General features: G+C 45.2%; 1 protein-coding gene, 1 long non-coding RNA gene and 1 pseudogene across 2 annotated transcripts; all 3 read right to left on the minus strand.

Moving 5' to 3' along the window:
- Positions 1-3638: 3638 nt before the first annotated feature.
- On the minus strand, positions 3639-16575 carry LOC146206085 (uncharacterized). The gene is made up of 4 exons (XM_084608499.1): positions 16559-16575; positions 12001-12253; positions 6065-6258; positions 3639-4014 (listed from the first exon to the last, which is right to left on the minus strand). The coding sequence occupies exons 1-4, from the start codon at positions 16573-16575 to the stop codon at positions 3639-3641; spliced, it is 840 nt and encodes a 279-aa protein (XP_084464625.1).
- A 15337-nt stretch (positions 16576-31912) lies between these two features.
- On the minus strand, positions 31913-32779 carry LOC146206086 (uncharacterized; annotated as a pseudogene).
- A 3657-nt stretch (positions 32780-36436) lies between these two features.
- On the minus strand, positions 36437-40504 carry LOC146206087 (uncharacterized). The gene is made up of 3 exons (XR_014704342.1): positions 40228-40504; positions 36823-37012; positions 36437-36753 (listed from the first exon to the last, which is right to left on the minus strand). It is a non-coding gene; the product is annotated as an uncharacterized LOC146206087 (long non-coding RNA).
- Positions 40505-72089: the final 31585 nt, after the last annotated feature.

Genomic DNA, 72089 nt, shown 5'->3' on the forward strand with positions numbered 1-72089 from the left:
TCGGAGATGAACGTCTGTGTCTGAGCAGAGCAGCGCGGCCTCCCACAGCGATTGCACACAGAGCCGCTGACTCTTCGACTGCTTTACAATTAAGAATTAATCCATACATTTACTCCAAATAGTTTCCAAAAAAGTACATTCCCATCTGTTCTTTCTGCGGGCACCAAAGGGCGGACATACCACACATTCTATACTCATGGAGTTGAAAGAGAGAAACAAGATGGCCCCACAGTATATGGAAGAGCACTAACACAGGTTGCAGGGGGAGCCTCAGTTCGCAAGTTGACCAGATGAGAGAGTGGTAATCGCGCTGCCCAGATGCTGTCCACTTGTTGAAACGTTGGCTTTACTTGAGAACTGAGGCTTCCGCTCAACCCTTGTTCACTGCTGTTTCATATCTTATACCCATGTAATCCTGACGGCGGCGCAGGACCGCAATCATGTGCTAGTTTTCATGTTTCGAGAGCATTCTTCAAATGCCCGTAAGAACGATCACGTAGGAGGTATGTTAGTACCTACCAGAACTTAATGAAAGGGTTTTGGCCCTAAACTGAGTATTAAAGGTTTTCCATAGTTCATTTTACTTAATTAACTGCAGAATGACCTCAAATCTCTACAGACAATATACCATTTCGTGCAGTAAAAAACACAAAAACAAACAAACAAAGTTTTCATGTTTGGCGAAATGCACTAGAGGAGAACCGACACGGTAGGTAGAAATTTTTTACTTACTCATATTTCGGCGTTGTTTTATTGCACTTCATGCAATAAAGTCACAGTACCTATATATAGTGCTCTCTGTGCGGGACCTAATAGGCGGGAGGAACAGGGAAGAAAGCTGCTTTATTTGCGCAGTTCTTTCATTGGACTCTCTTTTTGAAAACAATGAACTTTGTCATCGCTATTTTACGAAAGAAAAAAATTATCGGTAAACGCCCATCACGCGTAAACATCCTATAGAGGACATCCTATAAGATATATATATATTGCATATTACCTAATTCAGTCATTCACGCAACGTCCCGACGGTTCAGTATATATGATTTTCAACGAGACAATGGAATATATGTGTCATTTTTATTTGTTCTTTTTTAAATGTATTTTTTTTTTTTTTTACGACACCGATACATCGAATCCGCAGACATTGGCTGTCCATTTTGAGCATTTTGACATCTTTGTACCCCTATTCTCAATGCTTGAATTTCTTTAATACATCAATTTATTGCACTGATTTCACTAACTCGTCCTCGCCGTTTACACACCAATCAATCATCATTTACTGGAACCACAAATTACAATGACACGATTTTTTTTACGCCACCGCTAATTATTTCCAAAACGCGGCGCGGACTGCTAATACTTCGGCGGCTTACCGACCGAACGCGCTGCATAAGCTATCGCTTAAAATGACTAACGTATGCAGAGGACGCAGCCTATGCAATGTGATCACTGACTTCCAAAGCGCGCATCGCGTCCAGTCGTGTATCATAGCTCTGTCGGCTCTGCTTCAGAGAGTACACGTTGTCAACGAACTCCAACAGTCAGCACTCAAGCAACTGTAGTAGCTCCATCGAAACAGTGTCGCACATTGTTGGCATGCCTAGCATACGCCTACGAAAGTGCGTACTGTGAATATTGTATGGAGTTGCCAACCCACATTTTGGACAATAGACTGTGTATTACGCCCATTAGCCTACATTACACACCAGAAACGTGGAATGGCCTTTTAGGTGGTGTCGGCTCATTACGCACTTTAGACTTCTTGTCTCCCATTACACATTCCTGTCGCAGTGATTTTTGTCAACCCAATTAAATAACGTTGCACTTCATTATCTTCTAGCGTTATTCGTACATAACAGGGTACACACACACACACACACACACACACACACACACACACACACACACACACACACACACACACACACACACACACACACACACACACACACACACACACACACACACACACACACACACACACACACACACACACACACACACACACACACACACACACACACACACACACACACACACACACACACACACACACACACACACACACACACACACACACACACACACACACACACACACACACACACACACACACACACACACACACACACACACACACACACACACACACACACACACACACACACACACACACACACACACACACACACACACACACACACACACACACACACACACACACACACACACACACATACATACACACACACATACATACATACATACATACATACATACATACATACATACATACATACATACATACATACATACATACATACATACATACATACATACATACATACATACATACATACATACATACATAGCCTTCTCGGCTGATGCTTGCGCGTACAAGACATCAGGAGAACAGCACCACTCTATCAAAGGAGGCGTGAGAGAAATGTTTGTTCAGCCTCATAAAGACCGACGTGTCACGGACACAGTTCGAACCTGTTTTTATATATAAAATGCTTCTAGAGTTTTATGAGCCGCCCGATGTCTGCTGCGGCACCGAGGTACACAGCTGGTGCAAGACCTAGATTGCAAAACGCCCTTGTCGCTCACACTCACTGTATTTTTCACTGTATTTTGCATATTACTTAATTCAGTCCTTCACGCAACGTCCCGACTGTCCAGTATATATGATTTTCAACGAGACAATGGAATTCCATAGACGACGCTGGTGGTGCACTTAGCGAACCGCTGTCAATGCCTCTTGTGACAGCCGACCTTTTGGTTTTTGCACGTTATCCGACGGCTTAGCTGGACAAGCTTCCGGGAAGAGGACAGGGGGGGGGGGGGGGGGAGGGGAGAGAAAGAAAATAGCAGCGGTACATTAAACCGGTTTTCCACATTTCTCAGGCCGTGAGCAACTTGGCCAATGAAACTCCAACAGGCCTTTCTTTTTTCGCCATTTCACTCCTGCTCTTTTCATCTTCAGAAGTGCTTCCGCCACTGGCATTAAGACCAACTCAGGGGAGCCAGCTTCAGTTAGCCGTTAGTCGTATATGCATATCTGCCTGGATTGGTTGGCTTTTCGCTTTCCACGTCTATTTTACCACTCCGTGAACCTCTGTATGATCTCTGCAAATGTTTTTCTCCACGCAGAGAAGCACGGCAATATTTTTAAATTCCGCTTAAATTCTCTGGTTTTCATTAAATGCTATATGCGCCGGGAGTGCGCGTACTGCAAACTGTACCCGCGCCACACTTCTTAATGTTGTGTACTGCATAATGTGGCCCTTATAGGACGGTCCCTGCAGAAAGTACAGTAGCGTCAGAGCTCCCCATAGGTCCCATGTAAAAAAATTTGCTCTTGTGATTGCTCAAAATTCGGGTGCTCAAGAACAGTTTGTTGACAAATCCACACCTAAATGACGAACAAAACTAATTAAAAAGCAGTAGCAAAAAGAAATATATTAGACTTTAAAGCCATATGCTTCCGAGGTTTCGAACTGCTGTGATTGAAAAACTCTTGGTACGCCATCACTCGCACCCATATCCACTCTGGAGGGCATTGCGGATAAGCGCAACAGCACAATAGAAACACTCTAGACCAGTTTGGAGAGAAGAGCGCTGTTTTTCGTAGTACACTACAGCTCTTCGTTGAACAGCGCATCAACGTTGGGCCCCCAGAGCTCGACTAGTTCCTTCCACAGTGCGGCGGCGCGCTCCCGGGTGCGTGTCGCGAGGTCCGGCAGGCTGTCCAGGATCTCCAAACGGAGCACTGCGGCCAGGACACGAAACCGGTCTCCCTGGTGTAGCGATGTGCAGGACGTCTGCAGCTCCATCTGCAGGTACCGCTCGCGCCACTCTTCGAAAGCCTCGCAGGCCGCGCGGAACTCGTCCTTCATCTCGGCGATCAACTCGCACCGAGCATCGGTCATTTCGTGGCGCAACTGGTCACGCTCGCAGCTGCCTTGTTCGATCCTCAGACAGGTGCAGCAGTCTTCGAGGAACTGGTCGTACCTGTCTCGGGGCAGAAAGATGGCGCGCCTACTTTGTGAGCTAAATGAAGACCCTGCGAACTTTTAATATTGCACACAGTTTCTTAGTTGTTCGATAATAAAGCTCTAGAAATGCCAGCGCTTTACCTATACACATGTTCTCAAGGAAGGAGTTATACTTCGCCTGCATTTGTACGTAGCCGCATTGGTTGCAGTAACGCAAACAATGGCCCCTAAAAGAGCCGTGATAAAAAGAAGGCTGATACTTTAGTTAAACCATGCAACTATTATTATGGCGTATATTTAAGTGTACCTAATTTTCCCATTTTGTATATTATTCTGTAGGGCAAAAATGACTCATGGTGATAGTATCGACTTAACCTGAATGAATTCAAATGCGATTTTCAGCTGAACTCGTGTTACTAGCTGATAGCAGATTTTGCTACCACTCTAGCGGTCTCATTTAAGTACGAGGAAAAATGCCGAAAATATAGTGCACAGTTTCAAGGGGAGTAATGCTCGCTAAAAGGAAAAGATGGCGCTGGAGCTCCCTAAAGCCCCGCAATTGTTTCCGTCGGCAAAGAGAACTACTTGCGAATTTACCATTACACAAAAAATAAAGTAATAGTTCTTAGGGCGTTCACAGTGCTTTATTGTAAGGGGGTTTATAGAACGCAATATATCAGGCAAGTAAGCGATAGAAGAACTGCAAGAAGAAATATATCAGAATGTGTACATCACTGGATAAAACGCGAAATACATTCAGAAGTTAAATAACAATGGTAAAGCTCTCCGCAATATGCATACGGCAAAGCAGACCGGAAGAAAACAGCTAAACGGGAATATATGCACATAAAGAGGCAAGAAAGCGAAACAAGAAAACTAAAAGAGGAAAAAAAGAACAATGCGAGTAGCTTTATCCCGCTCAAAACTTGTTATCCGAGCGTAAGATCTGTTAAGAATGGCTACACATCAGCTTGACGCATGCGCTGATGCATTGGCGCACTCGGACCGGCACGCATCTCAGCCTTGGTGAGACTGAGCTTGTTTCGACTGTCGGGAAGAAAAGACGAAAATGCAGAGGCCTGCCAGCAAGGTTATAACTGAGCCACTATCACTGCCTCGTGCCGACAGAGAATTGACAGTTAAATAAATAAATAAATAAATAAATAAATAAATAAATAAATAAATAAATAAATAAATAAATAAATAAATAAATAAATAAATAAATAAATATATATATAAATAAATAAAAAGGCAAAGAAATAAATAAATAAATAAAAAGACAAATAAATACATAAAATAAATAAATAAATAAGGAAATAAAGAAAAAGACGTGCTTTGCAACCGGCATAGTGCGCGACCGAGCTGGCGGCAAGTGCAATGCCGGCCTGCACGATAAAAGCCGAAACACAGGTGGCGAAGCAGCATGCGCCGAAAAGGGAGAATGGATATTGGAACATTGGATATTTCAAATTTGTAACAAGTGAGCACCTCTGAGTAATCTTAATCTTCGCGCAGATCATGAACACAAACGTCAACCGCAGACTTTCAAGGGCTGGAACATTCTGTTCGTTCTAGGCACGATCCGAATCGGTAAGCACATTACGCCTTGTGGTACCGCTTACCTAGGCGATTCATAGACATATATACTCAAAAACTACTTTTATAGCCTCAAATTTTATAGCTCGTGTCGTACCTTGACTTAAATTTGTGAGAACTGTTGTAATCCTTATGAAAATATATTACCACAACTCTTATGGGCCGGTAGGAGTACTGGATTGGCTGCACATGACTGTTGATAAGTTGTGTGAGGCTCATACTCGATGTACTGAAGCGCTAGCTCTCGCTGCTTGAAACTGATAACACCGAATTTCATTCCTTCTCTGTACTGAAATAATTTTACCTTTACGTCTTCACAATAACAGAGGTATATAACCATTATTAAGGACGCCTTGTACTCTAGCTAGAAAAGGGACGGTTCTGAAAACAACAAAACTTTTGTCAGTTGTTTGACCTAAACCCAAAAGCGTCCTCTCTAGTGCTGCTCTGCTCCTTAGGATCATACTAACCTGCTGTTCAGATCCATACGGATCTGATCGCACATTTCTGTCCAGCGCGACTCGATGTGCGCGAAGATTGTCGTCATCTCCTCGCTGATGATCATGCGTCGAGCATCGGAGCGCGCATCAATGCCCTCTCCTTCATCGGCGATAGAGTCCAGGGTCGAGTTCATGATGGCAGAGGAATCGCCACTGGTTTCAATCTGCGGCGCATTCACAAATGCATAAAAGAAAATTGCAGGTTTTCGTTAAGGTTTTCTTCACTGCCACATTCTGCCAGAGTCGAACAGCGCTTACATAATTGTCCCTGATATTTCCTTGTTAGTCTCAATATTGCAACAGTTCTAATAGTCTAAGCCTAACACAGGAATTTCTCGAGTTATAAAATATGAGGTTGCTTCTGAGAATTTTGTTATGGAATAAAAAATGAAGAAATGGGCAGTGGCGCGGAACGGTCAGCTCGAGGTTGGCCTACAGATATTAAATCACTCGCCCGGTCATCACCTCGTATTCTGTATTTCGGCTTGGCCCCTCCTAACAATAATAATGTCGCCATGTTATTTATACAGTTAACTCATATCACGAAGGTTAAAGTGTTCAGCGCTTGGGCTTCTGACTAAATTAACTAAATGCCGCTAGAGGTAAGTGGTCGTGCTCTTTGCTTAAAACCTTAGCGATGGCTTGAGACATTGAGTAGAGAAAGGTTAGAACAGAGGGCGAGCACGGAAACAAAAGCAGAGTCTTCCGTCGGCGCCGTCATCCTCCCGGAGCCTCGACCGAAGCCTCGTCTAAATGTTTCGTCTGAAGCTTCGTAGAAAGCCTAGTCTGCGGCTCGTGAATGAGGCGAAGCTAGGGACGTCGGGTGACGTTGTCCTCAGGCCACGGACAGTTGGAGTTGTTGTGGCTATAGGAAGAAGGAAAAGAAAACGCGCTGGCATGCTACTGGCTGAGCCACTGCCTCGTGCAGACAGAAGAGAAAATAGAGAAGAAATAAAAAGAAGCGGGAGAGAAAGACACGCGCCGCAACAACCGTCGTCCGCCATCGAAGCAGTGGCGGGTGCAGTGACGGCCTATAACAGATAAAATTCGGTGGCAGGCTAGTCCCTGCCGCAAGCGGCGGTAACCTACGTGTTCCAGCCCCATCAGGGCCAGGATCAGCCACCCTTCACCCCATTCTCCCTACAGACGGTTCTTTCATCGTGTGAACTGGCTTAACGCGTTTCTAATTGAAATTTAAGATTAGTTGACAGAAAAGGAAAGGCGTTGTATCTGTCGCACCTCCGTGCACTCCGGTACCGTGCCGTAGGAAAAAAGGAGGAAGGTGAGAGTAAAAGTGGGACGAGAGCAAAAGGTGCCATAGCGGCGGGCTACGGAGTAGTTTCGACCACCAGGGGATTTTTAACGTCCATCGCAGGCCACACGGGCGCATTTCCTTTTCGCCTACAAGGAAACGCAGCAACGCAGCAGCCGCCGTTGCGGGTTAAAAATGGGCCCTTCGGTTCGGTAGCCGGGCAGCTCAGCCGTTGAGCCACTGCGGCGAGGTCGCTGCTTCTGATATATGCTCTTCTCAGCAAGCGTCTCTTTGTTGCCGCGTATGCATCTGCGCCGATCTGCATTTCACTGCTGACCTCGTCAGAGCTGCTTAAACACACCAGTGCGCCTGATGAGAGGAGAGGTAGGAAGCATCTTGCGGAAAGCGAACACTTCTGCAAAAGACTGCTCACCCCTGAAGACCACGTCATGACATGACTGACGAAGGTGACAAGAGAGTCACGGACCGAAACTGCCTTCCCAAGGTCACAAAATTGGATGCGATGGCTTCAAGAAAACCTTACGATAACGACTGAGAGCGCTGCATTGTTGGCAGAGTCAAGGTTTATTTTGCCAGCTTGGTTTAGACGAAATCTATTAAGCGATGGATTCTCTCTAGCTTATACTACTGCATCATATTACGGGGCAGCACATGCAAGGGTAATGTAGAAAATATGCCGGTATAATCGTGGTACACCTAGATTATTCACGTGGAGGAAGGCATGCGTGCTGGCCCATGTTCTGTTCGCATGAACAAGGTACCGATTGTGAGGAAGCTTAGTTTTGCTCAAGCAAAAGTCATGCGAAAAAGACGTAACACGCATAGTTTATACTGGTTACTTCGACTTGTGCAAAGTTCTAATCAATAATATATACACTTATGATTGCGGTTGAGGTGGGTTATTAATAATAAACATAGCTCATAGCGTCTTAGCAACACACGTGTCAGTTGACAAGCGGGATATGCAAAAGAGAGAGAAAAAAAAGGTCGTTCAAACACGAGGGCTTGATTGGCGCAGTATACGGCTACGTTTTGGACATGGGGCGCATAGCGGTACTTGGTTTGGTTTGTGGGGTTTAACGTCCCAAGGCAACTTAAGCTATGAGAGACCCCGTAGTGGAGGACTTCGGAAATTTCGACCACCTGGGGTTCTTTACGTGCACTGACACCGCTTAGCAGACGGACGCCTTGCTTTTCGCCTCTATCGAAAAGCGGCCGCCGATGCCGGAATTCGATCCTGCGCCCTTGGGAACAGTAGTCGAGCGCCGTAACTACTGCGCCACCCCGGCGGGGTCCTAGTGGTAATATTAAGACAATTCAAACAAAATGACGGACGCATTGGCTGCGCCAGATGGCGCTACTATTCCCATAGGTGACCGCTAGTAGCAATTCATGGCGCCGGGCTGGAAGGTTTCCGAGACTAACAATCTTGTACCTTCGCAATGTCGTTATTGGAAGGAGTTAATTAAAAAGCTTATTCAAGGATAAGCACTTCTTCACCACGGATTATTCTGAAGTGCTGCTTCCTACAACAACACACGAAAATTGCTTAAAATCCCCTGATAGCAACTGTGCGTGACCTCGGGAGGGCCAACTGAGGTGTACGAATCCGTGATGGTTAGTAGGAGGTGAAATGTAGCCGTTAAATGCATTCTTGCAATAAAACTACATGTTCTGCAAAAGAAATGTATTCGACTGATAGCAAGCGAGTCTAAATATAAATATGGACTCCCATTTTACAAACTTTAAAGGTGTTGCCAACTACGAATATATTTCAGCAGGCCTGAAGAATCACCTGCATTTAAAAATAAAATGGCATGGCACAAGCGTTGTTACCATGGCAGATAGAGACGACCAGACAGCCGGTATGCGTTACGACATAAAAATATGTGGAACAGTAGGCTAGAACACCGTACGCGTAGAAGTAATTTGTTCATTATCAACTATGGTCACTCTAGAAAGTTTTTATTCTAATATAATCTGAAATGCGTAACTCTTTTAAAAGGCAAATGACGGAATATACTTTGAAATGCAGCAAATTAATATCAAAATGTCTTCTAAACTATGCCGCGACAGCGTTGTGCATTTTGTCGACACTTGGAAGAAAGAAAGAAAGAAAGAAAGAAAGAAAGAAAGAAAGAAAGAAAGAAAGAAAGAAAGAAAGAAAGAAAGAAAGAAAGAAAGAAAGAAAGAAAGAAAGAAAGAAAGAAAGAAAGAAAGAAAGAAAGAAAGAAAGAAAGAAAGAAAGAAAGAAAGAAAGACCACAAAAATGGCCGAGGTTTATCGCAGTTAAATCCATAGTCAGGTGAAGCGAACGCGTCATCTTGCTTGGTTTTGCTTTGTTAGGCTTAGTTTACTCATGGGTAGACTTGACATTGCAGCGATTAAATTGCCAAGGCTATGGACTCGAGGACACCTCAACTACAGGAGGGAACACGTGATGCTCTATTTGCCGTAAAATGTGAAGGTCAAAGGTGAAGTGGTGGTACGCCAGAGGTGGCATCAGGTTCAAGCTACTTTGCCACACTGCGACCTCAGACTTGAAGGTCAAGCAGCCTGCCAGGATAACATTGGCTGGTACACGAGGTAGTGAAGTTTTGCTTCAGAACGAGTTGGCTGAGATTGCATGTTAACTTACAACTATGACTGGCGTTAATTGCAGTTGTGTTCCAGAGTCATAACATGATTACTTGTAGAGCTCTCTCATGTTCCCGCGGGCGTTTTGTAATATGTAAGAACGTGCGTAATTGCATCCTTGATTATAGATGATTTGTTGTAGATGTCCCTATTTGCTTATATTACTTCTGTTTCTTTGGTATTATTCGAGATTGCCTCGTGTTTGGCTTTCCGTTGTTATGGTGTAATACTCTGACAAAAGTATATCAAAATATTTTCATCCTAAGTCTAACTTCCTAAATTTTGGGTGGTTTTTCCAAAGTTCTCTGAAACACCAAGTATAAAAAAATTTAGAGGACGCTTAAGCTTCGCTTTAAGAGTAGATCGAAAAGATCCTTTATCAACTGCTCTATCGTTCTGCAAATTTAGACTTACTTTAATTCTTGTTTAATGTATTTACAGTCCTAAAATTATAACTCGAGCATAAGTACACATTCTAAACGTATGTTAGCAAGTCATATACACTCGAACGCCTTTATAGGCGCCCTTCTATCATACTTGGTACCAATGACCGTATGTGTAATATGTGTTGCATGCCCGGGTGACATGCGGTGGGCTTGGATTCGAGAAAATGGCGGCAAGTTCATAATAATATTTACTAAAATTTTATGTAATTAAACATTACAGGAATTTCCTCGTACATTTCAGCTAATTCGTTCCAGCTCTCCCTAATTCGTTGACTTCATTTTAGTGTCGCGGATGAGCAAAGAGGGAAAATAAACACAAAGGAAGAACACCTGAATACAACGAAAGACGAACGCGGCTGCAGTCAATCATAGCTAACTATGGAGATAAAGGAATTATGAAATTATATGAGAATTGTAGAAGGGTGCAATGATCCTGGCGCCAATTTATGCGAGCCAGGTGGTGTGCTTAAAATCCGGTACGCAACAGGGACTTGAAATTAACCATGGAACGATGAGAAGATTAGGTCCACACATCAAGTGAAACAGTGTAGGGGTATCCGCTAGTCGCCGTTTGAGGCATGAGGAGCACACAGGAGGATAACTTGTGAGGAAGGACTGAAAAAGTGATGCGGCAGGCAGCCATAGTCTTCAGGCATTTAGCGCACAAATGCAGACACGCGATAGAAGAAAATCGCTACAAACCTGTCTACGGCAGGCAACGCAAGCAGCAACCGAGGAAAGAGCTCTCGCAAATATAAAGTACTGCCCGCAAAAAAAAAATAATAATAATAATAAAGTGCTAAGTTTAGCAAAAGATGGGAACGAATCGCTGCATGAATACATTGCTCGAAAGAACGATAGCCGCACGGAAACTGTTGATTCATGTGGCTGAATTAGGCAATATAGAAGCCGGTGAAAGTTCATATTTGCTTAGCATAAATCAACGTTGTAAAAACATCAAACATATTGTCACGACTCAAGTCACAGGGAGCCGTGAAGGTACACGTAGCCGAGGACCCGAGAATAAGGTCGGCTTGTAGTTCCGATCACAGAGTCCAGCACCAGCGCGCCGCTCGTGTCAACAACCGCTTCGTCGTCGTCGGCACCAAGCACGGCTGTCGCGCGGCGCTAGGCACGTGGCAATATTCTGGTAGACTGTAAGGCTACATATCAAAGAATATATAGCTACTGTTCTAGTACCTTAGGTCTTTGGAATAGTGAAACAAAAATTACCACATAATCAGTAGGACGAAACAGAGGACTTCTGTGAGTGTGAAAGAGGAGGAAAGTGCAGGAAGGGTCACGAAATAAAAGTAATCTAGATTGAACAAAAAAAAAATTATCTCGAACGAGAAAAAGCCAACCGGCTTCAGATATAAATAATAAATATAGATAAAACGGTCTAGTCAATTTACGAGTAGATAGCGCTGGTCACCTTAATTCGAAGGGTGTTCCGATGTTTATCTATCTAACCGGCTCTCGAACTATCTGAACAAGTGTCACCAGAAAATGACACAATAGACGCGTTTTCACCGCACAAGTTCGCATACCCGGCTGATTGAGGGGAGCGGCTGGGCCGTAGGTGGTGGGGGAGATGGCGAGGTAGGCACGCTGGGAAACACGGTTTCGAATATGCCGGTCCTGGACGTGGCAGCCATGGCTCGCGGCGTGTCTCGGAGCGCCTCGAACAGCGTGTCCCTCACGCGGGCTAGCGCCTCATGAACTCTGCGCCTCCTCTCGGCTCGCGACAACCGCGGGTTTTCGTAGGAACTGGTTACGAGGTGCGATGGGCTCCACTGAGACCTGCGCACAGTACGATACGTGTTGCAGGATGATAGCGCTACATTACGTACATACGTACGTACGTACGTGCGTGCGTGCGTGCGTGCGTGCGTGCGTGCGTGCGTACATACATACATACATACATACATACATACATACATACATACATACATACATACATACATACATACATACATACATACATACATACATACATACATACATACATACATACATACATACATACATACATACATACATACATACATACATACATACATACATACATACATACATACATACATACATACATACATACATACATACATACATACATACACAGATGAATGGACATACAGCCGCTGCAATTTTTGCGTTTCTAAGCCGGCATCGGGTTATGAAACGTCGACAGCAGCAAGCGCCGAAAATAGAAAAATACCGCTAGCGACCATAGGGTTACGATGTTATAATGCGTGCCCTTGACGGATCTATGCATATCAGACATTACAAAAGAACATAGTACCTCATGACCCTGGCTGCCTGTATGGCCAACTATTGATGGGGACCATCGGTCATACGATATCTGTAGGATTAAATGTTTATAAGGCGACAACATTAGAAGCCTCTCAGCCACGCAAACTAAGCATCCATCGTACGCGGTGGGTGGGTGTGTACTGTTGTGGCTCTGCATTCATGAGCAAAACAAATAGCGTCATGCTTATAGCAACGGCCATGCAGACGGCAGGAATTTTTAGTTGCGCTGTGGAACTATATCAGTGTCTACTAAGCAGAAACAGGTTGCATGTACACTGATGCATACCCAAGACCAGGCACGACATCAACACGCCACTAACACCGTGTTTGACTGTCAATACGTGAAGTTTCTACATGTAACTATATTGCCTCTAACTGTTCAAGCCTTTATTTGTTCCTGTTCGACAGCCGCTGGCATGCGGCCTCATCGTTATTCTGGCGCACTTATCAAATCTGTATCCCGTGTTGGTTCATGCTCGTTGTCGCGATACGACGCGTTATCATTTTGTTTGTCACGAATGATGCGCCGAGATCTGTCTCAAAGATTCCGATCACTCCCGTATGTTTCTACAGTGTTCCAGGTTGGGCTACTAGCAGTTTGCGACGTTATCTAGATTGTTCTGAGCAGCCTTTAAATTGAGCGTTGACGAGTGCGACGGGCATTCTTTGTTCGATGATCGACGAGCACGATTCTTGCTATCGCCGCCGCCGAGCTGCTTAGTTCTTTTGCGGGCACAAGTCAGCCCAATAAAGAGTTAATTTCTGTACCATCAAGCCTGGGTCTTCTTTTGGTGTCTACGGCCTTGTTACCACTAAATGACAATATTAAGGCGAAATCCTTACTTTGCTCATGATGAAAAGATCGTTTGGGCGAGCTCTGTCTGCAACATCTGTCCACAAGATTCCGTGGGATATCAGCGGTGTTCTGTCCAACATTTAGGGGGCAAACAAACAAACAAACAAACAAACAAAAAACTCTCCGCCGGCAATCGAACTCCTAGCCCTCCGACCACCAGCCAAGTGCGTTAACTGACTACGCCACGCCTTACTGTCACACACATCTCAGTTCTCTCTGTAGTTCCTGCCGTAGAAATGACAACGCAGGGGCGCAACGACGACCACTTCAACCCTGTCTCCAGGATGAAGAGTGGCGCACGCCCTCTGCCATAAAGACGAGAAAGCTCCATCGCCGCCAAGTGGAGCTACCCCCTTCGAATCCAGCACGGGCGAAGTCGCTGTCCTGCACTATGTGGTCGGCGGAGTTCTGTCAGCACTACAGTATAGAGCCAGCCTTAAAGGCTTGCTTCATCTTGTCACTAGTAAGGGGCCTTAAGTGTCTCAAGAAATGCTTTCGTCCTGGCTGTAAGCACATAGATGTAAAACGCAATAAGAACAGTTCGGTTGCCTTGATTCGTAGACGAACACATAAAAAATAGTGAACACAGCGGTCTTCCATGCGTTACGTGTTTCCCCTTTTGAGTGTGATTTTTTCTCATATTATATATAAAGTATGTCACGAATTTTCCCGAAATTTTACTCAAGTACAGTTATGTCGACGTAGCGCCAGTCTTCCTACTCCGGTGATCAGGTACCGTCCTGAGTATACGCGGTGGAATTTCAATCGCTGAATGCTTTTCCTCACTGTTTCTTCAATTCAGACTGCGTCCGTTGTAATCAACGCACTGTGGCGTATCTGTACGGTTCCATCTGTATCCATTAAGTATGCAGAAACTTGACAAAGAAACCACTCTGGATGCTAGAGCTCCAGCCATTCAACCTCAGCCCTGATATTAAAGCATCCCACATTGGCTAACCTAGCTGACTGCTGTGAGCTCGATCATTCACGGAACGCCATGTACGAGCCAATTTTAAAAATTCGGATTGTAATCTATGAGTCCTGTTGGTAGCCGCTACTTACGTTCCACAAGGCTGTAAGGCAGAGGTTAAGTTCTACTTTCCGCATCCAATTCAACACGGAGAAATTTCGGATCGGGGTAATTCTTAACTCGATTAAATTAAAGTTCCCGCTCTAAAGAGAATTCGGCGTTGACTTGTCAGCTTTGTGAAAAAAATGTATCACAGACATGGCTTTAGCGCATGGTATCTAGCTGTCAGATCCTACAGTCGTACAGAGGCTGGCCGCAGAGTTGTGTGAGGTGAAAAGATCACATGACGTGGTCAAACTGGCAGGCGGGACTAACCCGGCTTCGTCTTTGAGATGGGAGGGTTAGCTTGAAATACAGCCCTCTAAAGCCCTTGGACCCAAAGTTATAAACGCTGCCTTTAGGCCTTGCAGGGCTGCTTTGTTAAAATGGTGCTTTATATTTGTGCCGGGTGATCTTCCATCTTTCATATAATGTGGTATCTTACAACTCTATGCTAATGACTGTGTGTGGGATACTAGTGGCACAAATTAAGCGAGTAAACCAGTGTATCTACCACAACGAGAAACCGCAAGATAAGCCGGAAAATAGGAGCCGTTTAACGCGCTCGCGTCACGCACTTAAAGACGAAACATAATTGTCTCCCTCCCCCAATGTTTTTCCAGAGTAATCATTTTCTCCGCAGCTGTCGGAATAAGATAAGTCAAACAAGTCGGATATTACCGGAATGCTCGTCAGTGTCTTCGTCGCCTTTAAAGTCGGCTCCTTTTGTGAATAAGACAACTTTCTAGATTCCTTCTTCAGAAGTCAAAGAACGAGGGATAATCTCCCTTGGCCTTATGACCTAAAGTTAGTCTCTGCGCTAACAAATACAAGCCTTATAAAGTAGCTTTAGCGAGTGGAAGTTGCTTCCTTATCTATGATGGCTACAAATATATGGACGAGGTTTTCTCGGTAATGTAGCGTGGAAAAATGTCGTCGGGAGTCATGCTAGGGTTTTATTCCAACAAATGGTTTTGTTTGGTTTGTGGGGTTTAACGTCCTAAACCGACTCAGGCTACGAGAGATGCCGTAGTGGCGGACTCCGGAAATTTTACCCCCTGGGGTTCTTTAATGTGCACTGACAATGCACAGCACACGGGAGCCTTGCTTTTCGGCTCCATCGAAAAGCAGCCGCCGAGGCCGGGATTCGATCCCGCATCCTTGGGAACAGCAGTCGAGCGCCTTACCCACTGTGCGACCCCGGCGGAATTTTCTCTAACAAATGCTCTTAACTATAAGCCATGTTAAATCTGAACTTATATGGAGTCCGACGCACAAGAAATTTCAGCTTTCAACGTTCATAGTGTGCGCCCTACTATCCGGAAAATATGGTACTTAGTTTATGAGGGCAGCATAGACATTAAATGAAGATTTTCACTTGTGTGGCAACGCTGCCGTTTGATGCATTCTCCGATTTGTGGGTGCCAGTGTAGGCCGCAGCCTAATCAGAAAATATTAAATCACCTCTAGAAGATCCATAGCGATTCTGGACGAAAGGAAACTGCTTTGCACACAGCGAATGGTTGGGAGGCAGCAAACAACGCTGGGAGAACTAAGAATACGCTCAGAAGCAGAACATCACGCAGCATCATCGGTCGCCGGATGCGTTCACTTATACCCTCGAATATGGTGAGTTTAAAGCTATCCCTGATTGCAGAGTACTCATTTTTTATAGTAATTTTGAACATACTATTTTACTTAAGAGGCGGAAGTTGAAGAAAAAAAAACGCAATCATGAGAGCTATTACATCAAAACCTGTTTTGCAATAAAAAAAAATTGTTTATCATTTTTCCTATGCCTTTGAGTTTGGAATGTATAAATGCTATAAATGTATAAATGGGCAATACTGAACATTAAGAAACTTACTCGCTGATGTACTCCATGCTGCTCTCCGCTTCAGTTTTGCAGGCCTTAGCTGTGAACAGTAAATGAATAGCAATTACATTGAGGCAATGAAAAAAATGAATGAATGAATGAATTGATTGCTCAGAGAATAGAAAAATAAAGCATGAAAGATTAAAGACGTGCATCAGTAAAATTAACATTAATACTATGCGTACGGTTCTTAAAAAATGGTTCATAAGGCGTTTCCTCAATAAAGCCCGAACATTGCGGATACCAATTACTCTAATCACTATAAACTTTGTTCAAGAGAAGAATTCAATCGCCTGAAAGCCTGTTAGTAAACAGATTTGAAGGTGGATTCAACGTTCAAACCCCTCCAGGGATCACTGCCTTGTCGTGGCGGAAGGGCTTGCGAAACTCGATGAAGTCATGATCTCTTATGTGGGGCCACCCAAGGTAGACAGGTCACGGCAGAGAGGTCGGACAAAATGTGATTCACTGTAGAAGGTAATGCCAACCCACTCCAGTATTTCCTGCCAAGAAAACCCTATGGCCAGTCACAATATCATTAATGATATGGCGCTGGATGATGAGCCCCCCAGGTTGGAAGGCGTCCCCCATGTTACTGGGGATGAACAAAGGACGATTCCTAGTAGCTCTAGGACGAATGAAGCGGCTGGGCTAAAGCCAAAAGGACGCTCAGTTGTGGATGTGTCGGGAAGCGACCGGAAAGTCCTATGTTGCAAGGAGATATATCACATAGCAACATGGAATGTAAGATCTATGACGCAAGATAAACTGGAGGTCGTCAAGCGAGAAATGGACAGATTGAACATTGATATCTTGGGTATCAGCGAGCTCAAGTGGACCGGAATGGGAGAATTTAATTCCGGCGACCATTATGTCTTTTATTGTGGACACGAGTCCAAGAGTCCAAGAGAAGGAATGGTGTCGCTCTCATAGTAAACGGAAGATTGGGCAAAGCAGTGCTAGGGTACAACCCCAGAAACGACCGAATGATTTCACTTCGGATCCAAGGTCACCCTTTCAACATAACAGTTATCCACGTCTATGCACCAACCACTATTGCTGAAGAAGCTGAAGTTGAAAGACTTTATGCAGACCTACAATGCCTTTTAGACCGCACTCCATCATCAGACGTCCTTTTTCTCATAGGCAACTGGAATGCTAAGGTGGGAAGTGAAGAAATATCCGGAATTACAGGCAAGTTCGACCTTGATGAGCCAAATGAAGCTGGGCAGAGGCTAGTAGAGTTTTGTCAAGACAACAACCTGACCATAGCGAATACTCATTTTCAACAGCACAAGAAGCGCCTGTACACATGGACTTCACCGGGCGGTCTGTACAGGAATCAGATCGATTATATTCTTTGCCAGCAGAGATGGAGAAGCGCTATACAAGCAGTAAATACACGGCCTGGGGCCGGTTGTGGCTCCGATCACCAGCTTCTTGTTGCCAAATTTAAGCTTCGATTGAGGAAAACGCAGAAAACTAGAAGGCCTTTCAGGTATGATCTGGATCAAATTCCATCAGAATATGCTGTGGAAGTGAGGAATCGATTTCAAGAATTAGATCTAGAAGACAGAGCGCCTGAAGAAATGTGGACTGATATTCGTGATATAATGCAAGAAGTTGCTACTAAGGTAGTTCCAAAGCAAAAGAAATGCAAGGAAGCAAATTGGTTATCTGAAGAGGCTTTGCAAATAGCTGAGGGAAGGAGGATGGCAAAAGTTATGGGGGAAAGAGAATGATACAAGGTTCTCAATGGGGATTTTCAGGAAACAGCAAAGAGAGATAAGAATGCCTTCCTGAACATACAGTGCCAAGCAGTTGAGGACAACAGCCAATTAAATAACACCAGAGCTCTGTATAAGACAATCAAAGATATCAAAGGAGGCTTCTGTGCTAATGGGCCTTAGCCAGCCTTGCGAAGAACAAAGCTAGCGGAGTTGATGGCATTCCAGCTGAGTTGCTTCACAACCTCAACCATGACGCTGTTAACACTCTGCATACATTATGTCAGAAGATTTGGACAACCCTCCAGTGCCCACAGGATTGGAGGAAGTCAGTTTACATCCCCATTCCAAAGAAAGGCAGTGCCAAAGATTGTTTCAACTACCGCACGATCGCGTTTATTTCGCATGCTAGCAAGGCGATGTTAAGAATCCTCCAAGGAATGCTGCAGCAATATGTGGATCGGGAGCTTCCGGACGTGCAAGCTGGGTTTCGTAAGGGCAGAGGAACTAGAGACCAGATTGCCAACCTTCGCTGGATCATGGGAAAAGCAAGAGAGTTCCAGAAACCCATCTACTTCTGCTTTATTGATTATGCGAAAGCGTTTGACTGCGTAGATCACAACAGATTGTGGCAAGCTCTCCAAGAGATGGGAGTTCCAATTCACCTTATCTCTCCTCAGGAACATGTATGAAGGGCAAGAGGCCACAGTCAGAACTGGGCATGGTCTTACTGATTGGTTTCCGACAAGGCTGCATACTGTAGCCCTGCCAATTTAACCTATATGCAGAGTGCATCATGAAGAAGGCCGGTCTGGACGAGTCTTCAGCTGGAGTGAAGATTGCTGGAAAACGTATCAACAACCTTAGATATGCAGACAGATGATACCACTTTAATGGCAGAAAGTGAAGTGGAACTCAAAAGACTTCTGATGCGCGTACAAGAAGAGTGTGAGAAGTTTGGGCTTAAACTGAATATTAAAAAGACAAAGATCATGGCGTCTTGCCCTATCAAGTCCTGGAGCATCAAGGAACAAGAAGTGGAAGCTGCGACAGATTTTATCTTCTTGGGCTCTAAGATTACCCCGGAAGGAGACTGCAGCCATGAAATTAGGAGACGCTTGCTTCTGGGAAAAAGAGCCATGGTCAGCCTTGACCGCCTAGTAAAGAGCAGAGACATTAGTCTGCCAACCAAGATCCGTATAACTCGTGCTATGGTGTTTCCAGTTGTGATGCATGGATGCGAGAGTTGGACTGTGAAGAAGTCTAACCGCCGAAGAATTGACGCGTTTGAATTGTGGTGCTGGCCGAGACTCTTCAGAGTTCCTTGGACTGCCAGAAGATCAAATCAGACGATATTGTCGACCATAAACCCTGACTGCTTATTGGAGAGTCAAATTCTAAAGTTAAAGCTCAGCTACTCTGGTCATCTGATGAGAAGAGAGGAGTCGCTGGAGAAAGATTTGATGTTGGGAAAGGTTGAGGGTCACCGGAGAAGGGGTAGGCAGCGAACGCAGTGGTTAGATGGTATCTTCGAAGCTCCGCATATGAAGTTGTGTGATGTTAGGAAGACAGTGAGAGACCGGAAAGCATGGCGTAACATGGTCCATAAGGTCGCGAAGAGTCGGACACGACTGAACGACTAAACTGATCAACGTACAAAAACGAACTCAGGGTATGAGGTACTTCATAGACGAATAGATCAGAAACTTTTCGGCGCTTCAGTTTCTTTAAAGTACAATGATATCGCATAGTACATGGCCCCCTTGCATTTCTGCTACCTCAATATGCGGCCGTCGCGGCCGGGATCGAACCCGGGTCCCCCGGTTCAGTAGTCGAGAGCCACAACCATGTATCTCCCGCTACGTAGTGAAGCAAGTTTATGAAGCAGGAAGTAACATGGCACGATCAGGAAATTTGCCCCTGTGGGAACCAACTCCAAGAATGTCTAATTTAAAGGTACCGAGAAGTAAATGACTGATCGAAAGACAAAAAGAAAAGCAAAGTCGTCGCAATAATATTTCTGTTGCGCCTCACCATACCAAAAACTTTGAGTTGAGGATTCAGTCAGGGTGAGTATCTAATTCCTAGTATCGGTTACCAGAAGTGATATTCTGTGAAAATTGTTCTGTCTTCAGTAGAGTCTCCAGAAGGTTTTTTTTTTTTTTTTTTCACAGTGATATGCTTGAATCTTTTTAATGCTATGCACCAAATCAGATTACGTATAGATGAATTTAGATGCCCAACTTGAAGCGTTAATTCATGTCAGCGGATGTAACAGAGCTATAAGAAGATGAGGAATTTGACCCAGATTTAAAATAGACATTCAAGGCACTACGTTCGAGGTCACCTTAGCCACCTGTTCGCTCTACTAGATTTCGTGACGTGGCCACGAGAGTGCCCCACATGAAACGATTGCAGACAGATGTGAAACTACTAGAAGCAGCTACATAAGAGGGCCATCACAACTCGGACGTAAAACGTCCTGTGTTACCGCCAACGTCAAGTAGAACGTGAACGTCACGTAGAACGTGACGTTGGCGGTAACGCAGGACGTTCTACGTCCGTCGCTATGGTTGAGGGTGGCGCTGATGAACACTCTCAAGGTTCGTATATAGACAACATTAATACCCAAGAAAGTAGCAGGGGGGACAGCGGCCGATGTAGCTCAGTTGGAAGAGCACCGGACGCGATATTCGGAGGTCGTGGGTTTGGTTCCCACCATCGGCACGTTGTTTTTTCTTCTACTTTGTGTTTAATCATCTTTCCCCTAAATTAAAACTAAAATTAAAATAAAAAAAAAGACAAAATACAATCCCCAATGCTTTCCTTGGCCTCGCCGACTGTTAGCTTCTTTCCTTCATGTATTACAACGAGCACCCTCATTTCCCCTTGATTTAACTCATTGTAGCTTACGGGGGTCTCGGTTCTGGCAGTCTTGAGGCCCTAGGTAGCGTAAGAGGGTTCTAGCACAGCTTTCACCCTCGCTCTTGTTCACGTTCTACGTGACGTTGGCGGTAACACAGGACGTTCTACGTCCGCCGCTATGGTTGAGGGTGGCGCTGGTGAACACTCTCAAGGTTCGTATACAGACAACATTAATACCCAAGAAAGTAGCAGGGGGTCAGCGGCCGATACAGCTCAGTTGGAACAGCACCGGACGCGATATTCGGAGGTCGTGGGTTCGGTTCCCACCATCGGCACGTTGTTTTTTCTTCTACTTTGTGTTTAATCATCTTTCCCCTAACCAGATTGCATTACTAATTTATGTGATCATCCAAGTAAAAATTTTAAAAAGACAAAATAACAATCCCCAATGCTTTCCTTGGCCTCGCCGACTGTTAGCTTCTTTCCTTCATATATATATATATATATCGGGTCTTGAATATTTGGGGGCTGGGATTAAAAAAATTCCTATGCAAAATCTACTAACCCATTCGAGCTGAAATAACGTTCACAAAGTAGCAAAATATAGTCTACGTTATCTGATAAGTGATTCAACATCGGTACTTGCCTAGATTTATCGAAATCGAGAAAAAACTGCTCTCGGCGGCGTGCGCAATTTTCGCAGAAGAGAGTCGAAAAGCTATTTTAACATGATGCGTCATCTGTCGAGCAGTGAGACAAGCTCCATCCCGGCCATTGGCGCGCTTGCCTCGCTGCCCGACAGATGACGCACCATGTTAAAATAGCTTTTCGACTCTCTTCTGCGAAAATTGTGCACGCCGCCGAGAGCAGTTTTTTCTCGATTTCGGGAAATCTAGGCAAGTACCGATGTTGAATCACTTGTCAGATAACGTAGACGATATTTTGCTACTTTGTGAACATTATTTCAGCTCGAATGGTGTAGTAGATTTTGCACAGGAATGTTTTAAATCCCAGCCCCCAAATATTCAAAACCCTATATATATATATATATATATATACATACAGATAATACAGCGCCGAAGCTAACGACGATGAAGACGCCGATCAGCTGGCGTGCGCACTGAGAGCTCGGACCCTCTTGTTCGGACGATATTGTGCCTCGCTCTACGATTGCCTTGTGTCACCGGTCGCCGTCTCCGGCGCTGTATCATCTTCTTCCTTACAATTGCCCCGGCGGAAAGAGGGAGCCATCCCGGCGACTTAGGACGAGGGTATCACAAGGGGGGTCGTAGTATGGCTATAGTGCTCTAGAAGATTGGGCAGTGTGTCGACCGCGCCGCGAAATGCATGGGAGCGGGGGGCGCTTTTGCGATGTCGGAGGCGCCGCAGCGCAGAGGGCGCCACCAGCAACTGGTGTGTCAGCCGTCCGGGCGCCCGCGTATGCGCGCTGTGCAGTAGGGTGGATACCGCGCGCACTGTACGTTTTTGTTTGCTTGTGCGTCTTCTCGAGCTGTTCGCGACAAGGTTTTATAAATATGCCGGTTAATGGGGCTCACTACTGTTAACAATCACCTAATTTATTTTCCCTTTTGGCCGTCGGCACCACCTCGCGGAAGCAACATAACAGGAGCTGGGCTCCGAAGAAAACAGCTTGGAGAGGGCGTACAAATGTCAGACTCTTACACCACGCGTAACTCGCCCTGCAGCTTGCTTTAGCATTCCTGAAGCACCTAATTGACGTCCAGAAATGTACTCATTTTGAAAAGAGGGCAGCGTAGAGACAGGATGTATGAAGAAGTCAAACATGCAACATGTGTGTTCGAGCGCTGACTAAAACTGGCCACAGTAACCCAATTATCAAAACAGTCAAAATAGTATATTCCGTTGTTTCACGCGCGAACTATGCCGACTACAGTAGGTCCCCTGAAGCCACAAGAGAAGTCGGCATTCAGTTCGAATGAATTAAATGTGGACTACCCCGCATAGAGGTAAAGACATGAAAAACGAACGACACTACACCAGGTAAACGGCTACTAAATAATGGAACACAGTGGGTCAGGAAAGGTGGAAGAAGTGGGAAGTAAAGGATGCAATGAAAAAAAAAAGAAAAGAAACGTGTCGAGGGAGGGAGAAAGGGGTTAAGGGGTTGGTGAAAGGCACGCAGCGCCGTGAAAAGAGCGACCGCGGGAATGTGAATAAAAGTTTGGAATTGTCGTGCGGCGCGGCAAACGCACGACGGAGAAGGAAGCAGGCAGCTAAAGATGAAGAAAAATGGAGAAATATAACAGGCAATAAAAAAAAGGGAAAGAATCAAGCTTAAGAACCAAATGAAGGCCTGGGAATTAAGAAGAAAGCAGTGCACAAAAAGGCTGCAATCGAACGCGTAGATATAAGCGTCGAAATTTAAGTCAATAACTTTGTAAAACTGTACACTAATATAAGAACAAACCATTTTATTTTATTTTCATTAGTTGGAACATTGTTGTAACGGGTAGCTTTAAGTACCCAGAGATGCGCGCTATACTTAAGACATTTAATCTCAATGCATTATATATAGTTTGACAATGACTTAATTGTTCGAGAAAATGTTTTCTTTCGAAGTAGTTTTTATTCAGCGTGCTCAAGCAACCGGTAATATGTAAGTCATTGACCCCAGAAGATCGCTCTAGTCCTGTTTTGGTGCACATATAAAATGAAAAAAAAAAAAAAAAAAGAATAGCTTTGAAAAGAAAGAACGACGGAAAATAGAGGACGCAGAGGCTACAGTGTACGCCTAATTCGCTTCCGCTACATAATCCTTCAGCGAGAGAGAGGTTGTGAGGCCGGCACGGTTTTTCGCCACGAACAAAAACTGCGCCATAGGCTCCAAGCTATAGTCGCAATTTACCCAAAACGTTGGCTCGGGCGTGCGATCCTTTTAGACGCCTTTGCACTTCAGATTTTTAAACCTTCATCTAACCTACTTAGAGCACCAGAAAGCTCACACTTGAAGTAATGAAATTTCATGTGTTTCTGCGGCTTCGCTCTTTGCGAAGTAAGCGAACCACGACAGGAGTTCTCAAAGGGAAAATAATTGAATTTCCTTGGAAGTATTCCACATGTAATATTCACCTTGTTAACAATTATAGCCTGATTAGTTCTGCAAAGAGCACCCGCGGCGAGTAGTCTGATTATAGTCCGGCAAGCAGTAGTTGGCGAGTATATCCAGTCGATTACTCACATTTCATACCGCACACTCGAAGAATAAACACGCATTAATGTCCGCATCTGAATTCGGCATATTATTTGCATGTGCATTTGGTGCCCGTCACCGTTTTCGCATTTTTCCGTTTTCTCTCGGTGCGCGCCAAGAACTGCATAATATCTGCCAATACGAGGCGCAATTATACGTGCTTTTTATTTTGCTCTGTACCATTTGTTGCCAGTAAAGCGTCCGCTCTCAAGTGCCCAACGTACTCCCTCGTACACGTATTGACAGGTTTAATTTTTCATATTTTATCTGAAGTACTGCCCTAGCTGGTACTTGACTTTTTTTTAAATCTTAACAGCTCGTTCACCCTTTGGTGAGCGGCACGTAAACAAATATCCGCGATATATGTATTTGTTAATCACGAGCAGAGAATAAATGCTTGAGTCGCGTAAACGTTCCTTTTTTTTTTTTTTTTTTTTTCATTTTTCCGGTAAATACCGCAGTGCTTTAAATTAGAACGGTAATAAATAAATGTGTTTTGCTCGCACACTGTATTTGTAATTTCTATAAGCGGTGATTAGGGCGCATAAAGAACCCCTATTAAAGAGATATTACAGATTACTCACGATTTAAGATAAACGTTGTTATGTATTAATAAGCACGAGCTGCAAATTGTAAGCAGGTGTTCGTAAATAAGGTTCGTAAAAAATAAGCTGTTCCTAAAAGGCCTTACGAAGCACAAGCTTTGATTCGCATGTATACTGTTTTACTCCGCGTATTAATAGCGCTCCTCGGAAGTAGCCTTTATTCCCTTACTGGAAGAACGAATGCAAAACACCACGCTTCGTTGAAAACATTAAGTACAAGCTTATCTTGACGATTTATGGCTGTCCGCAGGAAGAAATGTTGAAAGAGTTTGAAATAGCGATTCAAACATCGCGCTGCTTCGTAGGACTGCCCAAGCGAGCACGGCGTCTCCAGATTAACGTAATGGAATGGCAGGGATGAGTTTAGGCACTTGTAATAAGTAGCCCCTTTATTAAATATCGCACCAATTCCGTAGCGTGTGAAAATAGCTCCAAAGAGAACCCCCGCTATCCCCGCGGCCGCTACGCGCCGAGCGGCGAACGTGGCACCCCTGTTCCACGTCGCGCCCTCTCGCGGACGTCGGTTCCTGTCATCGCAAAAGCGGCCCTCTCTCCGGCGCCGGTCGTCACACTGCCCAATATTCTAGAGCACTATAGTATGGCTTAAGTCGACTGACGTGAACAACTTCTCGCCCGCGGCGGCGGTGGTCTGAAGCAGGCGTTGCCGGCTCCACGACTTAGTTAACTGGTGATGTACGCTCTAATACACGATAAGGGCCAATATACTTTGCAGAGAATTTTGAATCAGCCGGAACACAGAGCCAAACGAGGGTGTTGGTAGGAAAGTCAGCAGCGGGCTTGCCGTGATCGCTCTCATGTCGGCGAAGGTATTGAATGTCCGACGAGAATGACCGCGCCAGCTGACGGCACTGCTCAGCATTACGGGCAACAGCGGAAAGAGAAGTGTACTCTGAACTGTCGGGGTGGTAAGGAAGTATGGTGTCCAGTAGACAGGAAGGCTCACGACCGTATAGGAGAAAGAATGAGGAAACTCCAGTCGTTGCCTGAGACGCTGGGTTATAGGCATAGGTGATGTATGGAAGCACCTGATCCCAATTAGACGCGTCAGAACAAACGTACAAGGCGAGCATGTCAACAAGCGTTCGGTTAAACCTCTCTGTGAGGCAGTTGGTTTGAGGACGGTAAGCTGTGGTGGTTCGATGTATTGTTTGGCAAGCTTCCAACAGCTCGCTGACCACTTGAGATAGGAAGACGCGGCCGCGGTCACTAAGAAGTACACAAAGGGCCCCGTGACGTAGATCGAAGTGACGCAGGATGAAGGAGGCGACGTCACGAGCACTAGCCGTAGGCAGGGCTGCAGTCTCCGCGTAGCGAGTGAGGTGATCCATGGCGACTATTATCCATCAGTTCCCTGATGTGGAAGATGGAAGGGGACCATAGAGGTCGATGCCGACACGATCAAAGGGTCGCGCTGGACAAGGCAATGGCTGTAATGGGCCGGCGGAGGGGCGCGGAGACGTCTTCCGCAGCTGACAAGCAGTACAGGACCGAATATAGCGGCGGACAAAGTTGTACATCCCCCGCCAGTATTACCGCTGGCGAAGACGCTCGTATGTCTTCAACAGGCCAGCATGTGCGCTTTGCGGGTCGGCATGGTGATGGACCCATAGGTGAGTACAGGCAAGATGCAACTGTTGTATACTTTCCTCTTGAGCGACACCGGTAAGCTGCTAGTCATATTCTGCGAGTGCTTGCCAAATGCGCTCCATCCCAATCGTATTCACCTATGGGGCTGAAACGTGGAGGCTAACCAAGAGAGTTCTACTTAAGTTGAGGACAACCCAGAGGGCTATGGAACGAAAAATGGTAGGGGTAACATTAAGAGATAGAAAGCGTGCAGAGTGGGTCAGAGAAATAACTCAAGTTACCGACATTCTAGTAGAAATTAAGAGGAAGAAATGAACATGGGCAGGACATGTAGTGCGAAAAGAGGATAACCGATGGTCGCTGAGGATAACAAACTGGATTCCAAGAGAAGGAAAGCGTAGCAGGGGGCGGCAGAAAGTTAGGTGGGCGGATGAGATTAAGAAGTTAGCAGGGTTCAAGTGGATGCAGCTAGCACAGAACCGGGTTAAGTGGAGAAATATGGGAGAGGCCTTCGCCCTGCAGTGGGTATAATCAGGCTGATGATGATGATGATGATGATGATGATGGACACAAATTTCTGTGCGAAGATGGCGGGGCATGACCAAGAGCCATTTGCGACCATCCGGGCGATAGCTTTTGCGATACAGCAGACCACCCCGGATCGTAAAATGGGAAGCTTGGCGACGAAGGGCTCGCGGGAATATATATATATATATATATGTGTAAAAAAAGATTTCTGCGCTTTGTTCGACGTCTGTTAACTAGTCAATGGGTTCCTTATTTTGCGCTCAGCAGGAATATATATATATATATATATATATATATATATATATATATATATATATATATATATATATATATATATATATATATATGTAAAAAAACATTTCTGCGCTTTGTTCGACGTCTGTTAACTAGTCAATGGGTTCCTTATTGTGCGCTCAGCAGGATGGGACCACTACATCGCAGCAGAAATACAGTATGCCTTTTTTAACTAATATAAATCCAGCAGTAGGGTATTCCATATAACTGGACACTCAATATATCAGGTGATGTCTACCATTAACCGGCGCCACCTGAAAAGTGGGTAAATAACGAAGACTGAATGCTGTTGACCGGACTTTCTTGATTTTGCTCGTTACAACCGGGTGCGGAATCTAATATTATTGTTCATTAATACATAATGCACTCGGTTTAAGAGACATGCGTTGCACATGTTTAATATTGGTCTTCTTGGAGAGATTTTGGTGAGGTATGGGTTAAACTTTGTAAAAAATTGCGTGCGCTGTTGAAAGCTGAGCAGTGAAGGTTCCAGATCATTTCTGACCACCTGGAGTTTTTACCACAAAGCGTTTCCAGCCCGGTTAACGAAAAGTCATCCCCAGCTCGCATATATGAAAACTAATAAGGTAGCTGCAAAAAAGGCAGATCGAATTTTCTACACCGCAAAAAGGTGAGCATTTCTCTGGACTGGATTTAATCTGGATTGGATCTGGATTTAATCAGCCATAACTGACTACAGTAAGGACAATATTTTTGCAGCTTGCATTGCTTGCATTAGAATTGACTGGAACCATCACAGGAAGCTTGAAAAGATGAAATGCAAACCGACTACTTAGAGATTAGGGGAGAATTGAAAAATATTCTTGCACTGCTCGATAAGATGCATGCGTCGTACCACCAAATTCAATAGCTGAATTACACACACACCCCAAACAGGCAGAATTACACGCACACCCTCGCAGACATACGCACAGACATACGCACGCACGGTACTACTTGACTCACTGCAGATGTTGTAGACACTGACGCTGTTTGAGATAATTTGGCATCGCACCGCAAGCGACGGTGTTATTAGAGAGCGATATCTCGCCAGTGGTACAACGTTTGAAATCCCAACCGCCTTCGATGTGGAGGCCCGACAAGGCCATTGATGCAGACAGAATACAAAATAGCCAAAAGGGCATAGTACAAGGGTACGTTAAGCTCGCTAAGGCAAATTAATCATGGTGCTTGCCTTACGCGACTTATTCTGCAGCATGAGTTGCTTAATTATTAGAACAACACTTTCCAGCAGGCATTAAATTTTGTACGAAGGAAGTCTGACATAACGGATCCCCCCCCCCCCCCCCCCCAAGCTACCCTCTCAAGAAATACATTCCTTAACGAAATATTTTCAGTGGGAGTTTCCAGTTCTGTATGGTGTGCGCGAGATAATTCAAGTGAACAATGAAGCTCCGGCTACAAGGAGAGACCGCCGGCTGCAGCCGAGACCCGGGAAATACCTGACGGGTCCACGCGTTGTTACGGCGATGCCGCCGGAATTTGTCATCATTCTATTATTTGGCACTTGACGCATTCGGCGCAGTTCCACATTTGGATCGACCTTTCGCAACTGGTGTTTTATTTCTAATTGATTCGTACATAAGTACTAACACTAGTGCTCTTATTATTGATTCTCTATACTGACCTCTTTACGAGCAGTGAATATCCCGTAATGGGAAGCACATGTTGAAGCGACGTTTCTACCGGCCACAGAAACTATGCTCTAAGGAGGCCGTGAGACATGGCAATTTCACACTCGCATTGGAAGTAATTCCGGCCAGCAAAATGCGGATGCTGAGGTTTTAATCGATGTCCTCCGAAGTGTCCCCTTGATAGGTACTAACGTTCGCGCAGTTCGTGGGCATCATTACAGAAGTATAAGGGTATCTAAACTTGCAATATTATCTAACTCGGCGTAAAAGGCACGCTTCTTCTTGTCTTCTATATGCACACTATTGTGCTACTCACCATGTCGATGAGTAACGATGAATGCTACTCACCACCATTTCCCGTCCCGGATTGTTGAAGAGGATTCATGAAGGTGCCATTGGGAACACTCGCTGCAAGCTGGTTCGTGCGTGTTCGGTTGAACCACCACTGATTGGACGCCTGAAGCTGCTCTGCGACTGTCCCAACAGCCCACGAGCTGCACCTCTGGTTGTCGTCTCTGGGTATGCGATCAGTCTGCGCAGGGAAAAAAACGACAGACAAGGAGGCGATTAAGAACAAAAATTGAGATGTACAGAAGAAACGGTAAGTGCAGCTGCTCCGCTCGTGCGCAAAAGTCACAGAAACATATTTATGGGCCACTGGAGTAGCACGTTTGTGTATACCTGCGTCGCTCTGTCGGTAGTGGTCGCCCGAGCACACGGGCACAGGATGGTGACGTGCAGGTGTTTATCATCGAATTTGTGGCATCGACAGGAGGTGGCAGACACGACCGATAGGGCCTGCTTGCGGCCTAGCTCAACGGACGCTCCAGGGCAGCAATCCTGCGCAGCCTGAGGGCTGTCTTCAGTTGCTGGTTCCCTTCTGATCGCCGCAAGAGCGGTCAGTAACTCCTGCTTGAAATCTTCCCTTAACTGGATGTGGCCAGCAGCGGCCTTCGGAGGTCGGTTCATGGCGCGATGACTGGGGCGATTAAATACTTGAGTGGACCTCGGCAGAGATGGCCTAGCTATTTACTGCAGCTTTAGCCGAGGTTGAACAGCCGAACCGTTTCTTCTCCGGACACTAGAACAGTAGGAGGTAGTGGAGTCAGCACCATTTCTTAAAACAGTGGGCACGATACAGTCGATGTAATCGTGTTACCGCTAACTGGCGACGGCACGCCTGTCGGAGACCTAGTCGGCGACAGGTTTAATGCGCAAATAAATGTCTCAACAAGACCTAACATCGACCCCAGTGAACATTTAATATGACCAGCACAAATCAAAATTGCGAGGACAATTAAGCTGCGTCTTTAAGGGTATGACACAATAGCGTAGGCTACCACTCGACATAATAAAGCCCCGCTACAACTGAACCATATGAAGGCGCATGCGTGGCCTAAAACTAACGTGTCTGACGCGGAATGCAAGGGGCCTGGCAGGTTGATTTTGATATCACACTTCCATACGAAAATAGGGGGCCGAAATGGCAGCTCCTACATCAAGTGTAACGCAAGCTACCCGACGTCCAGTCAGTGCGCGACCATCAGTTAGATGGCAGGCCATATCAGCTGCCATCTACCACTTGGCAGCTAGCGCCATGCTTGTGATTTCTCCCTCGCGATGTCGACGCCGACAACGACAGATTTTTTTGTGAACGGTACCTTTTGATGCTACCGCGTTGTTTATGATCGCATAAGTATATGAAGGCGAAAGCTCGCTCGCGCAGCGACTCCCAACTCCTTGACTTCGTCCTGTGGTGCGTGCCACCACGCAACCTTTAGCTGGAGGCTCTCTGTGCTCTTTCTGCTCTTGTGACAGCAGCTTCCCTCTCCTGCTTCTCCTCTGACGGAACCCAGACCAGCGTGAGAAAACCCGGTCCGCTAGGTGACACGGTGTAGTGAGATCCTTACAGCTTACAAATGGCAGTAAATATGTTGATTCCAATCCTTACCGTTTAACTAAACTTGCTGATTCATACCACTTGCGCAGCGAAATTTTATGACATCACCGGGAATCTGCACGAAGAACAATTGTGTTGCAACTCCGATACGCAAGAGATCAAATATGGCGCCACAAGGTGGTCAGTTAGCGATTCTTTGCGAAGAAAAGTCGCATCTTGGCGACAAGGAAAATGAGGTTTGGTCTGGTTTGTGCGGTTTAACGTCCCAAATTGACTCAGGGTACGAGAGACGCGGTAGTGGAGGGCGCTGTGGAAAATTCGACCTGCGATTACTGGTTGTACACGCGTTCCATGGCACGAGTGCTGAGTTAGTTAATGCGAGAAGCCTTGAACTGTCTCTTGGCAGCTACGAACTACCCCCGCTTGCTAACTAGTGCAGATTCCGATCTGCAGTCTACTCAAATCAAATCGCGCTGTGACGAGCATCTATTCGACCTCGGTAGTTAAGAAAGAACAGCTGTCTCAAAGCTTCCTGCGACTAGATTTTGCAACGGTGAATGAACGCACATCCGTGACCTGCCCGCTTACTGACCCAGAATGTACAGCCTGCAGGGAGTGCGCGTTGTTGACCTGCAACAGATCAACGCTCTACTTCGCGCTCCGAAAACGCCACAAATGGCTTCAGTTCAGTTCAGTTTATTACCTTAAGGACCCCCGTGGGGGTATTACATAAGGGGTGGATTATACAAAAAAAAATAAGTACAATGGTTGCCATGTGGGTTCAACATACAATATGATCTGTTAGTGCTTTGGAAAAGTTGGATGGGCAGGTGATAGCGGCGATGCTGTGGGAAAGGCCGTTCCAATCTAATGCTGCTCGGGGGAAGAAGGAGGCAGCGAACGTGGTCGTATGGGTCCGAGGCCGGGCAACTTAGCCCGATGCGGCCGTTTCTTCACTGTTCTACGGGGAGGCGCCCTCCAGAGTTTGGGTCTTGTGCTGGCGAACTTTCTCAGCATGCTTCTCCTTTTCCTGAAGCTTTGTCTGCAGCTCGCGGTAGATGGCAGCCCGGTTCTCCTGGGCAGTGTCCAGCTTCTTCTGGATCTTCTCCCGCTTCTCATCCACGAGATCCTGCAACTGCTTCCGCACATCGGCAATGTGCTTATCATGATTCCTTAGACGATCCTGCAATGCCGTGATCTGGGCCTCGCGTGCCTCGTTGGCATTCTCAATCTTCTTCTGGATGTTGGCCAGCATCTCCTGGGTCTGTGCATCCAGCGTCTTGCGAACCTCCTCCACTCGGCTTACGTGTTCACGCTGCTTCTCCTGGATGGACTTAATGTGGGCCTCACGGTTCTCCTTGAAGGCCTCAATCTTTTTCTCATAGTTCTGCCGGGCGGCCTCCTGGAACTCCTCGGCGAGGCCCTTTTTCTTCTGGTTCACCTCAGCCAGCCGGCTCATCTTCTCGTTCAGCTGGTTCAGCTTCATGGCCTCCAGGGATAGGCGCCTCTCCTCCGCCTCCTTGAGCTTCTTCTCAATGTCCTCGGCCGAGATGCTCTTGGGTGGGCTGGTGCTGGGCTTGCGCAGCGGCGAGTCCATGCAGGGGTCGGCCAGCACCAGCTCGTACTTGATCCCACCCTTGCTCTGCTCCGAGCAGCGCACCTCCGTCGGTTCTGAAGAGCCGTCACCGCCAGCACTCTTGATATCTGTGTTCTCCATTGCAAGAGTTTGCGATTGCTTCCGGGTGATTCTAAGAGGAGCACAAAGAAAATCCCGACACCTTCGCACCGACAGAGTTTTTATAAGACAACAAACGAGAATTGTGAACTTACATTCTTGCGTTGAGCGCCAGCCTCAAAGAACTGGGGCGACAAGTCACAGTGTGCGGGTCGGCAGCTGCGCGCGGCCCTGGCGTGCTCGTGCCGCACGAGCTCGGCATTAAAGAAAGATGGCGCAAACGTTTCAAGGGAACGTGCGACCGTTCTGCCCGTATTTCACAATTGTTAATTTTTCGAGTAGTTTGAGAAGAAAGGCAAGATACTCAAGCAAAACGACAAATAACATCGAGCCGATATTTATAGCTATGCCCCAATCACAATTCTTTCTGATGTGATTTGCGCAAGTGCTATATACTTGTTATCATTATCATTGAAGAAATTGTATAAAGATGTGTAAATTTAAACGCGAGTCAGCGCTCGTGTGTACGTCTTCTTCCTTTGTCCCGTGTTTTTCTGCGCTTTGCCCTTCCAATATGAATCGATACCAACTCGCCCAATTGTCTATCCTTCTTCAATGCAGATCTACGCCTGGAAAGAACCGTAACAACATCGGTATGATATTTCTCGTCCAGGAAGCGGGTGTGTAAAGCATATGTCGTCATTTACACTGCTTACGCCTTTTACTGCAAATTTCATTCTCCCTATGTTCCGGCAACCAATCCACTTTTCTATATTTGCGGTCTGCGCGGCGTGAAAACAAGTTCAAATAGAAAGGGCTGATCACGATGAAGGTAAAACGTTTATTTTTAGAAGACAGGCAGTTTATAATAGAGCCAAGAAGAGTAATCAATGGCAGCATTTCTTCCAGATGGTAGAATATAGGCTGTACAGTACTTACGAAGTTGATTAACATAGTTATAAGTCTGTGAGAGGAAAACAGAACGATGTTTTTGGTTAAATTTGCTTGCAGGGTATCGTTTGTTTTATGCTCTATTATTAACAAGATCAGGCCCATGGAATTGTGATTGGGGCATAGCTATAAAAATCGGCTCGATGTTATTTTGCCGTTTTGCTTGAGTATCTTGCCTTTCTTCTGAAACTACTTGAAAAATTAATAAATGTGATATATGGGCAGAACGGGCGCACGTTCCCTTGAAACGTTTGCGCCTTCTTTCTTTAATGCCGAGCTCGTGCGGCACGAGCACACAAGGGCCGCGCGCAGCTGCCGACCTGCACACTGCGACTTGTGGCCCCTGTTCCCTTGTTCTTTGAGGCTGGCGCTCAATGCAAGAATGTAAGTTCACATTTCTCGTTTGTTGTCTTCCGAAGCCATTTGTGGCGTTTTCGGAGGGCGAAGTAGAGCGTTGATCTGTTGCAGATCAACAACGCGCACTCCCTGCAGGCTGTACATTCTGGGTCAGTAAGCGGGCAGGTCACGGATGTGCGTGCATTCACCGCTGCGAAATCTAGTCGCAGGAAGCTTTGAGACAGCTGTTCTTTCATAACTACCGAGGACGAATAGATAAGCATCACAGCGCGATTTGATTCGAGTAGACTGCAGATCGGAATCTGCACTAGTTAGCAAGCGGAGGTAGTTCCAAGCTGCCAAGAGACAGTTTAAGGCTTCTCACATTAACTAATTCAGCACACGTGCCATATAACGCGTGTACAACCAGTAATCGCAGGTGGAATTCTCCAGAGCGCCCTCCACTACGGCGTCTCTCATAGCCTGTGTCGTTTTAGAAAGTAAAATCTCATAAACCAAAACCAAACTAAAACAATCCATTTTTCATCATTTTGCTGTTCGACTGTGGTTCAAGCTGAAGGTAAACTTTAGTGATACTCCTCCATTCTAGCACCGCTTAGGCTTGATATTGTCTTCGATAGCCATAAGCTTACCACAGCGTCTTGCACACAGTTAACAGCGCGTGTGGGCGCCACCTGAGAGCGTTTAGAGAGCAAGATGCTCGTTCCACTCTCACTCGGTCATTGGTTCGAGCCCATATATATAGGTATGTATTACCACGTTCCTCCCCGCACATGTATGTTAAGCCCAGTTGCATAACAATTTCCAGATTTATCATAAAGCATCCCCAAAGCTCACGCGATCCCCCGACCATCGCCACCATGAATGCCTTGGTATCGTTATGACTGCCAAACGGAGGTGCGCTGTCCTCAGTTAATAAATGGGCAGAGACCACTTCAAAAAAGGCCGAAGCAACGATAACGTCCGCTGATATATCCCCCGTTAAACCATTCCATGGCGCAGGTCTGCCAGTGACTCTAGTTGTCCACGGCATAAGTGAGGTTGTTCACCTAATATCTCCGAAACTCGCCGGTTATTTGGTGGCGTCCTGGTTTCTTTTCAAAGCAAACGCTTATGTCACATGCAACGCACAATATGTCACCAGAGGATGCGGTACCAAAACTAGCGTGACGGGACGGGGCGTCATAAGTGAAAAATTAGTTGTGGAGGTTAGCTATAAAGTGTGTGAGGGTATAGTACGTCGTAATGTAAGCAAAAATAAATACCGGATATCCCGTCGTGCCTAATTGCTCGCGCCACATCCGTCGTGGCTAGCTCGCGTCACTGTTGACAATGCAACTTGACGTCAGAAGTTTTACGAGCCACTGAAGCAACGAGTGGGACAACGCCATATCCAGCTGCAGGTCCTCCTTCCCTCCTTCCCTCTCCCAAGGATGCAGGATCAAATCCTGGCCCCGGCGGCCGCTTTTAGACGGAGGCGAAAAGCAAGGCGCCCGTGTACTGTGCGATGTCAGTGCAGGTTAAAGAACCCCAGGTGGTCGAAACTTCCGTAGCCCTCCACTACTGCGTCTCTCATAGCCTGAGTCGCTTTGGGACGTTAAACCGCACAAACCAGACCAAACCTCATTTTCCTTGTCGCCTCGGATGCGACTTTTCTTCGCAAAGAATCGCTAACTGACCACCTTGTGGCGCCATATTTGATCTCTTGCGTATCGGAGTTGCAACGTAATTGTTCTTCGTGCAGATTCACGGTGATGTCATACCATTTCGCTGCGCAAGTGGTATTAATCAGCTAGTTTAGTTAAACAGTACACTCTTAAAAAAAAGGTTGGTGAATTCACTAAGTAACTACTAACCTTTTACTTGTCCCATAGATCACTACCTTCTTAGTAACTCGAGGTAGTAAAAATACAGCTAGTGAAATTTACTACCCCAGGAGGTTAGTGAACAGTACTAGCGCCAGTTAGTAGTAGGTTAGTGAACACCAACACCTTCGTGCATTATAATTTGCCATTGATGGGTAGTGGAATATACTACCATCTAGGTAGTACGCAGTACTACCGCACCTAGAGATTCGTACTACATAGGACGTAGTGCTTATTACAACATATACCTAGTTCTTATTTTGGGTTACCATTGAAAAGGTAGTATAATGTGCAACCTTTTCTTTAGTATAAAATACTACATGGCCTAGAGGTTCTCACTACATAGGTCGTAGTGCTTACTGCGGCAGAAACCTGGTATCAATTGCTACCTGTATGGAGCCAATATATGCGTCGATAGGTAAATTATTTCTGAAAATATTGAATACCTTAATAAAGATTTGGTAAATAAAAATAATTGTATTATTCGTAATATGTGGTCAATTGTAATTGGCTTCAAGTTCGGTGCAACATTGAGCTGATCTACAAGCAAGATGCTAACTGATTTTACCTTGTTCGCACCAGTCTTCAAGCAATGATGACGACAAAATTTCCGGACAACAAATACTCACTTTATTCATATTTAAAGGCAGTGTGGCTATGCCCTTTTTAATGGCAGAAATCGCCCTGAGAGCTAATGGGCATAGTGGCGATGAGCTTCTTAGGCTGCATAAATGCTCTAGCACTGCGCAAACGTTTTCGTTGCGCGTTGAATGCCTGACATTAAATATCCAGTAGCTCTCAATGGCATGCGTGCGTCCCACGATGACGTCCAGCATTCGACCTTGATATCTTCAAACCCAGCATATATTGCGTCGGCGTCATCAGGGTTCATCCGGACGCGCTCCAATGTGCTGGGTAGGTGTCCTAAAATGCAACATTGAAAGTAATGAAATTAGAACTTCATAAATGAATTTATAACAAATTTATACTTACTGGCCTCACCCGGAAATGTGGCTTTCAATTCTTTCACAACCATGCAGAGGCAAAAGTTCCACCATTCAGTAGCAAAGCACTGCAGTGTGCTTGCTGGTAGATGATTTAGTGTGTTCCTCGTTTGTGCTGTAGGGTGTAGGTGAGCAGCAGGTAGGCTCCAGGCATCGGCCAGTCTGAAGTGCTCAGGTAACTGGGTATATAAAGAGAGAAAAACCGACAAGTGAGACCGAGCACACAACTCCTTTCCTGGTAATGAAAAGAGACACAGCTGTATATTCAGTAGCTACAATCATAAGGATTCTGGGCAAACAGCTTTAAGACGAGTGCTCCAAGCATAATTAAAAAAATACTGGACTTCAGCCTCAATGCCTTGTACTGTTTGCCAAAAGTAACCAGACTGCATGGTGTGCTTCTCGTTTGTGTAGGAGAGCCTTTCCAGTTTCCCTAAAGATAATAAGGCCATGATTCAAAAGAGCCTATTTTTTCTCCACGAGTGTGAGGTGCACCTACTTTAAAGGTACAGAATAGATAAGAAAATTGGTGCTTAAAAGGAGTAGGAATGTTTCTGTTATGAATAAAATGAAAACGCGTGAAACATTTTCCCAATTATGGCATGTTTGAACAGAGTATATTCCTTCAAAACTAAAAGAAAAACCACCTCATCAGCCCATAAATTACTCATGGAGGTGATGGAAAAAAAAAAAAGAGTTCAAGAGAACACATTGCGTTATTCTATTTCCAACAATGTTATCAAAGGTGAAACGTGCAGCTTCTCAAGCATCATTGCAAGTGTTTAAATGGAGGTGCGTAAGTAGCGAACACAATGCCCTTTGCTAAAATTTTACCGTTGTGTCAAGACTGAGACCTGTACTGTGTGGAGATTGCATATGTAATTATATCATTATGAGCAATTGTCGGATTGTTACATAAGCAGTATGCAGTGGTACAAGCCATTTGTGGGAGCAAGCAGCAGCTTAAAGTGACACCCATATGAATGCATAAACACAACTGTTTTGAAATTTCCAACCTTCAGACTGCAACTATGGCAAGTTTCTTCATTTAGCATAGCTAAGTGCATTCTAGAGCAAAAAAAAAAAGGTGTGTATGATGTCATTTCAAAGCAAATATTTTTAAATCACTCCAACATGATCTTGTCACATGTTTCACACGTCCCCATTCTGTTTAAGCTCTGTTCAAATTTCTCAAGCAACAGAACCTGATTTCCTTATCTAGTATGACTTCTGACTTGCAAAACTGAACAGTAAACTAATAAATAATGTGGAAATGACTGCTCTAGCAAAGCCACGAAGAAACAAATAAATTTACCTAATAGGGGCAAAAAGATCCCAGCATGTATTTTATGAATAAACGCCTATTACAAAAGAAAAATAAAGCAAGTATGTCAACAGCAAAAAGACAAAGCAAGGAACTGGGGATGCGAAGGCCATCGTTGATGCACTGCAAAAAAAAGATACTGAAAACTGTCATTTCCAACTGAATTCCTAAGGCGGTGCTACGAGCGTCTATGCACACTCACGGATAGTGATGCCGCCACCCTGCGTACGTCACAGATCAGCATTGGCTCACAATAACGTGATCAGGCATGCTTTTCCTTTATGGCCAAGATCACAGGGTTAGCTTATGGGCAATGTTTTGCGGAGCGGGGAGCCTATTTGCTGCTTTTGTGCCGTCAGTTTAGGCTGTTCTCCCAATGAGAGAAAAAACAAGAAGTTTCAGCTTTGATAACATTGCTGGAAACAGTACAATGCAACATATTGTCTCATATTCATTTTCATCTCCTCCTAGAAACTTGATTCTTAAATTATAAGAAAAATTAGGAACGGTGTTTCTTCCTTTAATTACTGAATAAGACTACTATGCTTGAATGCGCCAAATTTGGGACCGTGTTTAATGTGTCGCATTCCATACATGAAAAAAAAAAAAAATTTGTAAACATTTTACCATCTAAGTGGTTGTATATTCTGCAATTCTTATGTAGGTTTGCCTTACAGCCGCAGTGAAAAAATAATTAAAACAGCCTCCTTTCAGATTTGTGGCACCTCTTAATTTTTTTTCTAAGTCGTGACTTTCGCACGCAATCAGAAATATGATTAACATTCTGCACTTTTTCTTCTTTTTACTCTGAGCACATAAAATATGTTCATCAGGGCCTGCATATCTCAATCCTGGGTGATCTAAAAGTTGCAAAAAATGTGCATGCAGAGAAGAGCTGCTTATGCCGTGATGTCGGTCAAACTTTTTTCTTCCGAAATACTAGCAATAGCACAAAACTAATTTCACTGCTGGTGTATTGAGAAATGTGTGTACAATGTGTAAGGCAACCAACGAACTCTACACAAATAAAGGCCTTTAAAGTCAAATTACCTTGAACCATAGCGGACATAACATTAAGGAAGGTAAAATGACTTTTTCATTTCTCGTTTGAAACTGTTTACTACTGCATCATTTCAACACTTCCATGAAAAGCCACGACACAAAGTACCAAAGAATGCAACAGCCCACTGAAAGCTCATTTCTGCCTCTGTTGTGAACACTATGATACATATAATTCGTCAAAAATACAAGACTATGTAGTATTGAAAGCAATTATTCTTGACATGCACATTTTACTACATGTAGTCACTCAAATAATTCTTTCTAATCGTCATTCTACTACTGTAGTACTACATGAGTTTGTACCTTGGCGTCAGCCATGATTTAGATTATTTTTGTTCAAGCATACAAGCACCAAAACTAAATGCAGCGACCACTGTGAGATATGCGCCACAGCAACAACCTGTTTCTTGCGCGCTGGTTGTACTCATCGTATTAATGCACTCACAGTTAGAAAAAAAGGCGCTTTTAAAGAGATTGAAAACTCGTTCGGGGTGCTGATCACAACCGCGAAGCCGGTCGTGCATCTAATACACTGCAGCTACAACTATATCTAGAAATATACACCATAGCATTATACAGTATTCTGCAACTTTATCGGAACCGGTCGAGGCGGCCAAATTTTCCATGACGGTTCCGATAAAGTTTCAGAACACTACTCATATCGTACAACGGCTTCGCGTTAGGGACGAGCATACATATAAAAGCGACGGCTTTTGAAGAGTTGACTTGAACGGCGCGGCAGGAAGAGACGAAGACAGAGAACACACACGGACAAGCGCCAAATCTTTCTGCCGCGCCGTTCATGTCAAGTATGTCTGACCAACTCGCCCAAACGTTCACGCTTCTTGTTCCGAAGAGTGACTGGCTCGCCCTCACAATAAGGCAGGCTGGGTCGAGTTCGTAGCTTGTATTACGAAGGAATTTTGAGACCACACGTAACAGTATTAACAACGCGTACTTCATTCAATAGCAATATTAAATAAAAATAATTTCAAGCAGTGTACTCACATTTGCAAACAATCACGCCAGTCCATTTCCTTCTTCCGTGTTGATGCCGGCGTTGCCACGGCGCGGTGCAAGCGGTGTGCGGCACAGAACCTATTTATCACTACATCACGTACTTGAGAACGTCTATCAAAGTGCACATGTCAAATATCAACTCTGCGGCCCATTCCAAGAACCACAGAACAAAAAAGCAGCACAGCGTAAGGAAATAGCGTTCACAATCACACCGCACGACACAAAGGCAGCATGGCGCCGTTGCAACTTTTTGCCGCTGGCGGCTTCGGATCGGATCGGATTGACTTATCGGTGGCTTTTCTGGCTTCTTTTTACTGGCGGCCGCTTCCTAGAGGGACTTTCGGTTTCGAAAGGCAGTTTGGCTGGTTTGGCGATAAATGTTTTTTTTTTTTTTTTGAAAGGCAGCGTATAGTCTCGTCTAGAGCCATAATTAAGCACAAAACTGGCGGGGCTGAGGTAATAAAAACCAGTGCCTCTGGGTCCCAGCGCACGTGGCATACCTGATTATGGGCCCAGTGTGTGTGTGTGTGTGTGTGTGTGTGTGTGTGTGTGTGTGTGTGTGTGTGTGTGTGTGTGTGTGTGTGTGTGTGTGTGTGTGTGTGTGTGTGTGTGTGTGTGTGTGTGTGTGTGTGTGTGTGTGTGTGTGTGTGTGTGTGTGTGTGTGTGTGTGCGTGTGCGTGTGCGCGTGCGCGTGTGCGCGTGCGCGTGTGCGTGTGCGTGTGCGTGTGTGCGTGTGTGCGTGTGTGCGTGTGTGTGTGTGTGTTTTGCTTACAGGGTGTTTATGCTTGGACCATACGTAAAGAAAATGGAATAAATGTTGATTGCAGGCAACTACATGCGAGGTGGAAAGGTATTGATTTCGGGTCGTTGTGCGTTTCTGTTGCACTGGTGGAAAGCACAATGTTAAGATGAACAAAACAGCAGCAGTAGACGCAAAAACCTTGTCCTATGCAACGTGAATACAAATTATTTTCAATTTTCTTAAAAAATGTGTTGCTTCTAAAGTGACGCCATCCGCACTTGAGCGTTTGTCCGTGACTGACTGCAGGTCGTTCCCACAAAGCGTCCCAGTTCACTATACTGCAGGCTTTTCCTGAAAGAGCTAAGTGTCGCTCTGACTTTTTTTGTCACCGCATTGCGCTGTCAGGAGCTCGCATGGGGCAAGAAAACTCAAATTCTGTAATGCTTTCTCTTTAGCTTGAAGAGTGCACAAAAACATTACCTTCAAAAAAAAAAAATAAATAAATAAAACGACCGCCATTAAATGATTGAAAGTAATGTATCTCGTTAATTCCGGAATAATAACTTTTAATGTATGACTGGCAAGAACAGCCAAAACATGAATTTCTGAAAATATTGGTAAAATTACACTAGCAAGATACTATGGTAAAGTTGCCCAGGGATTCTAGCATTTAACTCGTCAAAACTACTAGCAGAAACTCACTTGTTAGTAATGGGAGCCGTTACTACCTCAAAAAGTTGCGAGTTAGTTCAAGGTTAGTAAAAAGGTAGTAAAACCTATTCGAAGTTAGTAACTGCTGCATTTACTAGCTTCTTACTAACCTTTTTTCTAAGAGTGTAAGGATTGGAACCAACATATTTACCGAAATTTGTAAGCCGTAATGATCGCACTACACCGTGTGACCTAGCGGACGGGGCTTTCTCACGCTGGTCTCGGTTCCGTCAGAGGAGAAGCAGGAGAGGGAAGGTGCTGTCACAAGAGCAGAAAGAGCACAGAGAGCATCCAGCTAAAGGTTGCGTGGTGGCGCGCACCACAGGACGAAGTCAAGGAGATGGGAGTCGCTGCGCGAGCGAGCTTTCGCCTTCATATACTTATGCGATCATAAACAACGCGGTAGCATCAAAAGGTACCGTTCACAAGAAAATCGGTCGTTGTCGGCGTCGACATCGCGAGGGAGAAATCACAAGCATGGCGCTAGCTGCCAAGTGGTAGATGGCAGCTGATATGGCCTGCCATCTAACTGATGGTCGCGCACTGACTAGACGTCGGGTTGCTTGGCGTTACACTTGATGTAGGAGCTGCCATTTCGGGCCATTATTTTCGTATGGAAGTGTGATATCAAAATCAACTTGCCTGGAGCCTTGCATTCCGCGTCAGTCACGTTAGTTTTAGGCCACGCATGCGCATTCATACGGCTTAGTTGTAGCGAGGCTTTTTTATGTCGGGTGGTAGCCTACGCTATCGGTTCATACCCTTAAAGACTCAGCTTGATTGTCCTTGCAATTGTGATTTGTGCTGGACATATTAAATGTTCACTGCGGTCGATGTTAGGTCTTTTTGAGGCAATTATTTGCACATTAAACCTGTCGCCGACTAGGTCTGCGACAGGCGTGCCGTCGCCAGTTGGCGGTAACACGATTACTACGACGGTATCGTGCCCAGTGTTTTAAGTAATAGCGCTGACTCCACTACTTCCTACTGTTCTAGTGTCCGGAGAAGAAACGGTTCGGCTGTCCAACCTCGGCTAAAGCTGCAGTAAATAGCTCGGCCATCTCCGCCGAGGTCCACTCGCAAGTACTCAATCGCCCCAGAGTGATCGCGCCTTGAGCCGGCCTCCGAAGGCCGCTGCTGGCCCCACCCAGTTAAGGGAAGAATTCAAGCAGGAGTTACTGACCGCACTTGCGGCGATCAAAAGGGAACCAGCAACTGAAGACAGCCCTCAGGCTGCGCAGGATTGCTGCCCTGGAGCGTCCGGTGAGCTAGGCCGCAAGCAGCCCCTATCGGTCGTGTCTGCCACCTCCTGTCGATGCCACAAATTCGATGATATACACCTGCACGTCACCGTCCTGTGCCCGTGCTCTTGGGCGACCGCCACCGACAGAGCGACTCAGGTACACAAACGTGCTTCTCCAGTGGCGCATAAATTTGTTTCGGTGACGTTTGCGCACGAGTGGAGCAGCTGCACTTACCGTTTCTTCTGTACATCTCAATTTTTGTTCTGAATCGCCTCCGTGTCTGTCGTTTTTTCCCTGCGCAGACTGATGACATACCCAGAGATGACAACCAGAGGTGCAGCTCGCGGGCTGTTGGGACAGTCCAACTTCCAATGGCACCTCCACCATCCTCTTCAACAATCCGGGACTAAAAACGGTGGTGAGTAGCATTCACCGTTACTCATCGACATGGTGAGTAGCACATAAGGGTGCATAGAAGAAGACATGAAGAGTGCCTTTTACACTGAGTTAGATAATATAGCAAGTTTAGATATCGTATACTTCTTTAATGATGCCCGCGAATAGCGCGAACGTTAGCACCTATCAAGGGGACACTTCGGAGTACATCGACTAATACCGCAGCATCCGCATTTTGCTGGACGGAATTACCTCCAATTGGAGTGTGAAACTGCCATATCTCACGGCCTCCTTGGAGGTTAGTTTCTGTGGCCGGTGGAAATGTCGTTGCAATATCTGCTTCCCATTACGGGATACCTACCACCCGTAAAGAGGTCAGTATAAAGCAACAATAATAATAGCACTAGTGTCAGTACATATGTAAGAATCGACTAGAAATAAAACACACACACATATATATATATATATATATATATATATATATATATATATATATATATATATATATATATATATATATATATATATGAAGTTATGTGATGTTAGGAAGATAGTGAGAGCCCGGAAAGAGTGGCGTGGTATGGTCCATAGGGTCACGAACAGTCGGACATGCGCTTAGCGCTAATTTTCAATGATCTGAGACTATTCGGGTACGCATGCAATGGACTAAGCGATTGTCGGCACGTGACTCCATGGTTCAGAGTTATTTCTCATGGCCACGTTTTCTTGCACTGGCGTTCCTATCTCAGCATTAACAAACATCTCTATAACGCCATCACAGAATGTAACTTAATCGCTCACACTCTTGGAGCTAGTCGGCGTACAGTACAGATTCCGGAAAGAGCATTATCCGTAGAGGCCCCGCCGGGGTGGTGCAGTGGTAAGACGCCCGACTACTGTGCCGGAGTTCCCGGGTTCGAACCCGACCGCGGCGGCTGCGTTTCGATGGAGGCGAAACGAAGTGGCGTCCGTGTGCTGTGCGATGTCAGCGCACGTTAAAGATCCCCAGGTGGTCGAAATTACTCCATAGCCCTCCACTACGGCTCCTCTTTCTCTCTTTCCACTTTCATTCCCACCTTCCTCCCTTCCCTTACAGCGCGGTTCGGGTGTCCACAGAGCAAGTGTGACAGTTACTGCGCCTTTCCCTTCCTGTGAACCAATTTACATTTTTTATCCGTAGAGTGTATATGTTGTGATGGCCGTCTTAGCTAGCTGCTTCTAGCAGTTTCACATCAGTCTGCAATCGTTTCATGTGGGGCACTCTCGTGGCCACGTCACGAAATCTAGTAGAGCGAACAGGTGGCTAAGGTGACCTCGAACGCAGTGCCTTGAATGTCTTGATTTTAAATCTGGGTCAAATTCCTCATCTTCTTATAGCCCTGTTACATCCGCTGACCTGAATTAACGCTTCAAGTTGGGCATCTAAATTCATCTATGCGTGATCTGACTTGGTGAATAATATTACAAAGATTCAAGCATACCACTGTGATAAGGAACCTCCTGGAGACTCTGCTGAAGACTGAACGATTTTCACAGAATATCACTTCTGGTAACGGATACTAGGAATTAGATAATCACCCTGACTGAGTCCTCAACTCAAAGTTTTTGGTATGGTGAGGCGCAATATTAATATTACTGCGACGACTTTGCTTTTCTTTTTGTCTTTCGATCACTCATTACTCCTCGGTACCTTTAAATGAGACATTCTTGGAGGTGGTTCCCGCAGGGGCAAATATCCTGATCGTGCCATGTTACTTCCTGCTACATAAACTTCTTTCGCTACGTAACGGGGGATCCATGGTTGTGGCTCTCCACTACTGAACCGGGGGACCCGGGGTCGATCCCGGCCTCGACGGCCGCTTTTTGAGGTAGCAGAAATGCACGGCGGCCATGTACTGTGCGATATCATTGCACTTTAAAGAAACTGAAGCGCCGAAAAGTTTCTGATGTATTCGTGTATAAAGTACCTCATACCCTGAGTTTGTTTTTGTACGTTGAATCCATCTTCAAATCTCTTTACTAACAAGCTTTGAGGCGATTGAATTCCTCTCTGGAACACAGTTTATATTGATTCGAATAACTGGTATCCGCAATGTTCGGGCTTTTTTGAGAAAACGCCTTATGATCCATTTTTTTTAGGACCGTACGCATAGTATTAATGTTAATCTTACTGATGCACGTCTTTAATCTTTCATGCTTTGATTTTTCTATTCTCTGAGCAATCAATTCATTCATTCTTTTATTCATTCATTCATTTCTTTCATTGCCTCATTGATTAATTGCTATTCCTTTATTGTTCACAGCTAAGGCCTGCAAAGCTGAAGCGGAGAGCAGCACGGAGGACATGAGCGAGTAAGTTCCTTAATGTTCAATATTGCCCAGGATTTATACATTCCAAACTCAAAGGCATAGGTAAAATGTTAAGCAAATTTATTTTTCTGTTTCTTTTTTTCGGAAAGCAGCTTTTGATGTAATATCTCTAATGAATGCGTTTTTTTTTTCTTCAACTTCCGCCTGTTAAGTTGGAACAGTATATTCACAATTACTATAAAAATTGAGTATTCTGAAATCAGGGATAGCTTTAATCACCGATACGGTAATCCTGCACGTTGCAGCTGCGTGATGTTCTGCTTCTGAGCGTATTCTTAGTTCTGCTCCTAGCGTTATTTGCTGCCTCCCAAGCATTCGCTGTGTGCAAAGCAATTTCCTTTCGGCCAGAATCGCTATGGAGTTTCTGGAAGTGATTTAATATTTTCTGATTAAGCTACGGCCTACACTGGCACCCACAAATCGGAGAAAGTAGCAAACGGTAGTGTTGCCACACAAGTGAGAATCTTCATTTAATGTCTACGCTGCCCTCATAAACTAAGTGCCATATTTTCCGGATATTAGGGCGCACACTGTGAATGTTGAAAGCTGGAATTTCTTGTGCGTCGGACTGCATATAAGTTCAGATTTAACATGGCTTATTTTTAAGAGCATTTGTTAGAGAAAATTCCGCCGTGGTGGCACAGTGGGTAAGGCGCTCGTCTACTGCTCCCAAGGATGCGGGATCGAATCCCAGCCTCGGCGCCCGCTTTTCGATGGAGGCGAAATGCAAGGCGCCCGTGTGCTGTGCATTGTCAGTGCACATTAAAGAACCCCAGGCGGTCTAAATTTCCAGAGTCCTCAACTACGGCGTCTCTCATAGCCTGAGTCGCTATGAGACGTTAAACTCCACAAACCAAACCAAACCATTTGTTAGAAAAAAATCCTAGCATGACTCCCTACGACATTTGTCCACGCTACATCACAGAGAAAACATAGTCCATATATTTGTAGCCATCATAGATAAGGAAGCAACTTCCACTCGCTAAAGCTACTTTATAAGGCTTGTATTTGATAGCGCAGAGACTACCTTTAGGTTATAAGGCCAAGGGAGATTATCCCTCGTTCTTTGACTTCTGAAGAAGGAATCTAGAAAATTGCCTTATTTACAAAAGGAGCCGACTTTAAAGGCGACGAAGACACTGACGAGCATTCCGGTACTTTCCGACATGCTTGACTTATCTTATTCCGACAGCTGCGGAGAAAATTATTGCTATGGAAAAACATTGGTAGGAGGGGGGGGGGGGGGGGGATTCAGTTTCGTCTTTATGTGCGTGACGCGGAAGAGTTAAACGGCTGTCGTGACGCTGGGGCTACATCGACCCGGCCTACACTTGGTAGCGTGCAGGGACTCGGGGTTGAAGTAGGATTGAATCTTCGAAGTTGGTGAAATATGTACAAGCAGGTTTAATGGCACTTTGAGAAACTTATTTACAAGATTATTTACACGAAAAAGAAGGGTACATCAGCAAAATGGCAAGCGTTAAGAGTTCATAGCGAGAAGCGACTGGATGAGCCGTTTACCCAGGGCTCAGAGCGACATTTCGTGCTCTGCAGCGTCCTTAAAACCCCCTATGTCCAGCCCCTCTCTGAAGATGCTGACCAACCAAATCCAGGGCACGCCCCTCAGATATCGGCATCCAATCGAACACATCACTGCACTGATGGTCTGAAGCACTGACTGGCCCGGCATTGTTTCGTTGAGCCTGGTCACTTGTTGGCGGGAAAAGCTTGGGAACGGCGAGGAGGTACATTTCTATTCTTCAGCAAAGAAACCACAGGCTGGTTCTGACAAGTGGGTTTACTTCTCAGAAACCCAAGTGCACGTGGGCGCCGCATACGCTCCCAGCATTGTCCGTTTTCGACAATTGCAAATCTTTCCTGCATTCCTGGGAAATCACTTAATGGCTGTATGCGTCATGCTCCTTTCTTGTCCTGCACGTCAGCGGACATGTCACTCTGTCGTCTCCTTTGGAAAGTAGGCATTCCTCACTGGACGATAGGGCTTCTCGACTGGAGGGTGAACAAAAGAAAGAAAGCACTTCCTGCATTTCCCGCAGGGGGACGTTTCTTTGTGTTTTTCCAGACGTTCTCTTGACAGGGTCAATTTGGCATTTGCAGGGTGTCCACAAAGCAAAACAGGCTTACAAAACAGGATTCCTGGAAACAGGCTCACTTAGAGCCATTGGACCATCACCACATATCCACAACACTTATCCATGCCCACAGGCGAACAATAGAGCGCGCAAGTGCGGATGATGCACGGTCGTAACACGGCTCCTATTTTCCGACTTATCATGCGGTTTCTCGTTCCGGTATATGCACTCGTTTACTCGCTTAATTTGTGGCACTAGTATCCCACACGCTCATTAGCATAGAGTTGTAAGGTACCACATTATATGAAAGATGGAAGATCACCCGGCACAAATATAAAGCACTATCTTAACAAAGCAGCCCTGCAAGGCCTAAAGGCAGCGTTTAAAACTTTGGATGCAAGGGCATTGGAGGGCTGTAATTTTATCTAACCCTCCCATCTCAAAGACGAAGCCGGGATAGTCCCGCCTGCCAGTTAGACCTTGTCATGTGATCTTTTGACCTCACACAACTCGGCGACCATCCGCTGTACGATCTGCCAGCTAGCTACCATGCGCTAAAGCCATGTCTGTGATATATTTTTTCACGAAGCTGACAATGCCAACGCCGAATTCTCTGAAGAACGGGAAATTTAATTCAATCGAGTTAAAAATTATCCCGATCCAAAATTTCTCCGTGTTGAATTGGATGCAGAAAGTAGAACGGAAAATGCATTGAATATATGTACTGCATTTAAACTGTTTTCAACTTTACATCTGCCTTACAGTCTGGTGGTACGTACGAAATGAAAGTCTGCAAGCAAAAAGATTTTTGTCAAGCCATGCCGCTGGCAGTACAGTGCGACGCGCCGCAGGTGCAGCGGGCGAGAGCTCTGCAAGTGCTCGGGTAAGAGCGGGAAAGCGACAGTGCAAGGAGAACGCGCGCTCGGCGCGGCCCCATATTCTCTGTTTTTCTGCCATAGATGGCGCTCTCCATCAGAAGCAGTTAGAGTTACTACATAGGCTTTACCTCAGCTAGTGTTTACAGGAACACTATTAGCAGGAAGATAGCCGAGTTGGGACCGGACTGTTTCCCGGAAAGGCAATAATTCACGTGCTACCGATAACGATAGACGAACTGTCGGAGAAATCTGCGTTGACTAATTTCAGATTAAAATGCAGTCGTCAATGTAATTGATTACGCTGAATAAGGAGTAGAAGAAAAAGAAACAACCTGCCACAGGTGGGATATGAACTCACAATCTCCGAATTTGGCGTCCGGTGCCCTACTACTGAGATGCGAAGACGGCTGTTCATTCTTCTATTAAGAATTTGCGATGCGTGTAACGCATTCTGAGTAGTGTTCACCAGCGCCACCCTCGTCTATAGCGGCAGACGCGTAGCGTAGCGCGAGTGTAACGTGGAAGGGGAAATAACGAGGAGGGTGACATCTGTGCGACTACCATTTTGCGCTACCTATTTGGAAGGCTCGAGGCCTTTACGGGGTCAATCACCAAACAAATGTAGGGGATGCTTATTACGGCGGAAACTTGGGCGGGTTGGAAAGAATTCGAAATCATGTTTCCTAGCGCTAATTAAGACACAGCACGCTGCAAAGAACGGGAAAAGCCTTAAAGCGGTGAAGAAGAAATTGGGCGTAGGCAAAAATCAGATGTTTGCGCTAATGGACAAGGCGGGCAATGTCATCACGAATATAGACAAGATAGTCAAAGTAGCCGATGAGTTCTATACTGATCCCTACAGTAACCAAAGTAGTCAAGACAATAATGAGATTGGCAGTAGGGAAAAGCAGTTAGACTTTCCGCCAGTGACGAAGGACGAGATTAAGAAAGCGTTAGAAACTATGAAAAGGGGGAAAGCAGTTGGAGAAGATAAGGTAACTGCACATTTGTGGAAGGACGAGGGGGGGAGGGGGGCGATATCGTGCTAAGAAAATTGGCCTCCCTGTATACGCAAATCCGAGTGTCATCGATGGTATCGGAATCGTGGAAGAACGCAAACATTATCTTAATTCATAAAAAAGGATCAGCTAAGGACCTGAAAAATTACATATCAATTAGCTTACTGTCTTTTACGTATATATATATATATATATATATATATATAAGGTATTTACTAAGATAATCGCTATAAGAATCAGGACAACCTTAGACCTCAATCAAGCACGAGATCAAGCAGTTTTTCGGAAAGGGTACTCTACCATCGATCATATCCATACCATCAACCAGGTGATATAAAAATGCTCGAAATATAACCAGCCTTTATACATAGCATTCATTGATTACAAAAAAGCAGTTGACTCAGTAGAAACCACGGTGGTCATGCAGACATTGCGAAATCAGTGTGTAGACGAGCCGTATGTGAAAATACTGGAATATATATATATATATATATATATATATATATATATATATATATATATATATATATATATATATATATATATATATATATATATTCCAGTATTAGTTAGTTTTTTTACGCAGCACTATGGTTTCTGTGCCGCCACTATATATATGTATATATATATATATATATATATATATATATATATATATATATATATATATATATATATATATATATATATATATACATATATATAGTGGCGGCACAGAAACCATAGTGCTGCGTAAAAAAACTAACAAAATGCCTATAAAGAAAGATGTTAGGCAAGGAGACACGATCTCCCCAGTACTATTCACAGTGAGCTTAGAGGAAGTATTCAGAAACTTCGAATGGGAGCATTAGGGATATCTGCAATTCAAGTAGCTTGAACTTGGGCGAGATGGTGCATAGCTGTTGGTAAGAGGAACAAGCGCAGAAAAGACACGAGGAATGAAGAAAATGATGAGACAGGCGCTGTGTCTCATTTCTTTTATTTGCAGCCACGCCAGCAAATCTATACGAAGGTGATGACATGCAGTAACAGAAGCGACATCAAACCCACCGGCGGTTCACAAAACACGTTCAAGATACTTGACCTCTGCCCTCAATAGCTTTACCGATGTATCGTTGACACATTCTCACCATTTATTTCTTATATGAAAGGCTTTTAACAGTTCACGTGCCGTCTTGCTGCGGCCCCTCTTTTTTAAGGTGTCGCGCGCACCCTTTTAGTGCCTCCACCCCTTATCGCCCTCAAACGGCTGAATGATACTATAAGATACTGGGGAGGGGCCGCGGCAAGACGGCACAAGAGGAGCCTTTCATATAAGGAAGAGAGGGCGAGAGTGTGTCAGCGATACATCGGTAAAGCTATTGAGGTTCGAGGTCGAATATCTTGAACGGTTTTTGTTTTTGCGTGTGTGCGTGAACCGCCGGCCCCTTCACGGATCACTGCCTTGTCGTGACGGAGGGGCTTGCGAAACTCGATGAAGTCGTGAGCTCAGCTGTGTAGGGCCACCCAAGATAGACAGGTCACGGCAGGGAGTTCTGACAAAATGTGATTCACTGGAGAAGGTAATGGCAACCCACTCCAGTATTTCCTGCCAAGAAAACCCTATGACCAGTCACAATACCATTAAAGATATGGCGCCGGAAGATGAGCCCCCCAGGTTGGAAGGCGTCCCACATGTTACTGGGGATGAACAAAGGGCGATTCCTAGTAGCTCCAGGACGAATGAAGCGGCTGGGCTAAAGCCAAAAGGACGCTCAGTTGTGAATGTGTTGGGAAGCGACCGGAAAGTCCGATGTTGCAAGGAGATATACCACATAGCAACATTGAATGTAAGATCTATGACGCAAGGTAAACTGGATGTCGTCAAGCGAGAAATGGACAGATTGAACATTGATATCTTGGGTATCAGCGAGCTCAAGTGGACCGGAATGGGAGAATTTAATTTCGGCGACTATTATGTCTTTTATTGTGGGCACGAATCCAGGAGAAGGAATGGGGTCGCTCTCATAGTAAACAGAAGAATGGGCAAAGCAGTGCTAGGGTGCAACCCCAAAAACGACCGAATGATTTCACTTCGGATCCAAGGTCATCCTTTCAACATAACAGTTATCCAAGTTTATGCACCAACCACTACTGCTAAAGAAGCTGACGTTGAGAGATTTTATGCTGACCTGCAATGCCTTTAGGCCGCGCACTACATCATCAGACGTCCTTTTTTTTATAGGAGACTGGAATGCTAAGGTGGGGAGTGAAGAAATATCCGGAATTACAGGCAAGTTCGGTCTTGGTGAGCCAAATGAAGCTGGACAGAGGCTAGTAGAGTTTTGTCAAGAAAACAACCTGACCATAGCGAATACTTATTTTCAACAGCACAAGAGGCGCCTGTACACATGGACTTCACCAGAGGGTCTGTACAGGAATCAGATTGATTATATTATTTGTCGCCAGAGATGGAGAAGCGCTATACAAGCAGTAAAAACAAGGCCTGGGGCCGATTGTGGCACCGATCATCAGCTTCTTGTGAGGGAAACGCAGAAAACTAGAAGGCCTTTCAGGTATGATCTGGTTCAAATTCCACCAGTATATGCTGTGGAAGTGAGGAATCGATTTCAAGAATTAGATCTAGAAGACAGAGAGCCTGAAGAGATGTGGACTGATGTTCGTGATATAATACAAAAAGTTGCTACTAAGGTAGTTACAAAGCAAAAAAAATGCAAGAAAGCAAAATGGTTATCTGAAGAGGCTTTGCAAATAGCCCAGGAAAGGAGGATGGCAAAAGTTATGGGGGAAAGAGAAAGATACAAGGTTCTCAATGCAGATTTTCAGAAAATAGCAAGAAGAGATAAGAATGCCTTCCTGAACATACAGTGCCAAGCAGTTTAAAACAACAGACAATTGAGGAACACAAGAGCTCTGTATAAGACAATCAAACATATCAAAGGAAGCTTCTGTGCTAAGATGGGCGTGATAAAGGAAAAACGAGGCAGGGACCTCACTGAAGCCTCAGAGATAAAGAAGAGGTGGCAGGAATACACAGAACTGTACAAGAAGGATCCGGATGTGCAAACCCAACATAAGACGGTTGTGGTTACTGATCTCTAGCCAGGCATCCTGAAGAGTGAAGTTGAATGGGCCTTAGCCAGCCTTGCTAAGAACAAAGCTAGCGGAATTGATGGCATTCCAGCTGAGTTGCTTCAAAACCTCAACCATGACGACGCTGTTAACGTTCTGTATACATTATTTCAGCAAATTTGGACAACCCTGCAGTGGCTACAGGATTGAAGGAGGTCAGTTTACATCCTCATTCCAAAGAAAGTCAGTGCCAAAGATTGTTCCAACTACCGCACGATCGCGCTTATTTCGCATGCTAGCAAGGTGAGGTTGAAAATCCTCCAAGGTAGGCTGCAGCAGTATGTGGATCGGGAGCTTCCGGACGTGCAAGCTGGGTTCCGCAAGGGCAGAGGAACTAGAGACCAGATTGCCAATCTTCGCTGGATCATGGAAAAAGCAAGAAAGTTCCATAAACCCATCTACTTTTGCTTTATTGATTATGCGAAAGCGTTTGACTGCGTAGATCACAGCAGATTGTGGCAAGCTCTCCAAGAAATGGGAGTTCCAATTCACCTCATCTGTCTCCTCAGGAACCTGTATGAAGGGCAAGAGGCCACAGTCAGAACTGGGCATGGTCTTACTGATTGGTTTACGATTGAGAAAGGAGTGAGACAAGGCTGCATACTGTCGCCATACCTGTTTAACCTATATACTGAATGCATCATAAGGAAGGCCGGTCTGGACGAGTCTTCAGCTGGAGTGAAGATTGCTGGGAAACGTATCAACAACCTTAGATATACGGATGATATCACTTTAATGGCAGAAAGTGAAGTGGAACTCAAGAGACTTCTGATGCGCGTACGTTTGGGCTTAAACTGAACATTAAAAAGACAAAGATCATGGCGGCTTGCCCTATCAAGTCCTGGAGCATCAAGGGACAAGAAGTGGAAGCGGTGACAGATCTTGTCTTCTTGGGCTCCAAGATTACTTTGTGTAGAACAGCGCGAAAAACACGACAGGGACGAACGAAGACAACAAGACGAGCGCTGACTTTCAACTGACAAGTTTATTGCATGCCTGCATCCATATATATGAACACGTTCACACAATAAACGAAACAAGAACAACTAAACAAACACCGAAAAGTGTAAGAATGCAATCGAACCATGTGTCATCCAGATTTTCACAACGCATCATTTTCTCGTGTTCATAAATCTTACTTCACGTTCCGATAAAGCTATAGACGGGCTGCTGATACAAGTTTCCTTTATCCTGTTGATTTCTTTTGCTTCTAAAATCTCCCGTACTGTCTGGTCATTATGCCGATTGATTATTTTTGCTTCCTGTAGAAATGGCTGGCAAGCGTCGCTTTTACAGTCCCTGCAGTGTATGCCCATAGTTTCTTTTACCGTACCAAAAACATTATTGTGATGCTCCATTAGTCTTTCATTAATACAACGCCCCGTCTGTCCGATATAATGTTTTCCACAAGACAGTGGAACAGAGTATACAACCCCCTTCTGGCAACCCACATAAGGGTCTTTGTGTTTTATGGTACAGCCCTGACCTATGCCTCTCGTACTATTAACTTTTTTACACATTTTCCCTAATTTATCTGGAGCCGAAAGGACAACTTTTACACCTGCCCGATTTCCTATACGTTTGAGTCTATGCGAGAGGTTATGGATATACGGAATGACCACTATCTTTTCTTTAATCCGCTGGTTCGTGGATACGCTCTCCAGGCTCGCCTGAGAAGATTTTATACTTGATAAAATAGTCTCCGCTACCGATACCAACAACTGCTTGGGATATCCTGCGTTTTGAAGCCGTCGAGTTTGATACATGAAGCTATCTTTAATAGAATGGATGCATGATTTCCTTAAAGCATTAATATAGCATGATTTCACAACGCTACGTTTCACTAATTTTGCTTGCCAGCCATTTCTACAGGAAGCAAAAATAATCAATCGGCATAATGACCAGACAGTACGGGAGATTTTAGAAGCAAAAGAAATCAACAGGATAAAGGAAACTTGTATCAGCAGCCCGTCTATAGCTTTATCGGAACGTGAAGTAAGATTTATGAACACGAGAAAATGATGCGTTGTGAAAATCTGGATGACACATGGTTCGATTGCATTCTTACACTTTTCGGTGTTTGTTTAGTTGTTCTTGTTTCGTTTATTGTGTGAACGTGTTCATATATATGGATGCAGGCATGCAATAAACTTGTCAGTTGAAAGTCAGCGCTCGTCTTGTTGTCTTCGTTCGTCCCTGTCGTGTTTTTCGCGCTGTTCTACACAATGAATTACCAACATGCCCAAGCTTCTGTTTTAACCTCCAAGATTACCCCGGAAGGAGACTGCAGCCATGAAATTAGGGGACGCCTGCTTCTTGGAAAGAGAGCCATGGCTAGCCTTGACCACACTGCCAACCAAGATCCGTATAACTCGTGCTATGGTCTTTCCAGCTGTGATATATGGATGTGAGAGTTTGACTGTGAAGAAGGCTGACCGCGGAAGAATATACGCGTTTGAACTGTGGTGCTGGCGGAGACTCTTGAGAGTTCCTTGGACGGCCAGAAGATCAAATTAGTCGATATTGTCGACCATAAATCCTGACTGCTCAATGGAGAGTCAAATTCTAAAGTTAAAGCTCAGCTACTTTGGTCATCTGAAGAGAAGAGAGGAGTCGCTGGAGAAAGATTTGATGTTGGGTAAGGTTGAGGGGCACCGAAGAAGAGGTAGGCAGCGAACGCGATGGTTAGATGACATCCTCGAGGTGCTGCAGATGAAGTTATGTGATGTTAGGAAGATTGTGAGAGACCGGAAAGTGTGGCGTGATATGGTCCATAGGGTCTCAACGAGTCGGACACGACTGAACGACTGAACTGAACTGAACTGAACCGCCGGTGCGTTTGATGTCGCTTCTGTTACTGCGCATGTTTTCCCCTTCGTATTTATTTGCTGGCATGACTGCAAATAAAACAGATGAGAGTCAGCGCCTGTCCCGTTATTTTCTTCTTTCCGTGTGTGTCTTTTCTGCGCTTGTTCCCTTTACCAACAATCTGCGATTCGCTGTAACATTGCCTTGCTAAGTAACTCAGGGGATGAACTGCAAAGAATGACTGAAGGCTTAGACATGAAAAGCAGAAAGATAGGCTTGAAAATGAACATGAAGTAGACCAAAGTAATATTCAACAGCCTTCAGAAGGAACAGCAGTTTACGTTAGGTATTCGAAGCACTGGTAGTGGGCGAATATGTCTACATAGGACATGTAGTAACCGCAGATCCGCACCATGAAGAATAAGATTAGGATGGAGAGAATTTGGTAAGTACTTACAGATTATGACTAGCAGCTTACCAGTATCACTCAAGAGGAAAATATACAACAGTTGCATCTTAAACCCGGTTCATACTGCGGGAACACAAGAGCGGCATGGACAAAACACGTTCGACCGTCAAGCCGGAAACTTGTTCCCCAAGAAATTTGTTCCCAAACAGCTTATCACACTGCTCAAACAGCTGAGAAACAAGGCAGGTTGCCGGGGTGTTACCTCGGTATGACAGACTTGGGCAACGAAAACTAAACGCAGACAGCGGCCGTCAGCAGTGTTTGGCTTGTTCGCTAGCCGAGCGAAAATCCCGGCGACAACACATCGCCACAGCATGCAATTAACGGTGATTGATCGTTTTTAATGGTTTTCGTCCTTGCAAACAGCACTCGAAAAAAAAAAGGTCCCTTTCATCGCTTTGTTGTATGCCGCGGTAAGGCGTCCTGCAAGAAGTCGGGCAGGGTGCCGTATTCCAACCAATGTGGCGGAGCCACGTTGGTTCCCCTCCTCTTCCGTGAGCAGGAGTCTCCCACGAAAGAGAAAACGCAAGCGGTATGGGACCATACGAACGGCTACGCCTGAGGGGCAGCGGAGTAGCATTGCCGAAGTTGTTTAATTCAGTGTGGTAAGGAGTTCGCCAAGTGTGTTCGCAGAAGCTTTTTTTCCGTGTAGTAGGAAGACAGATACGTATTCCATGATAGTTCGTGTCGAAGCGGTGTGACAGGGTCGCCAACACTACATGAATACGATGTCGCCGCGGATAGAGTCGACCCATCATTTCCGCGTGCAGTGTGATCCGGGCTAAAAGAACCCAATCTGGCCGAAATTTCTGGAGTCGTCCTCTAATGCGTCCCCATCACCTTGATCGATTTGGGACGTAAACTACACAAAACAAGCCAAACATCATTTGTGCAGTCTTCAGGGGCGCTGATATAGTAGAAACCGACACTAATAGGAGCCTTCTACAAGTCAATACTACTTGCTCACCTCTGTGTGCTCGCGCTTTCACATTCGACTTTTTTTTTTTGTCGTCTTCATGTCGCCACGTTCACCCTTAAGAGGAAGGCGCTGGGAGCTAGGCTCGACGTCGCGATATTCAACGGAACTCGCGAACGTGTACACTCGCACAACACTGGGATCATCGGAGAGACACCGTACGTTTCTGTTGGCATCTTTGAGTGCGAAACTTGCTGTCGAAACCGCCTACACGCCCCCCAACCAGCACTTTCTGCTAAAAAATGGCGGAAGGTTTTTTGGAACGCTGCTGCCCGCCCCTCCTTTTTTATGCCGAAGAGTAAGGTGACAGGCGCCGAGGCCATCCATTTTCCGTGGACAGGAGCGCTTCTGCAGTGACGTCGCGGGGGAGGTCCGACCATTCCGAGGTAACACCTCCCCGTGCCGCTGTCTCACTGGAACTATGCAGTCAAGAAGATCCAATACATGGCTGCCCATGGCTGCATGGCTAAAGATACCTGCACCGGTCGGGAGCTGTGCGACCTTTGCGAGGAGCTCCAGTTGCTCCCATTCCAGTTGCACCACAGCGCATCCAGCACATGGACGAGTGTGTAAAGCGCTATATGAGATATATTGAGCTTCCTGTGTTGAGCAGTGGGACTCAGGCAGCTGATGGGGAATATGTTTCGAAGTCGTAATGAACAAAGAGGATCCCTCAGACCGCCGTTGTATAATCCTGGAGAACTGCATGCGCATCTTCTGCCTCAAGTGCAACAGGAAGGGACATATGCTTCAAAGCTTTCCCACAAAGAGCTCGTGAAGGCCTGTCTTCTGTTTCGGACGTTTCGAACTTTATTGCCCCAAGCAGCGTCTGGGTAGACTTGATGACTGAAAGGGAAAATTTAGTGGCTGCATACAAGAGTGCCCTAAGTAGGAAGCCCTGCTGGTACCTTCACGGAGGGCGGGGTATCTGCCAATTGGGGAGTTTTGCTTCTATCTACCCTCGTCGGCAGACGGACACTAGTCGGTCGTGTTGCTAACAGCAACTTGGAGTCCACATGTTTTTGTAATAACGTGTACTACCACTGTATTATGTGTATTATGTCGCTCTGCCTTTGTTGCTTTTTTGCTCATAATTTTACTGAGTGCTGTCGTATTTTTCTGGATTCAAAAGGCTGTCAGTCTCTTCATGTCCCCATGTCTTTTAGGTGCTTAAATAAACTGCACGTCACACCCTTTGGATTTACTCCATTTTTCGTTCTGAGTTCCGAAAGTGAAGAAATTCCACTGAAGTGAAAGGAGCAAAGCACGGGAAGTCAACCGGGATTGTGCTGGGCCTAGTGTCTCTTAAGAGACTTGTACTCCGGATATTAAGGATCGTCCAGCTCCTTTTTGGGAGTTTCGAATGGTGATCAGCTTAAATACTTGCATAGTTTTGTGTGCCACAAACCCGACCACATCTCAGGAGGGAGCAAACGTCGACGCGAGAAAACGAACTGATTTTTGGTGTGTAGCGCTTTCGTAGTTCCGTGTTTTGCCACTAGGAGTGCATAGAGTGAACATTCCAGAGACAGATACGTCAGCCGAGTGGCGTCGCTAAGGTCAGATGTACAGCTTCGGCAGGGTTTATAGGGACAATTGTTTTCCGTGAGTGTCGGTTTTGGAATGGCTGATTTTTGTGAACAGCGTGAGGCGGTGAAATACTGCTTTCTGGTCGAAAAAAATAGAACAGAAACTCTTGAAACGTTAAAAAAGGCGTAGAAGGATGATGCTATGGGGAAAAGTCAAATGTTTGAGTTTTTTCCCCGTTTCAGAATTGGTGAAATGTCAGTTGATGACCAACCACGTTCTGGTCATCCTTCAACGGCCCGAACACATGAAAAGGTGAAAACAATTCGTGCAATCAATAATCAGTTCAGTTCAGTCGTTCAGTCGTGTCCGACTCTTCTTCACCCTATGGACCATATCACGCCACGCTTTCCGGTCTCTCACTATCTTCCTAACATCACATAACTTCATCTGCAGCGCCTCGAGAATGCCATCTAACCATCGCGTTCGCTGCTTACTCCTTCTCCGGTGACCCTCAACCTTTCCCAACATGAAATCTTTCTCCAGCGACTCCTCTCTTCTCATCAGATGACCAAAGTAGCTGAGCTTTAACTTTAGAATTTGACCCTCCAATGAGCAGTCAGGGATTATGGTCGACAATATCGATTGATTTGATCTTCTGACCGTCCAAGGAACTCTCAAGAGTCTCCACCAGAACCACAATTCAAACGCGTCAATTCTTCGGCGGGCAGCCTTCGTCACAGTCCAACTCTCGCATCCATACAACACAACTGGAAAGGCCATAGCACGAGTTATACTGATCTTGGCTGGCAGTCTAATGTCTCTGGTCTCTACTAGGCGGTCAAGGCTAGCCGTGGCTCTCTTTCCCAAATATTTGACCAAAAATGGTATGACCTCTGTTGCTGACCCCCCATACGCACCGAACCTTGCCCCGTGTGACTTTTTTTGTTTCCCAGAATGAAAAAAATGCATGAAAGGAAAGCGTTTTGCTGATATTGCGGAGGCAATGAAAAAACGACGCAGGCGCTGTCAAGCATTACAAAAGATGAATTTAAAAGATTTTTTTAAAGTTTAATGAAAGATTAGACAAGTGTATTAGTACAAGTGGAGAGTACTTTGAAGGAAATTGGAAGTTTGGGCTTAAAATGTGAATAAATAGGTTCAAAAGGAAATAAGTTCCGTTTCTTTTGGGTACCCCCCTCGTATTGTGTTCATAAACATCGACATCCTTGTAAGTCCCCTCTCTCCGTGACAGCAAGCCATGCTTTAATACAACTTTGCATTTAGTTTGGATTATGGGGTTTAACGTCCCAAAGTGGCTAAGCCTATGAGAGACACTGTAGTAGAGTGCTTCGGAATTTTGAGGAAATTTTGACCACGTGGGGTTTTATAACGCGCACTGACGGGTCCGCGACAAATGGTCTCGCCCGTCTCGCCCGACGAGTCACAAATCCAGTTTGTATAAAAAAATACCGGTTTATTCCGAGTCAACAAAAATACATCAGAAGGCACTAGAGTGAGGTATACATTCGAGGCTTGCGGCAGCGCTATGCCAAGGTTACTAATACACGGCGCAGCAAGGCAAAACCAACTAGGGCGCGAATAGGGGGATACGGCACGGCAAAATTGCTCCTTGCGGCACCAGAGACATTGCTTCGCGCGTGGCAACAACTCACGCAAACAGCCTAACCCTCCTCTGCAGGCACTGCTTCCGTCTTCGTCCGTGTTCACCCAAGATGCATCGTGCCGCTTGCTGACAACATGACAGCGTCCCAGCTGCGCTGTCTTGGAATACCCCCGTTCTTGGCTTTCCGCGGTCCTTATCAAGGCTCGCTATCAAGCCGAGCACATGTCACGCCGCGTGATAAAGCGCATGCGCAGTTGCGCTACCTCCGTGCGCACCAAGACGGATTGGAAGGATCGCGCGTAGTTGAAAAGGCCAATTAAGAGGGGCGCGGGAGCCCCACAGTCTATATATAGTTCTACCAAGCATGTTACCAAAGTTTCACTGAATACCATAAGATAATTGTAATGAGGAAATGGTATGGAATATCATTAATGCGTTCGATAACCATCATTAGATGATGGAAACTGAAATTGCCTGCGAGGCTACGGTGGACATTATTTAATTTCTCCTGATGCGCACATGAAGCGCCGACATCAGTGTACTCCTGCGAATGTTGTTAGTTTCAAAAGGGATAGTGTATATGCTTGCGCAGGCGCATTTGAAAGATGGGCTCTCTGAATACGACTGTAGTTGCGCAAACTTGCGGGCTACGGCAGAGGTGTCATGGCCCCATGAGCACGGGACAGTATATATATATAATGCAGCGGGCTGAAGCCTGACCGCTGGCGCTCAGGTCGGGAGCATTTAGATCGATTTTTTTTTTTTTTTTGCGATCAGATAAACTGCCCAACTTAGTATTCTGTGTGCTTTAAGTTAATGTGCGTAAGCAAAGCGTTCCTGTGCGACAACGGCAAGTTATTGAAGGCCTCGTCTGAGCAAAAAAAAAAAAAAAGAAGGAAAAAGAAACCGGGCAGGCAAAATAATTTTGCTGTCAGTGAAATCATAGCTCTCAGATAAATGTCTCAGTGTTTGCTCATATCGTACGACTCTTCTCCGGTCTCTAACGGAGCCCAGATGGACAAACATTTCAGCACCTTTATCGAAGTGGTCAATGAGGGATCAGTTTTCGTTGCTTCGCGAAATAACGCCATATGTTCTCACATATCATGGTCCAACGTTTCTGTTTTTATGGCAATTTCTAATGCGTGCTCTATTGCATCGCAAATGTGTATAGCGTTTTCACACTTGGCCGCGTTCGTCCTCAGTTTGAGCGGCAGCATGTTTGTGCTTCTGGCCGCCTGCACACATGACTTTTGAAGCACATTGTTTCGCCTCACTTGCGTTTATGGCATAATGCATCACGTCAATGAAAAATCGTAATTTGGTTTAAAGGAAAGGAAAGGCGCTGTATCTGACTGTCACACTTCACGGTGAGCACCTGCACCGCGTCGTAAGAGAAGAGAGGAAGGTGGGAGTGAAAGAAGAAAGAGAGAAAGAAGTGCTATAGTCGTCGCTGCCGGATTTTAGACCCTTTTAGTTGGGCGTACGCAGTGACGTTGCGTACGCCGTGACGATGCGGGTAACGAATGCGCATGCACAGATTCGTAAGTATCTTTGCGTGTCCTACAGAGCGCACGCAAGCTACAAATCCCGCCTTACGCCCGTCGCCAACTGCGTTGCGGGATGCGTTGACAACATGGCGGTGCGTTGGTTACCCGCCTCGGAACGAATGTATCTCGATGCTGCTTTCATAACTCGCTTCAAATCGAGGCGTTCACTTTTATTGCGCTAACTTGAACCCAGACAAGGAATAAACGATAAATATTCTTTGATTTCTAGATAACTTCGCAATTTTAAAGCCGGTAAGCTCATAGCGGTATATAAGATGCACATGTAATATCGTCATAGAAACGAGATGGCATTCTCATGTTTCGTCGGCGTTTTCATTTTTTTTTTTCAGTTTGTGTACCTTGTCTTTTTCTAATAAAAAGGCCGGTAATACGGCTATTCTTCCCATCAGTAATAGGTGGTGTCCAATTTGAACGAGCCTTAAAGCACGCTGGTTATTCCGACTTCCGGGTCTATCGGCGAGACGCGCGTCTGCTACGCTGTACTTGAAGCTTCATCGACAAGCTTAAATTCGACTCTTCATGCGTTTTATAAGCGTGAATGAAGTCGTCGAAAAGGTCATAATGATCTCCACACATATTATCACCCTATTTAACGTTTCGTATTTGAAGAAAACGAGTGAAAATTCGTTGCAAGTGAACGTGTGCCGCCTGTTCGCGCTGAAGTTTAGCATGCATCATTCATTTGGCCAAAGTTCGTTTGTCTTTGACGTTATCATGCACTCGCTACATATATCTCTAAAATACACTAGGGTAAGCATTTTAGAGATATTTCGCTGGCATATCAGAATAATTAGACCGCCGGCAGCCACAGTTTATTGTGTTACGTATAGGAGCGGACTGTCGTGAATGTAGCTGCAACGGCAAAGAGCTGAAAGCATGCAAATCCCAAGAGAGGACTTTGTCCACTTTTTTTGGCTTCCGTTACAAAATTTTCTCGTACTATGCTTCATTGGCCGGGGGAGTCAGAACAGCTAGGGTTTCTTGTCTTGCGGTTTACTGTAGCCGCCTGCAAGCACGGTCGGTATACTCCGTTTTAATTGCTCATCTAAAATTGTGACATGCGGTTCTAACAATATATTGTGCTCGTTCTTCCGAACATCTAGATTTACTTACCAGTGCTTCGAAAGCTTAGAAGTGTGCACAATTTTCGCTATTTTAAGCTATATGCTCTTGACAGCTCAACTGATATTTTCACATGTGTTACAGTTCTTTTTATACTGTAGGAGGTAGAATGAAAACGAACTGTATCATGGTCTACATTATACTGTCAATGAATGAAAACATTAGCAGTATCATGAAATAAAAATATTTCTCAAGCAGTTGATATTTACTTGAGTTCTATTACGAAAATGCAACTGCATGACGTATGAGTTGCATATTTAGCACCTCTGTATTCATTCTGCGTGCATTCGTTATACTCAAACGTGTATGCAGCCAATACTACACGACCAGAAAAACCTCTACTAATGCGTGTTGAGGGCCTGGCTCGGCTAGTGACGTAGCTATTCCGGCAGTCAGAGAGACATATCCACTTGCCGAGGCTGCAGTGCTTGGGAGAAAACCTCACTCATAAACAAAAATAACCAAGGGACGTTTTACGCCATTGAAATACAACTGTGGAAGCTCTCCCAGTTTGAAAGTTCCATGCTTGATTTTCCAATACTGATTGCTGCATTATGTCGGTCAAAAATAATAGAAGTACTAAAACAAAAGCTTTGTTTTAATGGCGAAACCTCCAGGAGTTTCATAATGTGAGACCATTGTTTGTTCTAATCGAAGTTGGGAAGAGCCTGTAACTATTTTACTGTTATGTACTTTGTACTTGAGGTCTGGTTGGACAGAAAAGCTAGATTGTGTACGTTCAGATGTTTCCAGTCGGCACATAGGCTGTTAGTGCATACATACTGAAATGTGAAAATTTGTAACTTTTGCACTCCATACAATGTGTTCAAGGTAAAGAAGCCAAGTACGAAAAGCCAGGCATAAAGTCTACTTGTTTTGTGGTTCATCATCATCATCATCATCATCATCAGCCTGATTATACCCACTGCAGGGCGAAGGCCATTCAAATATTTCTCCACTTAACCCGGTTCTGTGCTAGCTGCATCCACTTGACCCCTGCGAACTTCTTAATCTCATCCGCCCACCTAACTTTCTGCCGTCCCCTGCTACGCTTTCCTTCTCTTGGAATCCAGTTTGTTACCCTCAGCGACCATCGGTTATCCTCTCTTCGCACTACATGTCCTGCCCATGTCCATTTCTTCTTCTTAATTTCCACTAGAATGTCGGTAACTTGACTTATTTCTCTGACCCACTCTGCACGCTTTCTATCTCAATGTTACCCCTACCATTTTTCGTTCCATAGCCCTCTGGGTTGTCCTCAACTTAAGTTGGTTAGCCTCCACGTTTCAGCCCCATAGGTGAGTACAGGCAAGATGCAACTGTTGCATACTTTCCTCTTGAGCGCTACCGGTAAGCTGCTAGTCATAATCTGCGAGTGCTTGCCAAATGCGCTCCATCCCAATCTTATTCTTCTTGTTATTTCCTTTTCATGGTCCGGATCTGCGGTTACTACCTGTCCTAAGTAGACATATTCGCCTACTACTTCAAGTATTTCGCTACCTAATGTAAACTGCTGTTCCTTCCCGAGGCTGTTGAACATTACCTTAGTCTTCTGCTGATTGATTTTCAAGCCTACCTTTCTACTTTCTCTGTCTAGGTCATCAATCATTATTTGCAGTTCATCCCCCGAGTTGCTTAGCAAGGCAATGTCATCAGCAAATCGCAGATTACTGAGGTATTCTCCATCTACCGTTATCTCTAACTGCTCCCATTCCAAGTCTCTGAATACTTCCGCTAAACAAGCTGTGAATAGTACTGGGGAGGTTTTGTCTCCTTGCCTAACATCTTTCTTTATGGGAATTTTGTTACTTTCTTTATGCAGAACTATGGTTGCTCTGCAGCCACTATATATATCTTCCAGCACTTTCACGTATGGCTCGTCTACTCCCTGATTTCTCAATGCCTGCATCACCGCCGAGGTTTCAACTGAGTCAAATGCTTTTTCATAATCAATGAATGCTATGTATAAGGGCTGGTTATATTCCGAGCATTTTTCTATTACCTGATTGATGGTATGAATATAATCGATAGTAGAGTACCGTTTCCGAAACCCTGCTTGATCCTTTGCTTCATAATAAAAACATCAATTGAAAGGAAGATCTCAACGCTTAGCACAGCTTTGCTATAGACACTCAGAGGAACAGTCTGGCACAAGAAGATAGCGAAAAGTGAAAGCGACTAGTCATTATTATACAACCATGAAAGAGCAAAGATTCTTGGAAATGGGAAACCTTTCTCGTACTGTAACTACACCTCATATTACTTTCTCAAGCTGAATTTTTACAGCACATTTTTGCAGCATGTGATCAATGACCTCCAAACAATGCCGAGAGTGAGGAATAGTAATTGTGAGAAAATGCTTAGTACAGGTGACAGAAATGAGCTTCAACACACCTGTGGGCGAGTTAGCAAGCTATAAAAAAATGCGTAGCCCAGAGCACACAAATCTTGCTTCAGCAAGATTCATACTTCTTATCTTTACGGACATAACAGCTGCTAGCTAGGTCAGCTTCTGCCTACTTTTCAGAATTTTGCACTTCTCGAGATAGCCAATGGCCACCAGCCCTTTGTTTTCCTTCTGAAGGTTACGCTGGAGACCTCCCGAATGAAAACACACAAACTTGTTGTATGCAGCTGCTTGCATTGCATCACTAGTAACAACGAGAAGACATGTCAATGGGTTCCGAAGTTGCGGAGTGGAAGGCGAGTTGACAACGACACCGAGAAGCCCAGATCTCAGGTGATCGCTGTAATCGTCTTAGCTAAACGTGCGACAAAGAGAAATTAAGCAAGCTGCGGCATATATATATATATATATATATATATATATATATATATATATATATATATATATATATATATATATATATATATATATATATACAAGCTGTCGAGAGATTTTCTACATATATATACGCTCAGTTATCCACATAGACAGCCTTGCGGCACTGTAAAGGCTCCATACTGTTCTCTTTTGGTTCGAACGCACATTTTTACTGTCTGCTCATTCAATTGATCGATGAATCGAATATCGTCGATTATGTCCAGGCCTCATGCAGTTAATGAGGTGCGTCTCCAGAACACGCTTTGCGAAGGGTAAGGAGCAGATGTGTACGTGGCAGTAACTGCTTCAACCAGTTAGCTGGACTCATCTAGGGCAAGTTCGCATGTTGCTGCAGATTTTTGAAGCGATAGGTTCACTACGCGAAGTAAAGTCAATGCCACCGTCTGCTTTCGATTACCTTCAAACAGCTTCAAGGTCAAGTTGGAAATTAAATAATTGGTTCACAGGAAGGAAAGCCGCAGTATCTGTCACATTTGTTTTTGTAGACACCTGAACCGCACCGTGATGAAAGGGAGGAAGGTGGGAGTGTGCTGGACGCGTCTTCGTTTCTCCCCCATCGAATCGCAGCCGCCCGCGGTCGGGATCGAACACTTTAGTCACAATCATTTCTTGCAGCTATGGTCACGCCAAAGGTCAACGATCAACTGACGTGGAAGTTAGCTTAACGCGTGAGCAGCTGCGTGGTGAGACACATGGTCGCGAACGTCAATCCCGAGCATATATATTAGAGGCACGCCGCGCGCCTCGGCCTGAGCCACGCCATATGAACTCGGAGGAAGAGCAACTGAGCAGCCGTGGTCGTTACGATCGTCGGTTAGCTGCATCTGACGATCCGGAGGACAGTGCGTTGCGAGCTGAACGTTTGCAGAGGAGAAAACAATGGCCTAAAGCTAAAAGAGAGGTGTTGTACGCGGGCGCCTATGCAAAGGGTGCGGAAGACAGGACACACCGAGCGGAGAGCCTCAAGCTCAAGTAACAGAGAACAAAACAAAGAGAGTGTTTATTTTTAGTAGCGACCTCATATAACCTACGCCACATGGTTATTAGCACACTAAGTGAGTCCTATAGGTTGCCAACATGCAAAGTAGAAAAGCTAAACACTGAAACACCACATCATCCCCTTCGCAATAAATTAGCTGTGATTTAGCTCTGGTTAATCCTGGATGGAAGCGGGGCCCTTTTTTTGCTGCTACATTATTCTATCACTCCCTATCAGTGTAGGGCGATACATTATTGGGGAAACTTTAGCTCAGCCTTTAAGGGTATGACGCGAGAGCGTAAGCTTACAGCCCACATATAAAGTCCCGCTTTAATCAAAGCCGCATGGACGTGCCTGCGTGTTCTAGGGTTAACGTGAATACAAAGGGTTCTGGCAGGCTGATTCTGATATCACCCTCCCCCATGAAAGGAGCGACCCGAGTTGGCTGCTCCTGCCCGGGGCATAAGGGTGACGTGAATTCAAATGTCATGGCAGGCTGGTTCCAATGCCACCCTCCCACATGAAAGGAGCGGCCAGAGTTTGTGCTCTTTCAGGCGCCCACCGACACTGACGCTGAATGCTCGAGCTGACTACATGTAGTGAAGCTTCCGCTTAAAAAAAAAATTGTGTGGCACTTTGGACCATTAAAGTGCGATAATGCGAAAGCCACCGGCGCCGCAGTCGCTGCTCCTGCGTCCCCATGCTTCAGTTCTGGCTTCACACTATGTTTAATCGAAACTAAACCACATCAATATTTTTTTTTTTTTTTCGGAGTTATATGGCACGCATCGAAAAGGAGTTCTGGACACGGCCGGTCTCGAGGGAGAGAGCGCGCGCTCTTTCTTACGGCCTTCTCAATCGCCGCGTGAACAATGGGAACTTTTCTCCTTGAGTCACGCTCTCCGCCGCCGCAAGGGGCGCGACCTGCTCACTGTTCGCTCCGCATCTGCTTCAGTTGCGGCGGGTGGCATTTGCCTGGTTTCGCGCTGTCGCCCGCGGGTTTCGTGGTGAGTGCAGCCCCTAAATGAACGATTACAGAAGGTAGATGCTGCAGCGGCATCCTGTCAGCGTGCTACACACGTGAATGGAGTCTTTATATTAAAAAACACTGTCGCTCAGCAAACGCTCGACAAGCATATGACATGTATTGCGGCATGGTATCTACTTTTGTTCATTTTAATCTGAATTTTTTCCCAAGCCTGTACAAGAAGATGAATAAAAAAAGTGAATGAGCAGTGATCACATCGAAGCTTCTTAATTCAAGGCAAACAACAGCAACAATGGCGAAACCGTCTCTCAGCGCTAGATGAGGAACCATCGAGGTAACACCGAAGATAAAAATAACTTTATAAAAATGTAATGTAAGTTGCACAATGCTTACATGACATAAAGTATTAGTATAACGTCAGAGTAAACGCTCTTAAGTTTTGTTTTCAATTTTGCTATAATTATAGACCAGCACATGTTTTATGTCGTATTATAAACATTATTTTAATTTTGCAAACAAACGTTAGTTTAATGAAATGTTTACATGATATCATAATTATTTCATGAAAAAACAGGAAATCTATTTCAAGCCCTAATTAGCAATATTTTCTTTCTTTTTCTAGTATGTTTTTGAACTAATAGTTCCTTGTAAGTATCTGTGCAGTAATGCCTGCCTTAGAGAGCAATCGCTGCCCCATTATTTTGGCAGAATGCTTTGCTTAATACACATTCGCCACTGTTACTCAAGGGACACTCCTCAATAATGAATATAAAAGCTTTTCTCTGTGCTATTTATTCAGATCGAGGTGACTATAGGAGTTGTATGTCGCGCTTTATTGCGCGCCTAGGCACCTAGTGTCGACACCGACGAAATCATTTCAGCTCTGCTGCAATCAGTAACCGATGAACTGAAAGAAGTGATGGTATCTCCTGTCATCCCATTACCCACTGTCACGTATTCTGGTTTAGCTTACGTCGCCGGATACATTAATTGTGAAGTTAATCAGTGACTTCGGGTGTGACGCTTGTGCTATCCTTCTTGAAACCAGCGAAAGAAGCAGCCCCGTGTACACTATTCTGCGAGGACAAGATTCTAGCGGACTGCATTATCCAAAACCAGATTTTGTAGCCCTCTTGGGCAAGGTTGTGTCTTTTTTTGAAAAAGCTGTCGTGCACAGCTACCACACACAAATGTCCTTGAAGTCATTCAAATCTTAATCCAGCCAGCACTTGAGAACTCACCTTTGCTGAGTTGCCTGGAAGGCATTGACAATAGCCATGCTCTAAGGTCCGCTTCTTTAATAAGTGAGAAATTTCTCAGAACCCTTCTTGTCAATTATGCTAAGAAGGTGACAGACAGGAACGAAAGGCCAGCTCCTTATGTGCACAAACCGTCCAGAAAGATTTTGAGACTTTAATTTTCTAGCCGCATGTACCGTTTTGATGAATGAGTGCAATGGGTTAACTTTGAAGGACATTTTTTTTATTGCTTGCTGCTCTTTTCAATTATGCATATTTGTTTATGCCCATTTCCTTGATTAAATGTATTTTTTTATCACTGTATTAATCTGACTACGACTGTCTGCGTGTGCGTCAGTCGCGAGATTACGTATACATCTGCTGTCTTTCAACCTACTGATTTGTTTTAAACGAAGCTAGAACAGTCCACTTCACTAGACAACTGAAATTTTAACTATGCGTAAATTTTTGTTCCTAACTCTGAATCTGAGACGTGCTATGAATTTTCGTCAGTGCCTCTTTTGCTCTAAACGAAAACGGCAGCGGTTGACAGAATATCCACTGAACAGTTTGCCATGCACACACTGCATAAAATGGTACATATAGTTTTGTGAAAAATTTAGGGGAAAAAAGTGTTGATGTAAGTGCACCCGAAACTTCATTCGACCGTGCGCGACAGCACTGACGAAGGCGCGCGCGCTCTCGCGCGCACGCGTATTATTGACTATTTTATTGCTCATACACGATAAATCAGACGCTGATTACGGCTTCTTCCTATAAGCCATAAGGGGTGAAATATCAGGACCTGCCGGTTGCAACCGATGCGGGCGGAGCGAAGAGCGAGCGCGCGATTCCCTTGCGTGTGAACGGCTCTAGCGGAGGAGCAGCAGTGGGGCGGTGGCGACCCCACCGAGGCGCGGCGGGCGGTGGAAACAGACCCCATTGGAGAGGCCGTAAGAGAAGAGAGAAACGCGCTCTCCCTCGAGACCGGCCGTGTTCTGGATTAATTTCGGCACGTCAGTTTTGTTTTCTCCCAACGATATTGCTGCGTTGCGCCGTTTTGTTTTTCGTCTAACCTGCATGGGGCGCCATTAAAACAGTGCTGTGAGGTAGGATTCGAAACTGTGAGGCATATTGGGCACTATCCGCAGAGTAATACCGTTTACAGCAAGTCTTATCGCGCTTAGTAGTAGATGTGAAGTTTGCCACTGCGGCTGTGATAGCAGGAGAAACAAAGATGAGGGTGCACTCTTTTGCCTAGAAAAAAACGACGGCGCATTCCACAATACATTGCTCGAATACGCTTCCACGAATGAGCTTAACATTGCGCCTGGGTATAAAGCATGAGATCAGTAGTGTGCGCTCTGTAATGCGAATGTTTTCAGGTCCATTGCAGCGTAGTATTTATTAGGCACCGAGTCCATATTTTTTATAGACGACGCAATATCAAGCTCCTTCGTGTACGCGCGTTGTTGTTGTTGTGGCTGTGGGAAGAAGGAAAAGAAAATGCACGGGCCTGCTACTGGCTCTGCAGCTGAGCCACCTCCGCTGCCTCGTGCAGACAGAAAAGAAAATAGAGAAGAAAGAAGAGGAAGGGGGAGAGAAAGACGCGCGCCGCAACAACAGCTGTCGTCCACCACCAGGTGGCGGTTGCAATGACGGCCTACAACAGACAAAAATTCGAAGGAAGGCTAGCCCCCCTTCGTGTACGCGTATACGCTCAACGTAATGCTAATATTGAGGCCGAGAAAAGTGGAAATTTGAACCTGGCCCGCACTGGACTCTAAAACATCCCGCATGCGGCGGCTAAAGCTACGTATTCACATTGCAGACGTTTTTTACACCAGGAAGCAATATCAAATCCTTTCATGGACGCATATATGATCAGTGTATTAAGAAATTCGCTGGAGCAGCGAAGAAACTTCAGTAGCAAAAACGAAGTTTTCGCCGTTAGCAGCTATACGCTGATGTGGCAGTTCGCAAGTTTTGGCAGCGCAATACCACTTTATGAAGTAAAATGGCATTGTAGGCAACGTGAAAAAGTCCATTCTCCATTCTTCCGTCAGTTAAACCAGAGATTTCAGCCACCATGTGAAAAGCACTGGTATGCTATTCTGCATTTCCAAGAGAGATGGCAAGAGGACGATGCAGAAGAAAATGAAATAAAAGACAGAAAATACTTCTAAAATATGGTGATTCGAGAGGAATGTACGATTTCGAAATAAGTGGAAATGCCTCAACTGCGCCTGACAGGTTACAATTAGAAGTTCAGCGCAAGGTGAATTCATCCTCGCCAGACCGTGCGTACTTTATACAGTCGATCCCCGATATACCGAACTCGCAGCTAGGCGATCGCGAAATGGTTTGATATGTCGATAATTCGATATACAAAACATGCAAAGGGATGAGATCATCTGTAGCACTCAAGCGTTAATATGGTGTACCTAAGCTAGCGGCATGCTATACCTGCAGCGTTGTGCTGCACGCCGGCGTACTAGCAGAGCTCGCCTCAGGTGTGGCTAGTTTTCCGGACTAGGTGGCACTGGCGACAAGGTGGCGGGGACCGCCGCTTGCGAATTACGGGAGCATGAGTCATATCCCGATCCGATGAAAGGAATTCCGAGGGGTGGTGTGCCGAAGCTCTGTTGAAGGGGGTGCGTAGGCATTCGTGGTGGGTGCATTCTGGTAATGTGCATAGTCGTCTTGTAAAGGTTGATGGCCCATGTCAAGGAAGTCGACGGCGTTTGCAAAACCTTGAAATGTGTCCAGGATTCCCACAGCGGAAAGAAATAAGAGCTGGGCGATCAAGAGACCTTTCCCGGTATAGTATTCATCGTTGCCGGGACCCATTGGGAAGTGATCACGCTGTGCGTTCTCTTCATGAATGGGTGGTGGCCACTCGCAATAGCATTGATCCCGATGCTACCTTCCAACGTTGCGCATGATTACATGAGGGTGCAGGCAAGGCAAGGACCAAATGCCCGCATAGCTTGGATGGCAAAACTGAGAAACAATTTGCACGGCGCTGCTACACAATACAATAGCAGTAATGAAGGCGCCGGTGGCGGACTGCAATGGTTGCACAGTCATCGCTGCCACAGTACGAATTAGAAAT

Source organism: Amblyomma maculatum, chromosome 1 (assembly GCF_055883805.1).
Source record: "Amblyomma maculatum isolate TAMU_Amacu chromosome 1, ASM5588380v1, whole genome shotgun sequence".
In the NCBI taxonomy this organism is placed as follows: domain Eukaryota; kingdom Metazoa; phylum Arthropoda; class Arachnida; order Ixodida; family Ixodidae; genus Amblyomma; species Amblyomma maculatum.

Excerpts from the sequence above, each read along its gene's own strand:
- LOC146206085 (XM_084608499.1), bottom strand. Across the intron at positions 6,259-12,000 it reads CGCTCCCCTCAATCAGCCGG|ATTGAAACCAGTGGCGATTC; the intron begins GTATGCGAACTT and ends AATGCGCCGCAG. Across the intron at positions 4,015-6,064 it reads CGTATGGATCTGAACAGCAG|GTACGACCAGTTCCTCGAAG; the intron begins GTTAGTATGATC and ends GCCCCGAGACAG.